General features: G+C 49.0%; 2 protein-coding genes and 1 pseudogene across 2 annotated transcripts; all 3 read right to left on the bottom strand.

Annotated features, from left to right (window-relative positions):
• Positions 1–2,011: 2,011 nt before the first annotated feature.
• On the bottom strand, positions 2,012–3,124 carry LOC132571402 (V-type proton ATPase subunit d 1-like). Its single transcript, XM_060238197.1, has 2 exons — positions 2,204–3,124; positions 2,012–2,136 (listed from the first exon to the last, which is right to left on the bottom strand). Exons 1-2 carry the CDS (start codon positions 3,084–3,086, stop codon positions 2,012–2,014), a joined length of 1,008 nt encoding a protein of 335 aa, XP_060094180.1. The 5' UTR covers positions 3,087–3,124.
• A 35,064-nt stretch (positions 3,125–38,188) lies between these two features.
• Positions 38,189–39,052, bottom strand: LOC132571409 (V-type proton ATPase subunit d 1-like; the record flags this gene model as incomplete). Its single annotated transcript, XM_060238203.1, has 1 exon — positions 38,189–39,052. A coding segment is annotated over exon 1 (864 nt), but the record flags the coding sequence as incomplete, so codon positions are not given.
• A 30,327-nt stretch (positions 39,053–69,379) lies between these two features.
• On the bottom strand, positions 69,380–70,012 carry LOC132571401 (large ribosomal subunit protein uL2-like; annotated as a pseudogene).
• Between the last annotated feature and the right edge of the window lie 666 nt (positions 70,013–70,678).

The following is a 70,678-nucleotide window of genomic DNA, read 5'->3' as shown; positions in this document are numbered from 1 at the left end:
ATGTTCTTATGAACAGCTACTATGTGGCAGCTCAGCTACGTAATGTTTTGCTTTATGCTAGGAAGGAATGTCATCTGCCCTGGATTCAAATTGGATCCGACAGTATCCATCCTCTACGTCTTAGAGAATTCCTCTGGAATTCTAGGGCTGATAGAAGCAAAGAATGGTTAACTAACCCTTTTTTAGGTTGTACTTTGAAAACATGGGACAAGTTTAGAACATCTGTGGTTCAGCCTTCCACTTCAGTTATGTCCTCCTTGGGCCAACCTTGGTTTCCTCTGGGAACTTCTGAAGGGAGTTTTAAAACTTGGAGACAGCTGAATATCTTAAGAATTGCTGATGTCAGTTCCAAAGGAAAATTGCTCACCCGATGTCAGTTAGAATCCAAATATAAGACCAATATCCCTTGGTATGAATACCATCAACTCCACGACACATTAAATAAGGTGATTCCTGTCATGATACCTACAGACCAATTGAATATTTTTGAAAAATTAATTCTTAATGAAAACGCGACTATGAGAGGTGTGATTTCAAAAATTTATAATTTATTAAATCAAAAAATTTGGTCACAGAAGTCAACTCAACAAAATGCGTGGAGCAAAGATTGCTCTCTTAAATTGTCAGAAGAGCAATGGTCTAAGGTATGGTCATCTCCATTGGGTAGGTCACGGTGTACAAATTTCAAACTCCAACAGTATAAACTATCTTCACGATGGTACCTGACCCCCTTGTCTCTGAGCCATGCGACAAAAGGCCTCACTCCTCTCTGCTGGAAAGGGTGTGGAGAAGTTGCATCTTTCTTCCACTGTTGGTGGTCATGCCCAAAAGTACAGTCCTTTTGGAATGCCATGATAAATAAAATTGAAGACATTACTAATGAATCCGTTCCTCGCACTCCTGAGTCTATCTTGCTTAACGTTTGGCCGGATAACAATTACACCAAACAGAAACAGGAACTTATTTCTCTCTTGATTTTGGCAGGGAAAACCTTGTGAGCAAAATGTTGGAAAGCGGCGAGACTTCCCTCACTGACCCTATGGTACCAGAAAGTGTGGGATATAATTATACAGGACAAAATTGCTTCGCAACTCATTTTTAGCAACAATCCTAAAGCAGGAGAAAACTTTAGTGAAAGATGGTTTATTTTTTTTTTGACTACGTAAATGCCAACTCATCGGAAAAAAATCAAATGCCGAAAAAGTATTTAAACTTTATATTGCTTTAAATAGTATGATTTATCTGAGACAGGGCCTCCAGTCTTGGCTGTGGGTATTGGAGTAGCAGGTTAAATGGAATTTTTTCTTTCTTTCTTTTTCCCCTCTTTCTTTCTCTCCTTAATAGTGCGGGAAAATTGTTGTTTTATTTGTCTATATTGTATTGATGTTTGAAACTATGCTATGTTTGTTTTGGAAAACTGTAGAAATATTGGAAAAAATAAAACATTTTGAGTTAAAAAAAAAAAAACGTGTTGTTGTTGTTGTTGTTTTGTCACCAGGGTTGCTGCCTGCTCCTTCAAACAGAAGTTTGTATTCTGGGTAGCAATCGGCTACTGCTTTTTGTCAAGGTGCAGAAGTTTCTCGTGGAGCCATATATTAGAATGTTGCAGGTCCTCTACAGTTTCGTGTGCCTTAGACGCCATTTCAAACGCAGAGTCAGCCGTTTGAGAGACCGCCAAAATGGTTTCGTTGAGTTTTTTTTAACTCCGACTGAATAGGGGCAATGGCTTTAGAAATCTTGTCGCCCAATGTCTCTTCCAAACGGTCCATTACTTCATGGAACGTTTGAGTAGTTAAAAGAGGGCTTTCGGCAGGGTTGGGGGGGGCCTCTGATGCCATTGACTGTGGCGCTGCGGGTTGAGGGGAAGAGTCCGACACGTCCGAGCTTACCAGCGGGAAGGTAAGGGTCCTTTGGTCTTTTAAGGAGACTCTAGCTGCTGCCTTGGGTCCCCTGGTATCTTTCTTGCCCATGCCCAGGCGTTTGTGTTGAGTGTGAAGGGAGCGGGATCGCGTTAGCGGGACTGGTCGTCGGGAGGGAATTCCTTAAGCGTCCGCCATGCTCCGCGTCGCCCCGCCCTCCCGGCTACTGCTTTGACTTGCTCGTAGTCATCTGCTCTGGCCAGCTGAGCCAGGCCCTCTGGAAAAATACAAAAAAAATAAATTGGAAAAAATAAAAAATTTTGAGTTTAAAAAAAAAAAAACACGTGTTGTTGTTGTTGTTTTGTCACCAGGGTTGCTGCCTGCTCCTTCAAACAGAAGTTTGTATTCTGGGTAGTAATCGGCTACTGCTTTGACTTGCTCGTAGTCATCCGCTCTGGCCAGCTGAGCCAGGCCCTCTGGATAGAGCTTCCCACAGTGGGGGAACAGCTTGGCCCGATCCTCCTTGGAGAGTTCTGTGCCAAAGGAGTTGATGGTGAGAATGAAGGCCCTCCGGTCAGCTTCGAACTCCAGGATGGGGCACATGGCATCAGCGGTCGTGCCTCCCAGGATCTTGCAAAACTTGTAGAAGGACTCAAGGTAGGCCTTGTACAGCGCATTACGAATAATTTCGATGTTCATCTCATCAAGGTCTTGCTCTGAGATGCAATCCTGGAAAAAGGCAGCCAGGGGTGTGTCTACCAGGATGGCATTGTACAGCTCTGCCGGAGTCTGGGCAATGTTCACTGCCTCCATCTGCTCGAAGCTTCCCAGGGGGTGGCATTTGGGCACCAACTGGGCAATGGAGCGCTGGTGCAGAGTCCCGGTGATGAGCAGGATCACGTTGTCAATCATGTAGCTGTACGTGATGAAGTCCAAAAAGCTGGCCAGGGGTTCATAGGCATGATTTCTCATATGGCGGAACTCTACCACCATCTTCTCCTTCAGCTTGTCATCAATGACGGACACGGGGAGAGGGGAGGCTTCGTTTGCCAGGAAGTTCCCATAGTCTGTGCTCTGGAGATGGAGCTTCAAATCTTCCAGGCTCTCGCACTGCACCAGGTTGACGTAATCGGACTGGCTCAGCACCCCTGCCTTGAAACCCCGCACCAGGCCCTCCAGGTAGCCACTGTCGACGTTGAAATAGAGCTCAGGGAACGACGACAACATGGTGAGGCCGAGAACTCAGAAGGAGCAGCGGCTACAGAGGCGGACGTCTGGTTCTACTGGTAACTCTACGATGTAATTTTTTTGATCTGGAGCTTTATCTGTTGCCAGAAGTTTGCAATGTATTTGAAGAAGAAGAAGATGATATTGGATTTATATCCCGCCCTCCACTCCGAAGTGTCTTATTTCCACCAGCTGTTGATAAAGTCAGCCTGGTCCCCGCATAATTTTGGGCCTAGCTGGGCGCAAAGTTGTTGTGTTGCATTGTTGTTAAAAATTCCGTGAGCGAGGGGGGGGGAGGGCAGGGGCTGGGGGGTAGAAATGGAGGAAGCAGGGGATGGAGACTGGGAGGGAGGTGAGCAATTGAGGTGAGATTGGGTGGGTAGTTCCCACCCCCGATTCATTTCCTACCGCAGGGAGGGGAAGATGGAGGCAGGACGGAGGAAGATTGGAAGGGAGGGTGGCGAATAAGGCAGGAGGGGTGAGCTTGGGCAGATGGAACAAGGTTAGAGCTGAGGAGGGAGGGTAGGATGAAAGAAGGGGGTACAAGCGGTGGAAGGTTGGGAGAAAACCCAGCACTGGGGCCTCGGCACCCCCCGCTGGCAGCGGCATGCCACACATTCCCTGTCCTGCCAGCCCCATCACCGCTGAAAGGAGGAACCGCGCAGCCGACGGAAGAGAGTGCTGAGCAGGTTCTGGCCGAGCGGCACCAATGCAGTGTAGAGGCGTTCTCCCTGAGCAGTGCTGAGGCCCTGCTCGGCTGCCCTTGCCGTTAAGGTGAGAGCACTCGAACGGGGTGCCTTCTTTTCCTTGTGTGGGAAGCCTGCATCAGAGAAGCCTCCTCCCAACGCCCTGCCTGACTGCTCTCGCTTCGAACGCCCCCTCTCCACTCGCATTGTCCCTCAGGTTAATGTTTTCTTGGCTCAGAGGAACTCCCCCAATCCCTCAGAGCCCAGAAACAGCGGAGCTTCCCTTCCCCAGCATCCTCCGAGGACGCTGGGGAAGCGAAGCTCCAAGTGCCAGCGCAATGACGTCACCTCTGAGTGACAGCGTCACGACGGGTGCACACAAAATCTTTTCTTCTGGGGGGGGGTGCACATTGGGATTCTGCCTCGCGCAGCAGAACCCCACATGCCAGGCCTACTCTTGCTTCAAATATCAGAGTACCCGAGCGAGGTCCTTCAAGACCAGGGGCCTTGTCCGAGCGGGGCTTCCTCATGTGGTGAAGAAGGGACACCACTCTGGTGAGAGAAGCCAGCCAGGGCATCCAGGCCTGTAGCTACGGGGGGGGGGGCCCTGGGGGAGGGCACGGCCAATCTATCAACCCCCCCCTTCCCTCTGTACGGCCCAGCCATTGGAGGGCCACCAGAGCTGCTCCTGCTCAGCGGAGGTGGCTTTGCATGGAGGTTTCCTCAGGAGAAGCCCTCCATGCGTGAGTGGAGTTTGCACGGAGGTTTCCTCAAAAGGAGCCCTCCAAGCTTGAGTGGAGATTGCACGGAGGTTTCCTCAAAAGGAGAACTCCATGAGGGAGTGGAGTTAGCAAGAAGTTTCCCTCAAAAGGAGCCCTCCATCCTTGAGTGGAGTTTGCATGGAGGTTTCCTCAAAAGGAGACTTCCATGAGGGAGTGGAGTTTGCAAAGAGGTTTCCTCAAGAGGAGCCCTGCATGGGGGAGTGGAGTTTGCACAGAGGTTTCCTCAAGAGGAGCGCTCCATGCTTGAGTGGAGATTGCACGGAGGTTTCCTCAAAAGGAGACCTCCATGAGGCAGTGGAGTTTGCAAGAAGGTTTCCTCAACAGGAGCCCTCCATGCTTGAGTGGAGATTGCACGGAGGTTTCCTCAAAAGGAGACCTCCATGAGGGAGTGGAGATTGCACGGAGGTTTCCTCAAAAGGAGAACTCCATGAGGGAGTGGAGTTTGCAAGAAGGTTTCCTCAAATGGAGCCCTCCATCCTTGAGTGGAGTTTGCATGGAGGTTTCCTCAAAAGGAGCCCTCCATGCTTGAGTGGAAATTGCATGGAGGTTTCCTCAAAAGGAGACCTCCATGAGGGAGTGGAGTTAGCAAGAAGGTTTCCTCAAAAGGAGCCCTCCATCCTTGAGTGGAGTTTGCATGGAGGTTTCCTCAAAAGGAGCCCTCCATGCTTGAGTGGAAATTGCACGGAGGTTTCCTCAAAAGGAGACCTCCATGAGAGAGTGGAGTTAGCAAGAAGTTTCCCTCAAAAGGAGCCCTCCATCCTTGAGTGGAGTTTGCATGGAGGTTTCCTCAAAAGGAGACTTCCATGAGGGAGTGGAGTTTGCAAAGAGGTTTCCTCAAGAGGAGCCCTGCATGGGGGAGTGGAGTTTGCACAGAGGTTTCCTCAAGAGGAGACCTCCATGAGGCAGTGGAGTTTGCAAGAAGGTTTCCTCAAAAGGAGACCTCCATGCTTGAGTGGAGATTGCACGGAGGTTTCCTCAAAAGGAGACTTCCATGAGGGAGTGGAGTTTGCACAGAGGGTTCTTCAAGAGGAGCTCTCCGTGCAAATGGGGCCAGCGGGTGGAGAGAGTGCCCTGCCCATCTTCTCTCCTTTTTGAGGCTAGAGGCGCCAGGCGGGGCATCAGTGTCGCTTCTCCTAGCCCACCTTCCCATATGGGAAGCTTGGCTTGGAAAAGCCAGCCTGATGCCCCACCCAGCTGCTCTCGCCTCGGACGAGCGAGCAGATGGGTGGGGTGCCCTCTTCTCCGAGCCCGGTTTCCACACAAGGGAAGCCGAACTAGGAGAAGCTGCCCCGATGCCCCACCCGGCTGCTCTCTCTTCAAAGGGGAGAGGCCCGAGCGGGGCCCCCGCTTCTTGTCGTGAGGAAAGCCGAGCTTGGATGAGGTGCCCTGGCAGCCTGCCCAGCAGCTTTCGCCATGCGAGAGCAACCACACGGGTCTCTGGGGTGCCTAGTCCGAGCTGGGCGTCCCTCGCGACAAGAAGAGGAGGCCCCACTCTGGTGCTCTCCCCTTCGAAGCGAGGACAATTGGGTGTGGCGTTGGGGGGAGGCTTCTCTGATCCCGGCTTCCGACCCAAGGACAAGAAGGGCCCCCCGTCAACTGCTCTCTCCTTCAAGGGGAGAGCAGCCAGCAGGGGCATCAGCATGGCTCAGCGGAGGCCTCCACCTGCAGAGGCCCGCCTGGTCCAGAGGCCCCCCAGCTGTCCCTTCACGCCGCTGCGCCGGTCCTCCTCCAGCGGTGTGGGGCTTGGCGGACAGGGGGTGGCATGCCGTTGCCAGCGGGGGGTTCACCGAGGCTCCAGCGCTGTGTCTCCTCCCAACCTTCCCTCCCAACCAACCTCCCCTTGTACTCCCTTCTTCCTTCCCACCTCCCTCCTCATCTCCAACCCGTCCTATCCACGCAAACTCACTCCTCCTACCTTATTTGCCTCTCTCCCTCCCAATCTCCATCCTATCCTACCTCCATCTTCCTTTTCACCCTCATCGGTAGGAAGTGAGTGGGGAGTGGGAGCCTGGGGAGGAGGGTGGGATGGAAGAAGGGGTGGGATGGAAGAAGTGGTGGGAGAGTGGGAGGGAGGGAGGATATAGGGATTTCATGGGTAGGGAAAATCCCCCTCGCTTCACGGCAGCGGCGCCACTTTAGATCTTCTCCTGCCGCAGATCTTTTTGACTGTGTTCCACAGCCGGACATGCCATGGCTTCTTCTGCACCTGCAAATAATAATATACTATGAATATAAACTGTGTGACACTATCTGAAATGTCAGGGAGATGGGGGTGGGAGAGGTTTTGTTTCCATCTACTTATTGGCTAGGAGTCCTGAAAAAAGTACAGCAGCAGCAGCAATATAGCCTTCTGGTTGTTCTAAAACAGGGGTGTCAAACATGCAGTTTGAGGGCCAAATCCTATCAGGCCCCCGAGCAACTGGCTGTCATCTACTTCCTTCTCCCTCTCTCTTGCTTCCTTCTGCATTACAGCTTGCTTTGCCAGGCTCCCTCAATTGCACAGGAGCTACAGCGCGAAGCCTCTATTTTCTCCATTGGCTGAGGCTCCTCCCTTGTGGAGGAATGGCTTGCTTTGCCAGGCTCTCTCAACTGCACAGCAGAGCTACTGAGCCAAACGTCTCTTCCTATTGACTTCCCCACCCAGTCCCCTGGGGAAGGAAGGAAATATCCAGAGCTTCCTTTGCCCAGTTCCCTGGATCCCATGGGAGAAATACAAAGAAAGCACCTTTAAGACCAATGAGTGCTAATGTTTTAAGCGTGTTTTAAGTTTTTTTAAAAATCTATTTGTGTTTGTCTGTGTTCTTTATAAAATCTATATCTCTGCTACCTAATCTTAAATAGGTCCACATGTGGCCCGGCCTGACATAGCTTGGCCCAACCAGACATGGCCTGGCCCAACAAGCTCTCTTTCGTGTCAGATCCGGCCCCCATAACAAATGAGTGCGACACCCCGTTCGATAACAATCCCCATGAGGTCTCTACCACTGAGCAAAGTTTATGCTTTCCCTGGAAACTAGATCACAAGGAAAGGGAGGAATGTGAGGAACAAACCCACCTAAGACCACAATATTTTAGGATCTCAGAGACAGCTGAGAAAAGTAACAGATTTCAATGAAAGATTACATATTTTTGTCAGGATCAGCCTTCCAGCCTTCCGATGTCGGTAAAATGAGTACCCAGCTTGCTGGGGGGGGGGCGGGGGGAGTCTAGATGACTAGGGAAAGCAATGGCAAACCACCCCGTAAAAAGTCTGCCGTGAAAACGTTGTGATGCGACGTCACCCCAGAGTCGGAAACGACCTGTGCTTGCACAGGGAACCTTTCCTTTCCCCACAAGTTCACCTTTGTGTTCTTTCAGAACTCTTGGATGTCTGCCATCTGGGCCTGGTGACTTATCAGTTTTTAAATTGTCTATCAGTCACAGGACCTTCTCTCTCGTCACCTCAATCTCACTCAGGTCTTTCAACATCCTTCCCAAAACCAGTGGTTCTGGAGTGGGCAAACACTTCTCATCTTCCACAGTGAAGACGGAGGCAAAGAATGCATTCAGATTCTCAGCCATTTCCCTATTGTCCTTCAGTAACCTTTTTACCCCTTGGTCATCAAAAGGCCCCAGTGCCTCCCTAGCTCCTTTCCTGCTTCTAATGTCCTTGCACTCACCAGGGGAGGGAGGGTCTCAAGGTCGCCCAGGTTGGATGGAGCAGCGTGTATGGCCTGCCTGCCTGTCAAGGCCTGCTGAGATGAGGTCTGCAACAGAAGGAGGCAGTGGTTGAGGCAGGAGCTCTCTCTGGGGAGTGAGGGGGATGTCCGCCTTGCTACTAGGGCCCTACAGCAGCTAAACCCACTGGACTGCCAATGGTGCTGCCCAGCAGCAGAACCCCGTGCATTCGTGGAACATCCCCAGCCCAGCAAGGCCGCTGTCAGGTGCTGCAGACTCCCCATCCAGGCAGGGGGAGGGGGGGGGGTTCAAGCAGAGCCCTGTCAACAGAGGGCTGCCCCAAGAGTGCAAATACAAAGGCTTCTGTGCAAGAATTGATGTCAGGGAAGATACAGCATACACTTTCCGTGTGGACTTATGTATAATAAAATATGAAATAAATTCATTTTGATTCCATATATATTGTATGGGCTCTGGCTGTGTGTTAGTCATTAGTCCCTACCCCTCCACTATATATAAGGCCAGAGCCCATGCAATTCAAGCAAATGGACGGCACCCCAATATATATATATTCTATGTTTTTCTCTTTTGTTATTTTTCTCCAATATTATTGATTTAATTTACTTTAATGTTTCAATTCATACCCCACCCTATCCCACAAGCAGGCTCTGGGCAGCTTACAACATTAAGAAACCTTGCAAAACATCAAGCAAACTACATCCAAACTACATATTGCTCTATACAAAAATGTAGTTGTTCACAACGCAGGTCCCAACAAAAATCATACAAGTAATATAACACAACACCAGGGCTTTTTTTGGAGCAGGAACGCAGTTCTGGCTGGCTTGGTATCAGGGGGTGTGGCCTAATATGCTAATGAGTCGTCCAAAGGAAGGAAGGAAGGCATTTGGTGTGTGTTCCCTTTGGCCAGAACTCCCTTTGGAGTTCAATTATGCTTGTCACAACCTTTCTCCTGGCTCCACCCCATGTCTCCTGGCTCCAGCCCCAAAGTCTCCTGGCTCCACCCCCAAAGTCCCCGGATATTTTTTGAATTGGACTTGGCAACCCTATGCGGGGGGCGGGCAGAGGATGTAGAACAAAACCCAGGGCTGGAAGCCATTTTCATTCCAATCTCAACAGATGTGGGGAAATGGCAGAGCTCCTCCACTTTCCCTGCTCTTTCCTCCAAAAGTGGCAAGCCTGGAAGCACCCGGGTGAGTCTGCCCATCAGCCACAACAGCCAACTGCAGCAGGCATTGCTTTTCTTTGGCCTTCACTTCTGGCAGGAAACGACACATTACCAAAGAACTGCCAAGTAATTGAAGGGCAACTCCCAAGCAAATGTGCCATTGAGCAAGCCTGGCAAAGCAAGCTGTGATGCAGGACGCAAGAGAGGGGAGGAGGAAGCAGCCCATTAAATAGTAGGCCCCTCCTAATCCCTGGATGAGGAGAGCGGGCAGCCAGCCAGCCAGCCGGCTTTGCCACACCCCCAGCAGCCCTCATTAACCCCTGGGGAAACCCGCACCACCCTTTCTCCAATTCTTATGATATTTTGCGTGGTGGGTGATTTGCAGGCCTTTTGACAGGGGGGGAGGGGTGGACAGCCCAGGGGAGCCCCAGATGAGTGAGGCCTGCTTGGACTGGCTGGATCTCTAGCCAGCCCAAGCAGGTCTCACTTGCCCAGGGCTCTCCTTTCTTGCATCAGGTTCCTTTTGGCTGCGGGGGGGGGGCAGCATATGCTAATGAGCTCCGCCACCTATTTTTCTACAAAACGACCCAAGCATGGCATGGCCGGTGGGTAGGAGTAGGCCAGGTAGGTGGCCGCCTAGGGCGTCCGCTTCCCATCTCTTCCTGACGGGAGGCTTCCGGGCAGATGCCAAGACTGCCGCCTCGTCCTGGAGGTCTACATACAAATATCTAGCCCAACCCCCTGCACAATGCAGGAAACTCACAAAGGTAGGTGGGGAGGAAGAGGGGGAACCCTCAGAAAGGTTCAGGAGCTGCTCTCCTGTGAGCTCCTGCTGACTTTGTTCAGTTTCCAAGATCTAAAGACCAGGCTAGCCTGGACTATCCAGCCCGGGGCACTTGGAGCTTTGCGTTCTGTATCATTTATTCACTTCATGTGTGTCCCACTTTTCTCCCCAGCGGGGATCCCAAGTGGCTCACAATGTTATCGCCTCCATTTTATCCTCCCACAAACCCTGTGAGGCAGGTGAGTTGTAAGACTGGCCACAGGTAACCAACCAGGTTTCATGGCAGCAGTTTCCACCACCACCACTCATTTTGTGTGTGTGTGTGTCTGTGTATGTATAAATAAATGAAAAGAAGGATATGGTTGCTTGGCAGAGGCAAGCAGTAGCAAGCTGGGGAATGCCTGGCGATTTTGGGGGTAGAGATTGCCTTCTGATGCACTTCTGGTGATATCAGGGGGTGTATGACATATGCAAATGAGTTATCCTAATGAGCTCCAGCCCCTGTTTCCCTACATCATTAACTCTGCTTCTCTTTCTCCCTTGGCTTTCAAGAGCTTAGGGGTACAAAATGCCCTAGGGGTGCTGGTGGGAAGGTATGTGAGAAGTCCCCAGTCTTCAACAGCAGTTCTACTCCAGTCAGATATGGGATATAGATCTCTTATTGAACACTGGTGGCTGGACCGCAAGGCCTGTCAGCCCATTCTCTTGGCTTGCTTTCAGCTGACCTCTGAGACCTCTAACAGCAGGAGGAATCCAGGAAATACTGACGTCACCGTAAGGGTTTTAGGCGCCAATGCGTTAGTCTTTTATTGCTATTAGGAATAATGTTGTAAGCCGCCATGAGCCTGCCTCGGCGCGGAGGGCGGGGTATAAATTTAATAATCTTAAACTTAATAGATTCTGTATTGTGAGATGTATTATTAAATGCTTGTATGTTTGTAGGAGCCAGAAAACAGCTAACTGTAACTGCTCTAAGTTATTTTATATTTCCAGCAACTTTAACTATGCCAATTTTCTGAGCTATATTTTAAGACAGAGAATGCTTACAAGGGTGTGTGGGAAAGGGGGAGGGACAATGGCTCAGTGGTAGAGCATCTGCTTGGGAAGCAGAAGGTCCCAGGTTCAATCCCCGGCATCTCCAAAAAAGGGTCCAGGCAAATAGGTGTGAAAAACCTCAGCTTGAGAACCTGGAGAGCCGCTGCCCGTCTGAGAAGACAATACTGACTTTGATGGACCAAAGGTCTGATTCGGTATAAGGCAGCTTCATATGAATATGAATAGTCATATGAATGAATATAAAAAATGTGTGTGTGTGTACCATAAATATCATATAGTAGGTGATATTTCCACCTCTCCGCAGCCCATGGCCCAAAGCTTTGCTGTAGGATCTCATAGAATCCATTCTTAGTGGCTTTCACTTATAAATTTCCACAAAGTCTCTATAAGATGCGCTTGCAGTTTTGTCGAGAGGATGCTGCCACTCTTGCTCAAGCAATCTCAGCTCCAGTTTCATCCACTGTAGCTCCGGGGTGTACCATGGAGCCAGTTTGACGTGGGGGCAGAGAGGGTGCTGGGGGGGGGGCAGATATTGTCAATGGCTTTGGAAAGTTGGCTATGCCAGTCTCCCACCTGAGAAGAGGTAGTCTCATCAGCCTGGATATCGAAGCCCCCCAAGATTAGCAATTTACAGTATTCCAGTGGCCAGCTGGTGGCAGCCTCCAACGGGCCCGAAAGGGTATCTGCCAGTGTGTTAGCTGGTCAGTACAGCAGCCAAATAGCCATGTTCTCCTTTGCATCCCATGCCAGGCCCACACAGTCAGTGTCCCAAAAGTTCCTACCCTACCACAATTTCTGTTAGTCTTCATGGTGCTATTAGACTCTTGTTCTTTTCTAGCGGTACAGAAGAAGAAGAGTTGGTTTTTATACCCCGCTTTTCTCTCCCTTAAAAAGCTTCAAGGTAGCTTACAATCACCTCCCTTTTCTTCCTCACATCAGGCACCTTGTGAGCTAGATGGGGCTGAGGGAGCTCTGAGAGAACAAGAACCTGTCCAAGCTCACTTGGCAGCAGGAGAAGTGGATTAGAGTCCACTACTATTAAGCACTTGCTCCCAGCACTGCTAAGTCCTAAAAGTGAACTTTCTCTTTCACCTTCTCTTCCTCGATCTCATTTTCATCTTCCTCTCCACCACATTGTTGGTTTTCCATGCTGTAAGAACAAATGAACGTAAGAGAAGTCATGTTGGATCAGGCCAAAGGCTCATCCAGTCCAACACTCTGTGGTCAAAAAACCAGGTGCCATCAGGTGGTCCATCAGTGGGGCCAGGACACTAGAAGCCCTCCCACTGTGCCCCCCTCAAGCAACAAGAATACAGAGCATCCTTTGCCCCAGACAGACACCCTTTGGGTGAAGAAGGACTTCCTTTTATCAGTTCTAAACTGACTCCTCGACAATTTCATTGAATGTCCACAAGTTCTCGTATTGTGAGAAAGGGAGAAAAGTACTTCTTTCTCTAACTTCTCTATCCCATGCATAATCTTTACCATACCAAACCTTTAATGGCATGATAGATTCAGATAAAAATACACAGAATATAAAAATTTAAACATTGGAGATAAAATCAAGATAAAACCGAGCTTACAGATGCATTCAAACATGGTCAGAATTAAATTTAAGGATGTCAGCCAGAAATTTTGCCACAGCCTCACTAACTACCCCCTCAGTATCACTCAATAAATAATAACGGTGGCAGAATAGACAAATCTGGAGAAAAAGAAAGCTTGCCAAATAAATCTTTACGGAGGTTATGGTATAAAGAACAATCAAGCAATATATGCTGGATTGAGTCAGGGGTATTTGCTCCACAGGAGCAAAGTCTGTCGGCTAAAGGGACTCGCTGATATCTCCCTTGTAAAACTTTGGAGGGAAACGCGTTTAGTCTAGCCAACATAAATGCCCTGCGATGACTTGGAGTGGTTAGGTCTGATAGATAATTGGGCATTTTGCCACAAAAAGCATAAAGACCTAAGGAAGCTGGAGAGCAAATATAAGGGTCAGTTGGCCGTAATTTCGTATCCTCCGATTCCCATAGTCTCAGTTTAATACATCTGAAGATATATGACTCATCAGCGGTAGAAAAATCATCTACCTCTAACCCCAATTGATTGAGTTTAGACAGAAGCACTGCTGTCCAGGACGAAATATATGGGTCTCTTTTCATACAATCAAGAAGGCTGTTGGGATCTGTTCTAAAATGAATTTTGAGCCAGAATTTAAACACTGCAATCCAGGCTTCTGTCTCCACCAAAGACTGACCCACTTCAGAGCAGAGAGCAAAGTAGGGCACACATTTTGGCAAACCAAGAATTTGTCTAAAGAATGAGGCTTGAATGCCCTCCACTTTCCTGGTAAAAGCTGAGATCCAAATAGGGATACCATAGAGGATTTGGGCAAGCGTTTTGGCTTTGAACACTTTAATAGCTGCTGGAACTAATTGGTTGCCCCTTGCAAAGAAAAACTGTTTAATTTGAGCAGCTGAACATTTAGCCAAGTTGACGGTGTTGTTACGATGTGAAACCCAGCTTAACTTGTGGTTAAAAGTGATCCCCAAGTATTTAAAATTTTTTGTTTGCTCGATTGTTGAATTGCCAATAAACCATCTCTGTGGGCGCCAGCAGTTTGAAAAGACAACTACTTTAGATTTGGTGTAATTGATAGTAAGTGAATTACAATTACAGTAGTCATAAAAGGCATTCAAATACCTTTGCAGGCCCACTCTTGTACAAGAGAGGATGGTAGTGTCATCGGCATAAAGTAATAAGGGGACCGCTCGGCCTGCAAGTTTAGGCGGATGACCGTTGACAGGGAGAGCCAGTTTGGTGTAGTGGTTAAGTGTGCGGACTCTTATCTGGGAGAACCGGGTTTGATTCCCCACTCCTCCACTTGCACCTGCTAGCATGGCCTTGGGTCAGCCATAGCTCTGGCAGAGGTTGTCCTTGAAAGGGCAGCTGCTGGGAAAGCCCTCTCCAGCCCCACCCACCTCACAGGGTGTCTGTTGTGGGGGAAGAAGGTAAAGGAGACTGTAAGCCGCTCTGAGACTCTTCGGAGTGAAGGATGGGATATACATCCAATATCATCATCAAATATATTTACGTTCTTAACATTTTTGATATTCCTGATGTTTCTAATGTTAGGTCATTGCAAGCATAAAGATTTTGAACATACCATACTCAATTCTGTCTCTTACTCTTTTTGGACTTTAACATTTTATTCCTTTTTAAAGTTTTTAAAGCTTTACAGCCTAATTTTGAGGGATATAGGCAAAAAATACATTCCATTTCTCTTGGAATTCAGATTCTGGTCTATTACGCAAGTAAGATGTTAGCTTTGCCATAGTTATATAATCAGTCAGTTTATTTTTCCAGTCAATCAATTCTGGGCATGTTTCAGCGTTCCATTTTGATGCAAATAGCACTCTTGCTGTAACCATGTATTTAAATAGTCCGTGATGAAATTTTGGTACATTAGATGGTACTATGCATTCCGTTTTCAGACTATGCCCACTGAAGTGCTGTCTGGAAGGTTTACCAATAAAGCACAGGAACGATGTGTATGCGTATGCAGAACTGCTGTGGAAGATCTCTTTCACTATAGAATGGTGTGCCCTTTCTATTCAGACCTAAGAAGCAAATTCCTTTCTGGAATTTTAAGCCAAGTACACAATTTACATGACAGTGAAAAGTTGATTGATTGATTTTACTATCGGATAGGAACCCCTCGGTTTCATGCAAGGTAGCACTTTTTGCATTTGCAGCTAGAAAAGTTAGATCCAAAGTGGCTCCTACTAATGCACCACATTGAGTTCTATAGTCCAGCACAGCTATTATGGTTTTAAATATATCAATGATGTATTTATGAAATTTTAGAAGTGTACAGTTCTAACTTGAAGACTTGCTTTTCAAGTATGATTTTAAATGTAAATTTTTATACTATAATATTATATTGTAATGGCCAATGACCACATACAATAAAACATATCTACTATGTTTAATAACATATTTTTTGGATTCTTCAGGAAGTTGACTTTCAATACCTTCTGTATTTCTTCATGGATCTTTACCCAATTTTTTTAGCTTTGTTATAAGTAGAAGGTTGGATCTGTACTCTTGCATAAGAGTTCATGCACTTAACCAATACGCCAAACTGGAGCCGCAAGACTCATGTGACATCTAATGGCCTTGAATCCCACAACTTTAGAGAACTAGGTTCAGCTGAAGGAATCTCTTAATTGGGAGAACTGGCTGGTACCATCTCCCCCAGGTGCATCCACCATCAGAAGGCCACATTCCATCTCACTTTGCCTTGTGGACACAGACAGTTGTTTTTATAACCAAGAGGCCTACCTGAAATCTTCAAGGGGAAAAGTCAGTTACAGTCAGACTTCAGAACCAAAGTTTGTTTGAACCCAAAAATCCACTACACATCCTCACCTGGGATCATCCTCGCTTAGATCTTCCTCCTCGAAATCAGGAGATATTCCGCAGCATGGATGACATCTGAGGAAGAAAACTGAATGAGCCCCACTGAGTGGTCATTTTGAAGCAACATTTATGCAACCCTTCAACTGCAGAAGAGCTCATGGTTGCACTAAACGTTTCTATTACCCGCCTATTGCTTGAGCGCTGTAAACAAACTGTCCCTGTTTAACTGCCTAGGCCCTCACATCTCCTTGGTCATGGGTCAAAGGTGTTGCTAAAAAGGGAGCTAGGCCTTCCCATCCTGACCCTCACCAGAGTGGTGGCAGCCAGCAGAAGGCCAGCCCTGGACCCCTGCTGTGTGACAGTATCTATGCTGGAGCACCTTAGAGACAGAATCACTTTTATACAGAATCAACAGAATTCTAACGGTCAAGAAGTTCTTCCTCATGTTGAGCCGGAAACTCTTTTGGTTTCATTTCAACGAAATGTTGGTTCTGGTCCTCCCTTCCGGGGCCACAGAAAACAATTCTGCACCTAGATGACAGCCCTTCAAGTGAAGAGGGTGATCCTATCACCTCTCGGCCGCCTCCTCTCCTCTCCAGGCTAAGCAGGCCCACCTCCTTCAACCTTTCTTCGTAGGACTTGATCTCCTGACCCCTCGCCATCTCCCTTGCCCTCCTTGGTATGCAGGGCTTCAACTGCATAAGAATAACTTACAGGGTCTTCTCTCACCATTTCCCACTAAGTGTTACTAAATTAAACACAGAAACAATCCAACACACATTGGCTTAGCTCTCACCCGGCCAACCCACTGCTCACACGCTGGGAGCCGACGGTTCGGCAGGTTGCTTTGCTTGACGGGGGTGAGAGGGATTATAGCAGGGATTTGGGGGAATCATATCACCCTTCTAAAGTGATGGACTTAGAAACGGAAGCCGCGTGTAAATGAATCTCAAATATCGCAGAGAAAATTGCTGGCCAATACATCCTGTCCTGGAACCCGCCTGGTCCAAACCCATATTCCCTCTAAGCTGCAGAGTCTTGTGAGCAAAAATTCTACTTTGTGAGCGACTGCCATTGAAGTGGTGAGCTACTGCATAAATTAGTTTGCTCTGGGGTCATCCTTCCTGAGCTAAGACAAAAATGCGTGAGCTGGAGGCTAAAAATCTGTGAGCTAGCTCACGCTAAGTCAGCTTAGAGGAAACACCGGTCCAAACTCCCCTTCAAACCGCCGGTTCCAGTTTAGGGGCTTAAACAAAAGCTCTCAAAGTCCTGGAGGGAAGCTATGCCCTCCCCGTAGGTCAAAAGGCACACTGCCACCAGACTCTGAGTCTACATCCCAACAGCAATGAAGGCAGAGTCAACCTTCAAGCCTTCCCGGGAGATTAACAGTGAAACCATCCCTGCAAGGTAGGCTTGCCCCACTCAACTTCAGAGTAACAATCTGGCATGGAGTCGAGCAGTAAAGTCACTGGACTTCGCTTTGAGACTTACAAGAGCAAAGATGTCACAACAGAAATTAATAAAGATTTGTGTGCCATATATTTCAAAGACAAGGCTTGTGGGGGAGACAGAAAAGAAAACGGCTATTCTTCACCAGACTAAATCACACCATAGTTACCAAGAGTTCAAGCAGGCTGGCAGGAGGACGGTCAGGGCTTGTTTTATAGAAAAATAGGTGGTGGAGCGCATTAGCATCACTCATTAGCATATGCTGCCCCCCCCCAGCCAAAAGCAACCCGATGCAAGAAAGGAGAGCCCCAGCCAAAAGGCCAGCAAGCCATCCGCTGTCCAAAATCACACAAGAAGTGGAGAAAGGGTGGCGTGGGCTTCTCCAGGGGTTAATGAGGGCTGCTGGGGGTGTGGCAAAGCCCCTGGAGGCTGCCCGGCTGCCCGCTCTCCTAATCCAGGGACTGTGATGGAGCTGCACCTACTACTCAATGGACAAGGGAGGTGGGAGGAGGAGGAGGGGGAACCCTCAGGAAGGTTCAGGTCTTGATGGCTAGCTACCACCGGCACGAGGGAGAGTCAGAGGCTCCGGCCATCGGCTCATGGAGTGAAGACTCGAGGCGTCTCCGACATGACGCAGGGTCAGAGAGCAACAGCCTCTCAGCCAAGAGACTCTTCACACAAGAGAGAATCCTCGCGCGAGAGAGCCCAAGTGGTCCAGCCAACGCTCTCTCTCGGCTGTGGAGTCTTTTGAGCAAAACTTCTACTCCATGAGATACTGGCATTAAAGCTGCAAGCTGCTGTGTAGAATTAGTTTGCTCTGAGCCTTTCCCCCCTGAGCTAAGACAAGAAATGTGTGAGCTGGAGGCTAAAAAACGGTGAGCTCTCTCACACTAACTCCGCTTAGAGGGAACACTGCTCTTCGTATTCCCGAGGAAGTTAACATTCCATCTGTCCCTGGAAAACGGGAACTGCTTTCCAATGCGTCTCTCCAAGATGAAGCCACATATAAATTAGTATCAAATAGAACAGATATTGCTGCCCAACACATCCCTCACCTTAAGAGATCCACGCACTCGTAGTGCCATTTTTTAATCATGGCCATTTCTGCTTCCCAGCAGTTCTGGGCCAATTCTTCCGCTCTGCAATGAAGGATGAGGAACAAGAGTTCATTAGTCCCACAGAGTGGTCGTTTGTGTCTTGATTTGCGGCCTAGAGGAGAGGGAGAAGCCTGCCTAGGAGCAGATGCAGGGAACACTGACATAAATATGTATTTTTAAAAACATGCTTAAAAACATTAGCACTCAGTGGACTTAAAGATGCTTTCTTTATATTTCTCCCATGGGGTCCGGGGAACTGAGCAAAAGAAGTCCAGGCTCTTTCCTTCCTTCCCCCGGGGACTGGGAGGGGGAGGAGCTACAGCCAACAGAAGGAAAAGACTGGGGCGGCAAAGTTCTGCACAACTTCTCACAAAGAGATCAAAAGACCATATTTCCTACGTTTTCATTGGTTTCACCCTTTGTCAGTCTTCTCTCAGTGCTGTTTTAGCTGTACTGCAGCTCCAGGGCTTTTAAAGACTTTCCCCGGGAAATTGTATCACTTCTCTCTATTTCATCTAATGTGATGAATTCCAGTACTGCAGATCGCAGCTCCAGATGGCAAGTTATCAATTCCTCACAATACCATATAAGGGAATTCCTGTCCTCCAAAGACTCTCAACTTTACCCTAGTTTCTGTCTACTCTCCTGACCTACATTCGCAACTTATGCTTTTGACTGAGAGCAATATGAATGAAGAGCTTAGAACTCTTGTTGCCAATTTTATACGAGACCCAAGCCAACCCAAAAGAAATCCTGCCACCACAACTTCTTCTGGAGTCACAGGAGGCCATTCAGGCATATTGTCAGGAACAAGGATGGTCACATGGAGAGCACGTGGAGCCTCCTCTTGGAATAGATCAAGAAAATACGGTTACCAATTAGAGGGGTGGAATAACAGAAGGGGTGGAAATTCCTGGTCTAAGTGCTCTGTTAACTAGTGTCCAAAATGGTTTTGAGTCATTGCAGGATAGAGCAGTTAACAGTCATTCCCATTGTTTTTGGACAAAGGCATTCCTCTTTATCTTAATAAGGGGATTTAAGTAATTTTTTGCATATTTGATATTCTTCTGGGATACGAGGGGAGGTAGCATTGCAAAATTTGCAATAGATGGATGTGCCTTTAATTCACTACGTTCTTTATCAAACCAAGAGTTAAAAACAGGGGAGGGACGGTGGCTCAGTGGTAGAGCATCTGCTTGGTAAGCAGAACGTCCCAGGTTCAATCCCTGGCATCTCCCACTAAAAAGAGTCCAGGCAAATAGGTGTGAAAAACCTCAGCTTGAGACCCTGGAGAGCCGCTGCCAGTCTGAGAAGACAATACTCACTTAGATGGACCAAGGGTCTGATTCAGAAGAAGGCAGCTTCATCTGTTCAGCAGGTTGGTCAAATTGTTTTGTTTTATTGGGCTGATATTTATATTTCAATGCCTCATTTCTAAGTGCCGGAAGGTTCTCGTCATTGAATTCTGCTTCAGAGTGGTCTCGTAACTGAATTCTGCTTCAGAGTCCCGTGGCGCAGAGTGGTAAAGCTGCAGTACTGCAGTCTGAGCCCTCTGCTCACAACCTGAGTTTGATCCCAGCAGAAGCTGGTTCAGGTAGGTGGCTCCAGGTTGACTCAGCCTTACATCCTTCTGAGGTCGGTAAAATGAGGACCCAGTTTGCTGGGGGGGGGGGGGAGTGTAGATGACTGGGGAAGGCAATGGCAAACCACCCTGTCAAAAGTCTGCTGTGAAAACAACGTCACCCCAGAGGGGGAAACGACTGGTGCTTGCCCAGAGGAAGACCTTTACCTACCTCTTTTCATACTCATCTAGAGATTCCACTCCTGCAATAGATCTGTTCCTGCAATTCAGAATAGAAGACTGTTTCAGTATTGTTGGAATGGACAACCTTGTTTCTACAGAACAAAAGATCACAGCAGCTGGATCTGGTTCCTGGGTCATAGATTGTGAACTGTTGTCGTTATCTAACTCTAGGGCAATATACGGAAGCTTCACAATTGAAGACAGGTGAAGTTGTGCTCTGCTGGCCTCTGACATGACCACTTGGGGACAGTGTAACTTCTTCAAGTTCCAAACGTGCACAAAATCCGGAATTTCCTTGGATACTGCTTGGGGGAAACACCTGTGGTTCCGCCATGAAGTCTGAGGGAGCAGCAGGCGAAGGTTCTAAAATGCCCATAACACTACTGTCACTATTCTCACTGAGAGGAGAACGTTGTGCAGGGAAATCTTTTTTGACAAACGCACTCCTGGAACAGTTTGTAAATTAATGCGTTGAGGACTAGAAGACAGCGGCACTGCATGATCCCAGCAGGGCAGAAGGGAAGACTGAGGCAACAAGGGGGCTACACTTGCATCTTGAAATCCACGGGCTGGGGAGATACCTCTGACCTTCAGCCAGTCCTTGTTGTGCAATAAACACTCTGGAAACTCTTTGGCTCTGGCCAGGCCCGGCGCTGGGGGTTCTGCCACCCCAGGCAGACCCCTGCTCCCCGCCCCAAACCTGAGCAAGGTCAGGATGGCTCGCTGCCAGGCCTCAGACTTCGCCGAGGCTTCCCGAGTCTTGGGAAGTCCGGAAGACAGCGGGTGCGCTCAGAGCCCACCCACTTTGCCGAGGCTTCCTGAGGCTTGGGAAGCCTCGGCAAGGTTCGGAAGGCGGCGGGCATACTCAGAGCCAGGCTCTGAGCCCGCTTGCTGCCACGCCCCCTACCCCCGACTTCACTGAAGCTTACGAAGCCTCGGCGAGGTTGGGAAGGCAGCGGGCATGGCGCGTGAGGAGAGGGGGCACCTCGTGACGCCCCTAGGCCCCGTGGCACCCGGAGAAGAAAAAGACTGCAGATTTATAGCCCGCCCTTCTCTCTGAATCAAAGACTCAGAGCGGCTTACAATCTTCTTTATCTTCCTCGCCCTGTGAGGTGGGTGGGGCTGAGAGAGCTTTCACAGAAGCTGCCCTTTCGAGGACAACTCCTGCGAGAGTTCTGGCTGACCCAAGGCCATTCCAGCAGGTGCAAGTGGAGGAGTGGGGAATCAAACCCACTTCTCCCAGATAAGAGTCCATGCACTTAACCACTGCACCAAAGTGGCCCTGGCTGTGGCTGGAGCTAGTCAGTAGATTACTGAACGTATATCCAGTCGTCTGAGGCACCTCCCAAACAGCTCTGTCAGGTGGCCTTTGACGAGAGGCTTGGTGTGCCAGAAGGGCAAATAGCCGAGATTATCAAGCAACACATCAACCGATTGGATGGGATGGCCAAAGTAGCTATGCGCTCAGTTCCTCTTGTTGCTGGCAAAAGCGGAACTTGACTCTTCACACTCCTGCAGTCAGTACGAGGGAGGCTTCTTTGAGGAATGGTACAAGCATCATAAGAACATCAGAGAAGCCATGTTGGGTCAGGCCCATGGCCCCTCCAGTCCAACACTCTGTGCCCCACAGTGGCCAAAAAACCCAAGTGCCATCAGCAGGTCCAACAGTGGGGCTAGGAGCCCTCCCACTGTGCCCCCCCCAAGCACCCACAATACAGAGCATCACTGCCCCAGACTTTACTCATCTTTACTCCCAGCAAAGAGCCTATCCACCTTGGCGTCTAAAAGTCGAAGCTGCTGAAAGATGGAGTCTACTGTTTTTGCTGTAAGCAATACTGAGTCTGCAATAGGATTATTTTAAACACTGGAGCAGAGGTGGCCAAACTGTGGCTCAGGAGCCACCTGTGGCTCTTTCAGCCATTTTGTGTGGCTCTTGAAGCCCCCACTGCCTGGCTTGGAGAAGGCATCTGTCTCTTGAAATCTCTTCTCCAAGCCAAGCCAGCTGATGGCTTGGAGAATGCATTGATAGTTAAAGTTGCTTTCTTTCCACCTCTTCCTCCCTCCCCCATCTATTTGCTTTCTTTCCACCTTTCCTTCCATCCTTTCAGCTCTCAAACAGGGCCGGAAGTCCAGCAGCTCTCCCACTGTGCCCCCCCCCAAACACCAAGAAGACAGAGCATCATTGGCCCCAAACATAAGAATATAACAGAAGCCCTGTTGCATCAGGCCAGTGGCCCATCCAGTCCAACACTTCCTGTCACACAGTGGCCCAGAAGCCATCAGGAGGTCCACCAGTGGGGCCAGAACTCCAGAAGCCCTCCCACTCTGCCACCCCACCCACAAGCACCAAGAAGAAGACTGCAGATTTATACCTCACCCTAAATCAGAGACTCAGAGCGGCTTACAACCTCCTGTATCTCCTTCCCCCACAAAAGACATCCTGTGAGCAGTGTTCCCTCTAAGCCGAGTTAGCGTGAGCTAGCTCACAGATGTTTAGCCTCCAGCTCACACAGTTTGGTCTTAGCTCAGGAAGGAGGACCCCAGAGCACACTAATTGATGCAGGAGCTCACAACTTTCATGCCAGTAGCTCACAAAGTTGAGGTTTTGCTCACAAGACTCTGCAGCTTAGAGGGAACACTGCCTGTGAGGTGGGTGGGGCTGAGAGGGCCTTTCAAGGACAACCTCTCAAGAGCTATGGCTGACCCAAGGCCATTCCAGCAGGCGCAAGTGGAGGAGCGAGGAATCAAACCCGGTTCTCCCAGGTAAGAGTCCCCACACTTAACCATTACACCAAACTGGCTCTCCCAGACAGAACATCATGGGCCCCAAACCTAAGAACAGACGAGAACCCTTGTTGCATCAGGCCAGTGGTCCATTCGGGCCAACACAGGGGGCGAAAACCAATGTTCCCTCTAAGTTTTGGAGTCTCATGAGCAACAATTCTACTTTGTGAGCTACTGACATTAAAGTTGGGACTCGCTACTGCATAAATTAGTTTGCTCTGGGCAGGCCCGGCGCTGGCCTTCCCAGCGGCCCAGCCCGAAAGTGGGCCCCCACCCCCTTTTTCCTTTTACATTTTTTTTCGCTGGCTCCCTTTGAAGCAGGGGGCGGGAGGGCCGCGCGGAGTGCTGGCGGGGAGCGTCTTGGGCTGTGCAGAGGCAGGGCCCCGAAGAGCACCCCCCAAGAGCCGGCGCCCTAGGCAGCCCTCGAATGTTGCCTAGTGGACGCTCCAGCTCTGGCGCTATTTTTCCTGAGCTAAGACAAAAAAATTGTGAGCTGGAGACTTAAAAACTGTGAGTTTGCTCACACTAACTCAGCTTAGAGGGAACACTGGCCCAAACCCCAGGTGCCTCTAGCAGAACCAATGTCCTTCGAGGAGGAGAGATGCACCGCTGGGCTCTCCCCCCACGCCCACAGCCTTCCTCTCCTCTCCTCTCCTCTCCTCTCCTCTCCTCTCCCTTGGTACCTCGACCAGGTTTCTGGCCCCAGCTTAGGGTTGCCAATCTCCAGGTGGGGGCAGGGGATCCCCCGGTTTGGAGGGCCCCCCCCCCCGCTTCAGGGTCGTCAGAAAGCGGGGGGAGGGGAGGGAAGTGTCTGCTGGGAACTCTGTTCTTCCCTATGGAGATTTATTCCCATAGAACATAATGGAGAATTGATCCGCAGATATCTGGGGCTCTGGGGGGGCTGTTTTTTTGAGGTAGAGGCACCACATTTTCAGTACAGCATCTAGTGCCTCTCCCCAAAATACCCCCCAAATTTCAAAACCTCAAAAGAAGGTGCCCTTGTCCTTCATTATCTCCAATGGAAGGAAGGCATTGAAAAGGTGTGCTGTCCCTTGAAATGTGATGGCCAGAACTCCCTTGGGAGTTCAATGATGCTTGTCACAGCCTTGATCTTCTTCCATTGGACTTGGCAACCCTCCCCCAGCTGGCTGGACTGGGCCCTGGAGTGGCCGGAGGAGGGGAGCAGCCCCGGCCCCACCTACCTAGAGGGAGAAGGGCTGGGGGCCCTTTCCCTCGGCTCTTCCAGCCTCGATGGGGAACGGCTCGGCGGCCGGCCACAAAGCTCTGCTCCGAGCATCTCCATTCTCCAAGTCCTCTCCCGGCAAAGTACTGGGAGAGAGTGAAAGCAAAAGCTGGGAAATCTGCTCTGGGGGGTCGCTTGTGACGTCGCCCTTGCTGCTTTGTGACGTCTGGCTCAGTCTCCCCCCTCCCTCTCCCTGGCTGGAGGGCTGAGGCGGGGGTCGGGGTGGGGAAGGGGCTGCTCTGCTGGAGGCAGGGGGGGGAGCAAGAGGCCACCCCTCCCCCAAAGCCAAGCCTTTCCCACTTTGCCTTCCATCCTGCTTTGGGTTGCCAAGTCCTAGTCAAGAAAGAGCTGGGGACTTTGGGGGTGGAGCCGGGAGACTTTGGGGGTGGAGCCAGGAGACTTTGGGGGCGGAGCCGGGAGCAAGATCGAGACAGGCATCACTGAACTCCAAAGGGAGTTCTCTGGCCATCGCGCTTAAAGGGACCACACCCCTTTTAAATGCCTCCCCTGCTTTGGAAATAATGAAGCATGGGGGCACCATCTTTTGGGGCTCATAGAATCGGACCCCACGGTCCAATCTTTTTGAAACTTGGAGGGTCTTTTGAGGAGAGGCACCGGATGCCACGCGGCAAATTTGGTGCCTCTACCTCAAGAAACAGTTCCCCCAGAGCCTTAGATACCCGCGGATCAATTCTCCATTCTTTCCTGTGGGAATAAGTCTCCCTAGGGAATAAGAGAGTTCCCAGCAGACATTTCCCTCCTCTTCTCCTGCTTTCTGATGACCTTGAAGTGTTGGGGGGGAATGGCAACCCTATCTCTGAGGGAAGAGAGCTGTGGCCACATTTCCAGGCATTTCCCATGCCGTAGGTGGCAAGCAGCCCCGTCGCACTGGGCAGACTCACAGCAGGACACTCCCCTGCCAGCAGGCTGGTTTGGAGGAACAGGCCTGCAGTCCTAAAACCTGGAAGGAAGCCCCCCTGACTCGGATGACTGTGGGTCGACCTGCTCCGGATCGCGGAAAGGGAGGGTTGCCAGCCTCCAGGTGGGGTCTGGAGATCTCCCGCTTTGACAACTGATCTCCAGCTGGCAGAGATCAGCTCCCCTGGAGAAAATGACTGCTTGGAAGGGTGGACTCTAGGGCACTGTCGCATGCTGAGGCCCCTCTCCTCCCCAAACCCCACCTTCTCCCAGATTCACCCCCAAAGCCACCAGGTATTTCCCAACACAATCCTGCTGGCTGCTTAGGGGAGGGGGGGGGGCAGTTGCACAAAGTTTGGTTGCCTGCAGCAGCTCCCCCCATTGGCTCAAGGAGGGTCAGCCAGGCCCTCGAGGGGGGTGGGACCGGACTTGGCAAGCGGCACGGAGAAGAATCCATCCGAAGGGTCTGAGAGGAACTCCCCTGAGCAGCCTTCTAGAAACAACACAACAGAGAACAAGTCCCCCTTGGAGGTTTTTTTGGACCATTCGATTTATTGGCCCCCCGGGGCTTTATTTGTAGAAGAAGCCAGGGGTCGTTTTGTAGAAAAATAGGTGGTGGAGCTCATCCAGAGATTGTTATCCAGCTGCATCTACTATTCCATGGGGAGGAGGTGGAACCCTCCGAAAGCTTCAGGAGCTGTGAGCTCCTGCTGAATCTGAGGCCTGGGAAACACCCAGCAGGAACTCATTTACATATTAGGCCTCACCCCCTGACATCACCATCATTTCACACAGGAGCTTTTTTGCATATTAGGCCACACCCTCTGATGTCAAGCCAGCTGGAACTGTGTTCCTTTGCGTTCCTGCTAAAAAACAGCCCTGTTGGCAACAGTGTGTGTGCTATGTTTTGTCCTTTTTTGCCGTATATATAATACATATGATAAAAAAAGTCAAAAAGTTGTAACACCTAGTGTTATGTGCATTTCCCACATCTCTGTGTGTAATGGTTTCCATTGGGAAAGGGAGAGAGCTGGTGTTTGGGGGGCTTTTGAACCCAGCCGCTCTCCAAGGGGCAGCCTCCAGCTGCTCTCCTGCACTCTGTTCTTCTGGGGCCAGGACTAGGCAAGCGCCTGTTTCCCGGGATGCTGGAGGCTGCTCGCACCAGTAATTAAAGCCATCGAGAGGAAACTGGCAAGTCTCCAGTGCTCAAAATGCTCAGGGCCAAAGAAAGGAGGCGCAAACGCGTGCCAAAGCGATCCTAGATGGAGACACGAAGCTGCTTCTACTGAACCAGACCCCACTTGGTCCCTTCAGCTCAGCCTGCCTCTCTTCAGACTGGCAGCCTTTCCCACCACCCCTGACCACCACCACCCGACTTTTTTTTTGGGGGGGGCTGTTTTTTGAGGTAGAGGCATCAAATGTCCAGCCTCTCTTCAAAACCCCCTCCAAGTTTCAAAAAGATTGGACCAGGAGGTCCAGTTCTGTGAGCCCCCAAACAAGATGCCCCTATCCTCCATTATTTCCAGTGGAGGGAAGGCATTTAAAAGGTGTGCGGTCTCTTTAAATGTGATGGCCACAACTCCCGTTGGAGCTCAATTCTGGTTGTCACTACCTTGCTCCTGACTCCATCCCCAAAGACTCCTGGCTCCACCCCCAAAGTCCTCAGATATTTCTTGAATTGGACTTGGCAACCCTGGATATGGCCCTGACCTGGATCTCTCAGGCTAATATGATCTTGTCAGATTTCAGAAGGTAAGCAAGTTTGGATCTGGCAAGTATTTGGATAGGAGACCTATTTGGATTGCCTTGAAAACTCCCATGACGTGTTGCCATTTGTAAGTCTTCACATTATAATGAAGAAGACGTCGGGAAGAAATTAGCAAAGATGAACAATAAGATGCCAGATAGGTGCTGGAAATGTAAAAAGCATGAAGGTTCTTTCTACCATATGTGGTGGACTTGTGAAAGAGCTAAAATGTTTTGGCAGATGATTCAACAAGAGATATCTAAGATCCTGGGATATGAATTTAACAAAGAAGCAGAGACTTTTCTGCTGGGATTACAAATGGAAAAATTTCCAAAAGAAGATAGAACTTTAATATGGTACTTGCTCTCAGCTGCTAGGACATTGTATGCGCAGTTGTGGAAGCAAGAAAAAATACCAGAAAAATGGTATTGGACTATAAAAGTTATGTCATGGAGTGAAATGGACAAATTAACAAGAAAACTTAGAGACTGCGATTTAGAACTTTTTAATCGGGAGTGGAAGAAATTCAGAAGATATGTAGAAAAAGAGTGGAAAATAAAAGGACATTGGACAATTTTTGATGATTAAGACATTTAAGACAAGAATATAATTTTTGAAGGGGGGATCTTTTTCTTTATCAATTTTTGTTTTTTCTTGATAGTTAAAGGTACCTTTAATATCTGTTTTTTTCAAAAAAAATAACACTGGCGGGGGTCAAGTATTGGGGGGAGGGGTGGGAGAAAAGTAAGATGTGGGGTAGAATGATTTTTTTTTATCTTAAGGCTTTTATAAGTTGTAGATATAGTTCTACTACCATATGTTGCTAATAAAATTGTTTTTGCTAATAAAATTGTTTATACATTATAATGAAGAAGACGTCGGGAAGAAATATTTTTTTCCGTTTACACACTCTGAAATATATAATTATCCCTGATATATACAATTATGTTATATGTTATATAATCCCTCTTTCCCTTTTTGTATCCCCTCTATACTATTCATTTCCTGGAGCCTCTTCAATTAGAATAAAGCCACAAGACCACCAGCCTTCAAAGCCATGGCGGTGGAAAGAACCATCAAGTGTCAGCTTCACTTCCGTTCCGTTATACATTTATAGTCCAGATGCGACATTTAAAACTTAAACCTCATCCTTCTTCTGTGTTGCGATACATTTATATACACTTTTTGAATTGTTTCTGATCCTAAATTTGACTCCTGCTCACATAATACACAACCCATCTCTCCTCAGATTTCGGAACTGATCTGTTTCTCAAATAGAGAGTGACTACCACATAGTCCCCAGGTTTGTTTCAATATGTAGTCTGCAATTTTATTTTCCCATTCTTCTAGTTAAAGGGCCTGCCCTGGCCTTGGGTTAGCCATGGCTTCCGCTAGAGTTGTCCTAGAAAGGGCAGCTTCTGTGAGAGCTCTCTCAGCTCCACCCACCTCACAGGGCCCCAGATGGAAGTTTCTACCAGAGAAACTGCTGAATTGCAGCTAATGAAGATCAAGACAATATTTCTGCATTTGGATTTTCAAATCATTGCTCTGGAGTTCCTTTACCACATCACAATGCTTGAATAACACTGACAGGGTTAAAAGCAGAGAGCCGTTTGCTGGAGAAGCCAAGCGGGGGGGGGGGGGGGGGGGGGAGAAGAGAAGGAAGGGGGAGGATCTCTTCTGAAAGGGTGAAGAGAACTGAGAGGGCTGCAGAGAAGAAACAGCAGGGGGAAGCCGTGCAGCCCCAGGATCCCGGGAAGGTCTCCTTAGAAGTAAGGCATGGGGGGGGGGTCAGCTTTGTTTAGGTCCGGGAGGGGGTGGGGAGTCCGGGATCCTCATTCTCAGCCAGGGTTTGCACAGGGTTGGCAACTCCAGGGTGGAAAATCCCTGCACATTTTGGGGGTGGTGGAGTCTGGAAAAGGTCCAGATGGGAAACAAGACAACAGAGTCCTCCCCCCCCCCCCCCATCAGGACAGCCATTTTCTCGACTGATCTCTCTCTGCTAGAGGTCGGCTGTAATTGTGGGAGAACTTTAGGCCCCACCTGGAGGTTGGCAACCCTGTTAGGCACCAGTTCTGCACCCTGCAGTTTGGGCTTTTTGGGGGGGGGTGGAGGGAGCAGTTATCTATGTCTTTCAGCACAAGAAAGGTTAAGTTAAATTTTTTTTTAAGTTCTGTTGCTGGTCTTTTAAATCTTGAAACAAACAAAAAGGCTGGTCATTTTCAGTTAGATGAGCATAAGAAGGGGTGTGGGGGGGGGACAATGGGAAACTAAACTCCTGTCTGCATTGTAATAAATGTCCGTTCTGAGACCCAGATGCCTCCCCCCAGCAACCCTTTCCAGCAGGGCACTCGTGAGAGATGCCTAGTAGCCCTCCAAAGCTGCTCTAGAACTGGGCTGGACTCTAGAAAATGGTCCTCCTGTCAGGGTGAGTTCAAACATGGGGCCAGGAGAAAACTGGGATTCTTCTCTGGATGCAAGAGTTGTTCTATCTGCCCTGCCTCTTGAACTGGTAAGAAGCTCTAAGGTATACTGTTTGCCTGGGTTGGTTCCCCTTAGGAGAAAGCCCTGGAGACTCCTGGTGTCTTGTTTTTTATTTGCTTTAATGATGAATATCTTGGCAGAGCTGAGCATGTGTGGAAGACAGGGGAACTCCCCCAGAGCAGTAAGTCCACTACCCCACAACAGATGCCCAAAGGGAGCGTTTCTGGCCCTCCACATCCTTGAGCCAAATCTAAGCAGAAGCCTGTTGGCCTTTCTCTCCTGATCCCACAGACACGTTCCTGCCCCTTCCCCTCAACTGGGGGTTCTTGTGGTTTACCTTAAGCATTAGACCCCAGGACAGAATTAGCCAAAGTAATAAAAGGCTAAGCTTGTAACATCATTAAAAACCTAAACAGAGACACACAGCTTTCTCAAAGAACTTAGGGGACACATCTAAAACAGCTTGGTTTGTAAATATAGCAAATGAGTTTAAACCTGGCCTACAAACTTCAAGCGCTTCTGTTCTGATCCATCAGGGCAATTCTCACTTTTAAGGGTTGTGATGTTCAGTGGTGTATTTCCCTTTTGACACCCTGCTGTCCCTCTCTCTCTCTCTCTCTCTCTCTCTCTCTCTCTCTCGATTCCCTCAGGGAGAAGCCTGCTTTCATAGGCAAGCGAATAAAGGCATCTTTTCACAGATGGAGGTGACCCAAGAGAAGGGGAAGGAGAAGGAAGAGCAGGACCCAGAAGGACCTGGAACTGGCAAGGCAGCAAGGAAAAGCCCCGGTCCCATCCACCCTGGAAGTGGTGTTGATTTTTTGGAAAGAGCTGTGCCAGAGGTCCTGCATATGGACACCGTGACCTCAGATGTACATTACCGACACTTCCAGCAGTTCCACTGCCATGAGTCCAGTGGACCCGGAGAGGTTTGCAGCCAGCTGCATGGACTTTACAGTCATTGGTTGAAGTCAGAGAGGCACAGCTAAAAGCAGATTGTGGACCTGGTGATCCTGGAGCAGTTCCTGGCCCTTCTGCCTGAGGAAATGCAGTGCTGGGTCAGAGGGTGTAGGCCAGAGACCAGTTCCCAGGCGGTGGCCCTGGCTGAAGGTTTTCTCCTGAGTCAGGCAGAGGCAGGCAAAAGAACAGGTAGGGGATTCCCTCCAGGTATCTCCAATTCATGCAATTATATCTGGCCTTATCCTAAAGGTTTCCTGTCAGACATCTGTCTGAGTGTTAATCATGCACATGGGAGATTTCATGGCCGCCTTCAGCAGCCTCTTCTATTAGAACATTTTTACTCCCTACAGATAATTCACCAGGTCTTCTGATGGAGTGATACTGAGTCTGGGAGTGAGGAGCTGTTATCCAGATCTGTTGTTGTTGTTCAGTCGCACAGTCGAGTCCATCTCTCCATGACCCCATGGACCACATCACACCAGGCGCTTCTTTCTTCCACTGTCCTCCCAAGTTAACTCAAATTCATGTTTGTTGAGTCGATAACACTGTCTAACCATCTCCTCCTTTGCCGTTCCCTTCTTCTTTTACTTTCAGTCTCTCCCAGCAGCAGGGTCTTCTCCAGTGAGTGCTCCCTTCTCATTTGGTAGCCAAAGTTCTTGATAGCTGTCTGAGAGCGGGGCAATTGAAATCGCTACCTATGTATATGGGGATTTTCCCCTCAAAAAAACCTCTCAAATAAACCAGGCAGATGTTCAACCAATAAGGTTTTATTGAAAAACAAAATGAGTAAACACACACAGAAAAGCACTTTTTAAGCACACATGCAAAGCTGACTAAGAAGAATAGGAATGAGCAGGGAATAGATTTTAGGAGAGCCTATATTTGCCATTCGTGAAGAAAAAACGTGGTCCATGAAGAAGGCTTCTGAAATGGCCCATGTTCCATGGAAGAGAGGTGAATCTCATGTGCAAGGTGAATCCCACATGCAAGTGAGGGTGTGATTTAGGAACGAAGAACACACACATACACACACACACAGTGGAGGTGGGCACTCATATGTCATAATGCCTTAGGGAAAATGTTTCTGAGACATCATGAAAGGTTTGCCCCAGAAATAAATGGCTTCATGTTTTTACTGGAATGTTGAAGAGATGCTTGACGAGTTTTCCCGGAGGGAAATCAAAGACTTGGGCAGAGCTGACAGGAAATGGGTGCTCATATTCATTGCTGACTCCCAAAGTATAGGATGGGAGATCCTTCCAGGTGTTATCTATATGCTAACAAGGGCAAATGGGGAGGGAAAACAGCTCCTCTCCTTGAATTAGCCTCTTGTTCGTGTTCCTGTGAGCATGAACAAAAGAGGTTAATTCGAGGAGAGGAGCTGTTTTCCTGAGAAACCCATTGTTATAAATTATGTGTTACTTTAGAGTGGAGAGAAGTTCATGAGGCTGTCTGACGCCTTTATATTACTCTTCCAGAATTGCGGGCCGTTTTTGCCTTTCTGGCTGGCATCCATGTCCTGTCATTTTTGGTAAAAAAGAGCCAGACTCCAGTAGCACCGCAAAGACTAACAAAATTTGTGACGGGGGATCAGGTATAGTGAGTCACTGCTCACTTCTCCAGATATTGAGCAGTAACTCACAAAAGCTCATACTCCTACCACAAAGTTTGTTGGTGTTGAAGGTCCTACTGACTAGGGTTGCCAAATCTGACTTAATATCTGGGGACTTTGGGGGTGGAGCCAGGAGACTTTGGGGATGGAGCCAGGAGCAAGGCTGTGACAAGCATCATTGAACTCCAGAGGGAATTCTGGCCACCACATTTAAAGGGACCACACCTTTTAAATGCCTTCCCTCTATTCGAAATAATGAAGGATAGGGGCACCTTTTGGGGGGCTCATAGAATTGCCTCCGTCTTCACTGTGGAAGACGAGAACTTTTTGCCGGCCCCAGAACCACTAATTTTGGAAGGGGTGTTTAAAGACCTGAGTCAGATTGAGGTGACAAAAGAGGAGGTCCTACAACTGTTAGACAAATTAAAAACTAATAAGTCACCGGGTCCGGATGGCATACATCCGAGAGTTCTGAAAGAACTCAAAGTTGAACTTGTGGATTTTCTAACAAAAATCTGTAATCTTTCATTGAAATCTGCCTCCGTTCCTGAGGACTGGAAGGTAGAAAATGTCACCCCCATCTTTAAAAAGGGTTCCAGAGGAGATCCGGGAAATTACAGTCCTGTCAGTCTGACTTCAATACCAGGAAAGTTGGTAGAAACCATTATTAAGGACAGAATGAGTAGGCACATTGATGAACACGGGTTATTGAGGAAGACTCAGCATGGGTTCTGCAAGGGAAGATCTTGCCTCACTAACCTGTTACAGTTCTTTGAGGGGGTAAACAAACATGTGGACAAAGGAGATCCGATCGATGTTGTTTACCTTGACTTCCAGAAAGCTTTTGATAAAGTTCCTCATCAAAGGCTCCTTAGAAAGCTTGAGAGTCATGGAGTAAAAGGACAGGTCCTCTTGTGGATCAAAAACTGGCTGAGTAATAGGAAGCAGAGAGTGAGTATAAATTGGCAGTCTTCGCAGTGGAGGACGTTAAGCAGTGGGGTGCCGCAGGGCTTGGTACTGGGTCCCATGTAGGGATGTGCATTCGGTTCGGCCGAACCGTATATACAGCCGAATCAACACGGATTCGGCTGTATTCGGAATTGGCTGTAGCCGAATGCCATTGCCGCCTATTATGCGGCAGCCGAATACGGCTCACCGTATACTTACGAATAGCTATCATAATACGGCTGTCAATTCAAAAGGCGGCAAAGTAGCTTCTGCAGCTTCAAAGGAGCTGCTTGCCTACTTTCGCACCTTTAGTGGCCTCTTCCCGCCTCTCCCTGGGATCAGGGAGGGGGGGAGGGGGAAGAGGAGCCCCAGCAGCCAATCCAAAGCATGCATTTGCAAAATGCATTGCAAATGCATGCTTTGAAGGGCTTTTTAAGGAGTCTTCCTTCCTGGTGGACTGACTCCTCCATTGCTGCTGTGTGTGAGAGATTGTGCAAAGGGCTGGCTGGCCCTTGGCTTAAGCTGCTGCCTGCAGCTCTCTCACTCAGCCTTACCAGACTTCCCGAATCCCTGGACTAGAGAAGACAAGGTAAGACACTCTTGGGGTTCTTGTTTTTATTTATTGTTGGTAAAAGGACTTTTTTTAAGACTTAGAGTCACTTTACTTATCCAGATTTGGGCGGTGGTGGTGGTGGGGTAGCTTATTTGGGGGTTTCTGCTTGGGGAGGGGGCCTGGGGTGGGGGGTTTTTTGCCAATTTGCCCATATCTTAATTTAGTGAGAGGACTTTTAAAAGTGCAGTGACCTTTTACTTCTGATTTGGGTGGCTTGGATTTCTTGGGGTTAGGGTGAAGGGGTTTTTTGGGGGGGAGGGGTTGGCAAAGTTCCTGTATTGTTAAAAGTTAATTTTTTACTGTTCTAAAAGTATTCAGCGTTTGATTTGTTGCTGCTGTGTTGTGCTGCTGCTGTTACTCTTTTCTTTGGGTTCTTGTGTGGGGGGTTGCTGTTTGGCCTAATTTCCATTGTTTAAAAGGACACTTTTGTCCCCCTTTTTCTGGTTCTGGTTTTAGGGGGGGGGGGTGTTGTTGACTTATTTGGCCTGAGCTTTCTTGTTGGTGAAAAGGCCACTTTTTTAACACTTGGCCTTTTGTGATTCTGCTGGTTTTGTTTTGGTTTTTTTAAATTGCCTCTGGTTGGTGTGGGGGTTGGTGAGGGTGTGTGTGGGCTGGGTCACTTTCTTGTTTTTATAGAGTAGATTGTGTGTTCTGTGGCAGGGAAGCTGGCACCTGGGTGAGAGACCCAGAACCAGCAGGTTTGTTGTGGTTGGCTAGCTCTCCCCGTGTTGTTTGGGGGCAGGGCTGGAGAGCTGGCATCTGGGTTTGCTGCAGCCAGGTCTGCAGAGCAGACCTTGAGCAGATTGTGTTTGGTGTGGCAGTGACGTTGGCAACTGGGTTTTATATTGCTTCCAGGCCTGCCCTGCAGGGTTCATAGAGTAGATATAGGGATGTAGTGCATTTGGGTCCTATAGAGATTCTCTGATGTGAAGTTAGGTTTGGCTTTGGGTGCCCCAGGAATTGGACCCCCTGGTCCAATTTTTTTTGGCCTTGTGGGTTTTGTGTGGGACAGTGCCCTGAAGCTGCACAGCAGTTTGGGGGGCTCTCCTCAAAACCCCCTGCTCTCCAGAGCCACTTTTCCCACGACAATTACAGTGAGGAAGTGGCTAATTGGGCTTTCTCCATCATTGTTAGCAATGGGCCTTTTGGGGAGCCCAAAGATAGGGACCCCCTGGCCCAATCTTTTTGGGACTTGGGGGGGTTGGAGGGGAGAGTCCCCTGCAGGTCCCCTGCAAATTTGGTGGCTCTCCCTTAACCCACCTGCCCCCCAGTAGCCTCTAATTATGCCCTATGTTGCCATTGATTTCAATGGCCCATAGGGTATAATGATGGAATAGGGGCACCCTCTTTGGGTGCCACTGGAATGGGATCCCCTGGCCCAATCTTTTTGGGACTTGGGGGGGTTGGAGGGGAGAGTCCCCTACAGGTCCCCTGCAAATTTGGGGGCTCTATCTCAAACCCCCTCCCCTCCATGCGGCTTCAAATATACCCTATTTGCCATTGATTTCAATGGCCCATAGGGTATAATAGGGCCATATATTCGGTAATAGCCGTGCATCTACCGTATATGCGGCTATTCTGAATGCAGTATTCAGGAGTATACGGGGATTCCGAATCCCCCCCCCCCCCCCCGTATACTTCCGAATCCATGTCAATCCAAATTTTTTTTTTTTGCACATCCCTAGTCCCATGCTCTTTAACTTGTTCATAAATGATTTAGAGGTGGAAGTGAGCAGTGAAGTGGCCAAGTTTGCGTATGACACTAAATTGTTCAGGGTGGTGAGAACCAGAGAGGATTGTGAGGAACTCCAAAGGGATCTGTTGAGGCTGGGTGAGTGGGCGTCAACGTGGCAGATGAGGTTCAATGTGGCCAAGTGCAAAGTAATGCACATTGGGGCCAAGAATCCCAGCTACCAATACAAGTTGATGGGGTGTGAACTGGCAGAGACTGACCAAGAGAGAGATCTCGGGGTCATGGTAGATAACTCACTGAAAATGTCAAGACAGTGTGCGTTTGCAATAAAAAAGGCAAACGCCATGCTGGGAATTATTAGGAAGGGAATTGAAAACAAATCAGCCAGTATCATAATGCCCCTGTATAAATCGATGGTGCGGTCTCATTTGGAGTACTGTGTGCAGTTCTGGTCGCCGCACCTCAAAAAGGATATTATAGCATTGGAGAAAGTCCAGAAAAGGGCGAATAGAATGATTAACGGGCTAGAACACTTTCCCTATGACGAAAGGTTGAAACGCTTGGGACTCTTTAGCTTGGAGAAACTGCGGGGTGACATGATAGAGGTTTACAAGATAATGCATGGGATGGAGAAAGAAGTACTTTTCTCCCTTTCTCACAATACAAGAACTCGTGGGCATTCGATGAAATTGCTGAGCAGCCAGGTTAAAACGGATAAAAGGAAGTCCTTCTTCACCCAAAGGGTGATTAACATGTGGAATTCACTGCCACAGGAGGTGGTGGCGGCCACAAGCATAGCCACCTTCAAGAGGGGTTTAGATAAAAATATGGAGCAGAGGTCCATCAGTGGCTATTAGCCACAGTGTGTGTGTATATATAAAAATTTTTGCCACTGTGTGACACAGAGTGTTGGACTGGATGGGCCATTGGCCTGATCCAACATGGCTTCTCTTATGTTCTTATGAACAGCTACTATGCGGCAGCTCAGCTACATAATGTTTTGCTTTATGCTAGGAAGGAATGTCATCTGCCCTGGATTCAAATTGGATCCGCCCGTATCCATCCTCTACGTCTTAGAGAATTCCTCTGGAATTCTAGGGCTGATAGAAGCAAAGAATTGTTAACTAACCCTTTTTTAGGTTGTACTTTGAAAACATGGGACAAGTTTAGAACATCTGTGGTTCAGCCTTCCACTTCGGTTATGTCCTTCTTGGGCCAACCTTGGTTTCCTCTGGGAACTTCTGAAGGGAGTTTTAAAACTTGGAGACAGCTGAATATCTTAAGAATTGCTGATGTCAGTTCCAAAGGAAAATTGCTCACCCGATGTCAGTTAGAATCCAAATATAAGACCAATATCCCTTGGTATGAATACCATCAACTCCACGACACATTAAATAAGGTGATTCCTGTCATGATACCTACAGACCAATTGAATATTTTTGAAAAATTAATTCTTAATAAAAACGCGACTATGAGAGGTGTGATTTCAAAAATTTATAATTTATTAAATAAAAAAATTTGGTCACAGAAGTCAACTCAACAAAATGCGTGGAGCAAAGATTGCTCTCTTAAATTGTCAGAAGAGCAATGGTCTAAGGTATGGTCATCTCCATTGGGTAGGTCACGGTGTACAAATTTCAAACTCCAACAGTATAAACTATCTTCACGATGGTACCTGACCCCCCTGTCTCTGAGCCATGCGACAAAAGGCCTCACTCCTCTCTGCTGGAAAGGGTGTGGAGAAGTTGCATCTTTCTTCCACTGTTGGTGGTCATGCCCAAAAGTACAGTCCTTTTGGAATGCCATGATAAATAAAATTGAAGACATTACTAATGAATCCGTTCCTCGCACTCCTGAGTCTATCTTGCTTAACGTTTGGCCGGATAACAATTACACCAAACAGAAACAGGAACTTATTTCTCTCTTGATTTTGGCAGGGAAAACCTTGTGAGCAAAATGTTGGAAAGCGGCGAGACTTCCCTCACTGACCCTATGGTACCAGAAAGTGTGGGATATAATTATACAGGACAAAATTGCTTCGCAACTCATTTTTAGCAACAATCCTAAAGCAGGAGAAAACTTTAGTGAAAGATGGTTTTTTTTTTTTTTGACTACGTAAATGCCAACTCATCGGAAAAAAATCAAATGCCGAAAAAGTATTTAAACTTTATATTGCTTTAAATAGTATGATTTATCTGAGACAGGGCCTCCAGTCTTGGCTGTGGGTATTGGAGTAGCAGGTTAAATGGAATTTTTTCTTTCTTTCTTTTTCCCCTCTTTCTTTCTCTCCTTAATAGTGCGGGAAAATTGTTGTTTTATTTGTCTATATCGTATTGATGTTTGAAACTATGCTATGTTTGTTTTGGAAAACTGTAGAAATATTGGAAAAAATAAAAAATTTTGAGTTTAAAAAAAAAAACACGTGTTGTTGTTGTTGTTGTTTTGTCACCAGGGTTGCTGCCTGCTCCTTCAAACAGAAGTTTGTATTCTGGGTAGCAATCGGCTACTGCTTTTTGTCAAGGTGCAGAAGTTTCTCGTGGAGCCATATATTAGAATGTTGCAGGTCCTCTACAGTTTCGTGTGCCTTAGACGCCATTTCAAACGCAGAGTCAGCCGTTTGAGAGACCGCCAAAATGGTTTCGTTGAGTTTTTTTTAACTCCGACTGAATAGGGGCAATGGCTTTAGAAATCTTGTCGCCCAATGTCTCTTCCAAACGGTCCATTACTTCATGGAACGTTTGAGTAGTTAAAAGAGGGCTTTCGGCAGGGTTGGGGGGGGCCTCTGATGCCATTGACTGTGGCGCTGCGGGTTGAGGGGAAGAGTCCGACACGTCCGAGCTTACCAGCGGGAAGGTAAGGGTCCTTTGGTCTTTTAAGGAGACTCTAGCTGCTGCCTTGGGTCCCCTGGTATCTTTCTTGCCCATGCCCAGGCGTTTGTGTTGAGTGTGAAGGGAGCGGGATCGCGTTAGCGGGACTGGTGGTCGGGAGGGAATTCCTTAAGCGTCCGCCATGCTCCGCGTCGCCCCGCCCTCCCGGCTACTGCTTTGACTTGCTCGTAGTCATCTGCTCTGGCCAGCTGAGCCAGGCCCTCTGGAAAAATACAAAAAAAATAAATTGGAAAAAATAAAAAATTTTGAGTTTTAAAAAAACAACACGTGTTGTTGTTGTTGTTGTTTTGTCACCAGGGTTGCTGCCTGCTCCTTCAAACAGAAGTTTGTATTCTGCGTAGTAATCGGCTACTGCTTTGACTTGCTCGTAGTCATCCGCTCTGGCCAGCTGAGCCAGGCCCTCTGGATAGAGCTTCCCACAGTGGGGGAACAGCTTGGCCCGATGCTCCTTGGAGAGTTCTGTGCCAAAGGAGTTGATGGTGAGAATGAAGGCCCTCCGGTCAGCTTCGAACTCCAGGATGGGGCACATGGCATCAGCGGTCGTGCCTCCCAGGATCTTGCAAAACTTGTAGAAGGACTCAAGGTAGGCCTTGTACAGCGCATTACGAATAATTTCGATGTTCATCTCATCAAGGTCTTGCTCTGAGATGCAATCCTGGAAAAAGGCAGCCAGGGGTGTGTCTACCAGGATGGCATTGTACAGCTCTGCTGGAGTCTGGGCAATGTTCACTGCCTCCATCTGCTCGAAGCTTCCCAGGGGGTGGCATTTGGGCACCAACTGGGCAATGGAGCGCTGGTGCAGAGTCCCGGTGATGAGCAGGATCACGTTGTCAATCATGTAGCTGTACGTGATGAAGTCCAAAAAGCTGGCCAGGGGTTCATAGGCATGATTTCTCATATGGCGGAACTCTACCACCATCTTCTCCTTCAGCTTGTCATCAATGAGGGACACGGGGAGAGGGGAGGCTTCGTTTCCCAGGACGTTCCCATAGTCTGTGCTCTGGAGATGGAGCTTCAAATCTTCCAGGCTCTCGCACTGCATCAGGTTGACGTAATCGGACTGGCTCAGCACCCCTGCCTTGAAACCCCGCACCAGGCCCTCCAGGTAGCCACTGTCGACGTTGAAATAGAGCTCAGGGAACGACGACAACATGGTGAGGCTGAGAACTCAGAAGGAGCAGCGGCTACAGAGGCGGACGTCTGGTTCTACTGGTAACTCTACGATGTAATTTTTTTGATCTGGAGCTTTATCTGTTGCCAGAAGTTTGCAATGTATTTGAAGAAGAAGAAGATGATATTGGATTTATATCCCGCCCTCCACTCCGAAGTGTCTTATTTCCACCAGCTGTTGATAAAGTCAGCCTGGTCCCCGCATAATTTTGGGCCTAGCTGGGCGCAAAGTTGTTGTGTTGCATTGTTGTTAAAAATTCCGTGAGCGAGGGGGGGGGAGGGCAGGGGCTGGGGGGTAGAAATGGAGGAAGCAGGGGATGGAGACTGGGAGGGAGGTGAGCAATTGAGGTGAGATTGGGTGGGTAGTTCCCACCCCCGATTCATTTCCTACCGCAGGGAGGGGAAGATGGAGGCAGGACGGAGGAAGATTGGAAGGGAGGGTGGCGAATAAGGCAGGAGGGGTGAGCTTGGGCAGATGGAACAAGGTTAGAGCTGAGGAGGGAGGGTAGGATGAAAGAAGGGGGTACAAGCGGTGGAAGGTTGGGAGAAAACCCAGCACTGGGGCCTCGGCACCCCCCGCTGGCAGCGGCATGCCACACATTCCCTGTCCTGCCAGCCCCATCACCGCTGAAAGGAGGAACCGCGCAGCCGACGGAAGAGAGTGCTGAGCAGGTTCTGGCCGAGCGGCACCAATGCAGTGTAGAGGCGTTCTCCCTGAGCAGTGCTGAGGCCCTGCTCGGCTGCCCTTGCCGTTAAGGTGAGAGCACTCGAACGGGGTGCCTTCTTTTCCTTGTGTGGGAAGCCTGCATCAGAGAAGCCTCCTCCCAACGCCCTGCCTGACTGCTCTCGCATCGAACGCCCCCTCTCCACTCGCATTGTCCCTCAGGTTAATGTTTTCTTGGCTCAGAGGAACTCCCCCAATCCCTCAGAGCCCAGAAACAGCGGAGCTTCCCTTCCCCAGCATCCTCCGAGGACGCTGGGGAAGCGAAGCTCCAAGTGCCAGCGCAATGACGTCACCTCTGAGTGACAGCGTCACGACGGGTGCACACAAAATCTTTTCTTCTGGGGGGGGGGTGCACATTGGGATTCTGCCTCGCGCAGCAGAACCCCACATGCCAGGCCTACTCTTGCTTCAAATATCAGAGTACCCGAGCGAGGTCCTTCAAGACCAGGGGCCTTGTCCGAGCGGGGCTTCCTCATGTGGTGAAGAAGGGACACCACTCTGGTGAGAGAAGCCAGCCAGGGCATCCAGGCCTGTAGCTACGGGGGGGGGGCCCTGGGGGAGGGCACGGCCAATCTATCAACCCCCCCCTTCCCTCTGTACGGCCCAGCCATTGGAGGGCCACCAGAGCTGCTCCTGCTCAGCGGAGGTGGCTTTGCATGGAGGTTTCCTCAGGAGAAGCCCTCCATGCGTGAGTGGAGTTTGCACGGAGGTTTCCTCAAAAGGAGCCCTCCAAGCTTGAGTGGAGATTGCACGGAGGTTTCCTCAAAAGGAGAACTCCATGAGGGAGTGGAGTTAGCAAGAGGTTTCCCTCAAAAGGAGCCCTCCATCCTTGAGTGGAGTTTGCATGGAGGTTTCCTCAAAAGGAGACTTCCATGAGGGAGTGGAGTTTGCAAAGAGGTTTCCTCAAGAGGAGCCCTGCATGGGGGAGTGGAGTTTGCACAGAGGTTTCCTCAAGAGGAGCGCTCCATGCTTGAGTGGAGATTGCACGGAGGTTTCCTCAAAAGGAGACCTCCATGAGGCAGTGGAGTTTGCAAGAAGGTTTCCTCAACAGGAGCCCTCCATGCTTGAGTGGAGATTGCACGGAGGTTTCCTCAAAAGGAGACCTCCATGAGGGAGTGGAGATTGCACGGAGGTTTCCTCAAAAGGAGAACTCCATGAGGGAGTGGAGTTTGCAAGAAGGTTTCCTCAAATGGAGCCCTCCATCCTTGAGTGGAGTTTGCATGGAGGTTTCCTCAAAAGGAGCCCTCCATGCTTGAGTGGAAATTGCATGGAGGTTTCCTCAAAAGGAGACCTCCATGAGGGAGTGGAGTTAGCAAGAAGGTTTCCTCAAAAGGAGCCCTCCATCCTTGAGTGGAGTTTGCATGGAGGTTTCCTCAAAAGGAGCCCTCCATGCTTGAGTGGAAATTGCACGGAGGTTTCCTCAAAAGGAGACCTCCATGAGAGAGTGGAGTTAGCAAGAAGTTTCCCTCAAAAGGAGCCCTCCATCCTTGAGTGGAGTTTGCATGGAGGTTTCCTCAAAAGGAGACTTCCATGAGGGAGTGGAGTTTGCAAAGAGGTTTCCTCAAGAGGAGCCCTGCATGGGGGAGTGGAGTTTGCACAGAGGTTTCCTCAAGAGGAGACCTCCATGAGGCAGTGGAGTTTGCAAGAAGGTTTCCTCAAAAGGAGACCTCCATGCTTGAGTGGAGATTGCACGGAGGTTTCCTCAAAAGGAGACTTCCATGAGGGAGTGGAGTTTGCACAGAGGGTTCTTCAAGAGGAGCTCTCCGTGCAAATGGGGCCAGCGGGAGGAGAGAGTGCCCTGCCCATCTTCTCTCCTTTTTGAGGCTAGAGGCGCCAGGCGGGGCATCAGTGTCGCTTCTCCTAGCCCACCTTCCCATATGGGAAGCTTGGCTTGGAAAAGCCAGCCTGATGCCCCACCCAGCTGCTCTCGCCTCGGACGAGCGAGCAGATGGGTGGGGTGCCCTCTTCTCCGAGCCCGGTTTCCACACAAGGGAAGCCGAACTAGGAGAAGCTGCCCCGATGCCCCACCCGGCTGCTCTCTCTTCAAAGGGGAGAGGCCCGAGCGGGGCCCCCGCTTCTTGTCGTGAGGAAAGCCGAGCTTGGATGAGGTGCCCTGGCAGCCTGCCCAGCAGCTTTCGCCATGCGAGAGCAACCACACGGGTCTCTGGGGTGCCTAGTCCGAGCTGGGCGTCCCTCGCGACAAGAAGAGGAGGCCCCACTCTGGTGCTCTCCCCTTCGAAGCGAGGACAATTGGGTGTGGCGTTGGGGGGAGGCTTCTCTGATCCCGGCTTCCGACCCAAGGACAAGAAGGGCCCCCCGTCAACTGCTCTCTCCTTCAAGGGGAGAGCAGCCAGCAGGGGCATCAGCATGGCTCAGCGGAGGCCTCCACCTGCAGAGGCCCGCCTGGTCCAGAGGCCCCCCAGCTGTCCCTTCACGCCGCTGCGCCGGTCCTCCTCCAGCGGTGTGGGGCTTGGCGGACAGGGGGTGGCATGCCGTTGCCAGCGGGGGGTTCACCGAGGCTCCAGCGCTGTGTCTCCTCCCAACCTTCCCTCCCAACCAACCTCCCCTTGTACTCCCTTCTTCCTTCCCACCTCCCTCCTCATCTCCAACCCGTCCTATCCACGCAAACTCACTCCTCCTACCTTATTTGCCTCTCTCCCTCCCAATCTCCATCCTATCCTACCTCCATCTTCCTTTTCACCCTCATCGGTAGGAAGTGAGTGGGGAGTGGGAGCCTGGGGAGGAGGGTGGGATGGAAGAAGGGGTGGGATGGAAGAAGTGGTGGGAGAGTGGGAGGGAGGGAGGATATAGGGATTTCATGGGTAGGGAAAATCCCCCTCGCTTCACGGCAGCGGCGCCACTTTAGATCTTCTTCTGCCGCAGATCTTTTTGACTGTGTTCCACAGCCGGACATGCCATGGCTTCTTCTGCACCTGCAAATAATAATATACTATGAATATAAACTGTGTGACACTATCTGAAATGTCAGGGAGATGGGGGTGGGAGAGGTTTTGTTTCCATCTACTTATTGGCTAGGAGTCCTGAAAAAAGTACAGCAGCAGCAGCAATATAGCCTTCTGGTTGTTCTAAAACAGGGGTGTCAAACATGCAGTTTGAGGGCCAAATCCTATCAGGCCCCCGAGCAACTGGCTGTCATCTACTTCCTTCTCCCTCTCTCTTGCTTCCTTCTGCATTACAGCTTGCTTTGCCAGGCTCCCTCAATTGCACAGGAGCTACAGCGCGAAGCCTCTATTTTCTCCATTGGCTGAGGCTCCTCCCTTGTGGAGGAATGGCTTGTTTTGCCAGGCTCTCTCAACTGCACAGCAGAGCTACTGAGCCAAACGTCTCTTCCTATTGACTTCCCCACCCAGTCCCCTGGGGAAGGAAGGAAATACCCAGAGCTTCCTTTGCCCAGTTCCCTGGATCCCATGGGAGAAATACAAAGAAAGCACCTTTAAGACCAATGAGTGCTAATGTTTTACGCGTGTTTTAAGTTTTTTTAAAAATCTATTTGTGTTTGTCTGTGTTCTTTATAAAATCTATATCTCTGCTACCTAATCTTAAATAGGTCCACACGTGGCCCGGCCTGACATAGCTTGGCCCAACCAGACATGGCCTGGCCCAACAAGCTCTCTTTCGTGTCAGATCCGGCCCCCATAACAAATGAGTGCGACACCCCGTTCGATAACAATCCCCATGAGGTCTCTACCACTGAGCAAAGTTTATGCTTTCCCTGGAAACTAGATCACAAGGAAAGGGAGGAATGTGAGGAACAAACCCACCTAAGACCACAATATTTTAGGATCTCAGAGACAGCTGAGAAAAGTAACAGATTTCAATGAAAGATTACATATTTTTGTCAGGATCAGCCTTCCAGCCTTCCGATGTCGGTAAAATGAGTACCCAGCTTGCTGGGGGGGGGGGGGGGAGTCTAGATGACTAGGGAAAGCAATGGAAAACCACCCCGTAAAAAGTCTTCCATGAAAACGTTGTGATGCGACGTCACCCCAGAGTCGGAAACGACCTGTGCTTGCACAGGGAACCTTTCCTTTCCCCACAAGTTCACCTTTGTGTTCTTTCAGAACTCTTGGATGTCTGCCATCTGGGCCTGGTGACTTATCAGTTTTTAAATTGTCTATCAGTCACAGGACCTTCTCTCTCGTCACCTCAATCTCACTCAGGTCTTTCAACATCCTTCCCAAAACCAGTGGTTCTGGAGTGGGCAAACACTTCTCATCTTCCACAGTGAAGACGGAGGCAAAGAATGCATTCAGATTCTCAGCCATTTCCCTATTGTCCTTCAGTAACCTTTTTACCCCTTGGTCATCAAAAGGCCCCAGTGCCTCCCTAGCTCCTTTCCTGCTTCTAATGTCCTTGCACTCACCAGGGGAGGGAGGGTCTCAAGGTCGCCCAGGTTGGATGGAGCAGCGTGTATGGCCTGCCTGCCTGTCAAGGCCTGCTGAGATGAGGTCTGCAACAGAAGGAGGCAGTGGTTGAGGCAGGAGCTCTCTCTGGGGAGTGAGGGGGATGTCCGCCTTGCTACTAGGGCCCTACAGCAGCTAAACCCACTGGACTGCCAATGGTGCTGCCCAGCAGCAGAACCCAGTGCATTCGTGGAACATCCCCAGCCCAGCAAGGCCGCTGTCAGGTGCTGCAGACTCCCCATCCAGGCAGGGGGAGGGGGGGGGGGTTCAAGCAGAGCCCTGTCAACAGAGGGCTGCCCCAAGAGTGCAAATACAAAGGCTTCTGTGCAAGAATTGATGTCAGGGAAGATACAGCATACACTTTCCGTGTGGACTTATGTATAATAAAATATGAAATAAATTCATTTTGATTCCATATATATTGTATGGGCTCTGGCTGTGTGTTAGTCATTAGTCCCTACCCCTCCACTATATATAAGGCCAGAGCCCATGCAATTCAAGCAAATGGACGGCACCCCAATATATATATATTCTATGTTTTTCTCTTTTGTTATTTTTCTCCAATATTATTGATTTAATTTACTTTAATGTTTCAATTCATACCCCACCCTATCCCACAAGCAGGCTCTGGGCAGCTTACAACATTAAGAAACCTTGCAAAACATCAAGCAAACTACATCCAAACTACATATTGCTCTATAGAAAAATGTAGTTGTTCACAACGCAGGTCCCAACAAAAATCATACAAGTAATATAACACAACACCAGGGCTTTTTTTGGAGCAGGAACGCAGTTCTGGCTGGCTTGGTATCAGGGGGTGTGGCCTAATATGCTAATGAGTCGTCCAAAGGAAGGAAGGAAGGCATTTGGTGTGTGTTCCCTTTGGCCAGAACTCCCTTTGGAGTTCAATTATGCTTGTCACAACCTTTCTCCTGGCTCCACCCCATGTCTCCTGGCTCCAGCCCCAAAGTCTCCTGGCTCCACCCCCAAAGTCCCCGGATATTTTTTGAATTGGACTTGGCAACCCTATGCGGGGGGCGGGCAGAGGATGTAGAACAAAACCCAGGGCTGGAAGCCATTTTCATTCAAATCTCAACAGATGTGGGGAAATGGCAGAGCTCCTCCACTTTCCCTGCTCTTTCCTCCAAAAGTGGCAAGCCTGGAAGCACCCGGGTGAGTCTGCCCATCAGCCACAACAGCCAACTGCAGCAGGCATTGCTTTTCTTTGACCTTCACTTCTGGCAGGAAACGACACATTACCAAAGAACTGCCAAGTAATTGAAGGGCAACTACCAAGCAAATGTGCCATTGAGCAAGCCTGGCAAAGCAAGCTGTGATGCAGGACGCAAGAGAGGGGAGGAGGAAGCAGCCCATTAAATAGTAGGCCCCTCCTAATCCCTGGATGAGGAGAGCGGGCAGCCAGCCAGCCAGCCGGCTTTGCCACACCCCCAGCAGCCCTCATTAACCCCTGGGGAAACCCGCACCACCCTTTCTCCAATTCTTATGATATTTTGCGTGGTGGGTGATTTGCAGGCCTTTTGACAGGGGGGGAGGGGTGGACAGCCCAGGGGAGCCCCAGATGAGTGAGGCCTGCTTGGACTGGCTGGATCTCTAGCCAGCCCAAGCAGGTCTCACTTGCCCAGGGCTCTCCTTTCTTGCATCAGGTTCCTTTTGGCTGCGGGGGGGGGGGGGGGCAGCATATGCTAATGAGCTCCGCCACCTATTTTTCTACAAAACGACCCAACCATGGCATGGCCGGTGGGTAGGAGTAGGCCAGGTAGGTGGCCGCCTAGGGCGTCCGCTTCCCATCTCTTCCTGACGGGAGGCTTCCGGGCAGATGCCAAGACTGCCGCCTCGTCCTGGAGGTCTACATACAAATATCTAGCCCAACCCCCTGCACAATGCAGGAAACTCACAAAGGAGGAAGAGGGGGAACCCTCAGAAAGGTTCAGGAGCTGCTCTCCTGTGAGCTCCTGCTGACTTTGTTCAGTTTCCAAGATCTAAAGACCAGGCTAGCCTGGACTATCCAGCCCGGGGCACTTGGAGCTTTGCGTTCTGTATCATTTATTCACTTCATGTGTGTCCCACTTTTCTCCCCAGCGGGGATCCCAAGTGGCTCACAATGTTATCGCCTCCATTTTATCCTCCCACAAACCCTGTGAGGCAGGTGAGTTGTAAGACTGGCCACAGGTAACCAACCAGGTTTCATGGCAGCAGTTTCCACCACCACCACTCATTTTGTGTGTGTGTGTGTCTGTGTATGTATAAATAAATGAAAAGAAGGATATGGTTGCTTGGCAGAGGCAAGCAGTAGCAAGCTGGGGAATGCCTGGCGATTTTGGGGGTAGAGATTGCCTTCTGATGCACTTCTGGTGATATCAGGGGGTGTATGACATATGCAACTGAGTTATCCTAATGAGCTCCAGCCCCTGTTTCCCTACATAATTAACTCTGCTTCTCTTTCTCCCTTGGCTTTCAAGAGCTTAGGGGTACAAAATGCCCTAGGGGTGCTGGTGGGAAGGTATGTGAGAAGTCCCCAGTCTTCAACAGCAGTTCTACTCCAGTCAGATATGGGATATAGATCTCTTATTGAACACTGGTGGCTGGACCGCAAGGCCTGTCAGCCCATTCTCTTGGCTTGCTTTCAGCTGACCTCTGAGACCTCTAACAGCAGGAGGAATCCAGGAAATACTGACGTCACCGTAACGGTTTTAGGCGCCAATGCGTTAGTCTTTTATTGCTATTAGGAATAATGTTGTAAGCTGCCATGAGCCTGCCTCGGCAGGGAGGGCGGGGTATAAATTTAATAATCTTAAACTTAATAGATTCTGTATTGTGAGATGTATTATTAAATGCTTGTATGTTTGTAGGAGCCAGAAAACAGCTAACTGTAACTGCTCTAAGTTATTTTATATTTCCAGCAACTTTAACTATGCCAATTTCCTAAGCTATATTTTAAGACAGAGAATGCTTACAAGGGTGTGTGGGAAAGGGGGAGGGACAATGGCTCAGTGGTAGAGCATCTGCTTGGGAAGCAGAAGGTCCCAGGTTCAATCCCCGGCATCTCCAAAAAAGGGTCCAGGCAAATAGGTGTGAAAAACCTCAGTTTGAGACCCTGGAGAGCCGCTGCCCGTCTGAGAAGACAATACTGACTTTGATGGACCAAAGGTCTAATTCGGTATAAGGCAGCTTCATATGAATATGAATAGTCATATGAATGAATATAAAAAATGTGTGTGTGTGTACCATAAATATCATATAGTAGGTGATATTTCCACCTCTCCCCAGCCCATGGCCCAAAGCTTTGCTGTAGGATCTCATAGAATCCCTTCTTAGTGGCTTTCACTTATAAATTTCCACAAAGTCTCTATAAGATGCGCTTGCAGTTTTGTCGAGAGGATGCTGCCACTCTTGCTCAAGCAATCTCAGCTCCAGTTTCATCCACTGTAGCTCCGGGGTGTACCATGGAGCCAGTTTGACGTGGGGGCAGAGAGGGTGCTGGGGGGGGGGGGCAGATATTGTCAATGGCTTTGGAAAGTTGGCTATGCCAGTCTCCCACCTGAGAAGAGGTAGTCTCATCAGCCTGGATATCGAAGCCCCCCAAGATTAGGAATTTACAGTATTCCAGTGGCCAGCTGGTGGCAGCCTTCAACGGGCCCGATATCTGCCGGTGTGTTAGCTGGTCAGTACAGCAGCCAAATAGCCATGTCCTCCTTTGCATCCCATGCCAGGCCCACACAGTCAGTGTCCCAAAAGTTCCTACCCTACCACAATTTCTGTTAGTCTTCATGGTGCTATTAGACTCTTGTTCTTTTCTAGCGGTACAGAAGAAGAGGAGTTGGTTTTTATACCCTGCTTTTCTCTCCCTTAAAAAGCTTCAAGGTAGCTTACAATCACCTCCCTTTTCTTCCTCACATCAGGCACCTTGTGAGATAGATGGGGCTGAGGGAGCTCTGAGAGAACAAGAACTGGTCCAAGCTCACTTGGCAGCAGGAGAAGTGGATTAGAGTCCACTACTATTAAGCACTTGCTCCCAGCACTGCTAAGTCCTAAAAATGAACTTTCTCTTTCACCTTCTCTTCCTCGATCTCGTTTGCATCTTCCTCTCCACCACATTGTTGGTTTTCCATGCTGTAAGAACAAATGAACGTAAGAGAAGTCATGTTGGATCAGGCCAAAGGCTCATCCAGTCCAACACTCTGTGGTCAAAAAACCAGGTGCCATCAGGTGGTCCATCAGTGGGGCCAGGACACTAGAAGCCCTCCCACTGTGCCCCCCTCAAGCAACAAGAATACAGAGCATCATTTGCCCCAGACAGACACCCTTTGGGTGAAGAAGGACTTCCTTTTATCAGTTCTAAACTGACTCCTCCACAATTTCATTGAATGTCCACAAGTTCTCGTATTGTGAGAAAGGGAGAAAAGTACTTCTTTCTCTAACTTCTCTATCCCATGCATAATCTTTACCATACCAAACCTTTAATGGCATGATAGATTCAGATAAAAATACACAGAATATAAAAATTTAAACATTGGAGATAAAATCAAGATAAAACCGAGCTTACAGATGCATTCAAACATGGTCAGAATTAAATTTAAGGATGTCAGCCAGAAATTTTGCCACAGCCTCACTAACTACCCCCTCAGTATCACTCAATAAATAATAATGGTGGCAGAATAGACAAATCTGGAGAAAAAGAAAGCTTGCCAAATAAATCTTTACGGAGGTTATGGTATAAAGAACAATCAAGCAATATATGCTGGATTGAGTCAGGGGTATTTGCTCCACAGGAGCAAAGTCTGTCGGCTAAAGGGACTCGCTGATATCTCCCTTGTAAAACTTTGGAGGGAAACGCGTTTAGTCTAGCCAACATAAATGCCCTGCGATGACTTGGAGTGGTTAGGTCTGATAGATAATTGGGCATTTTGCCACAAAAAGCATAAAGACCTAAGGAAGCTGGAGAGCAAATATAAGGGTCAGTTGGCCGTAATTTGGTATCCTCCGATTCCCATAGTCTCAGTTTAATACATCTGAAGATATATGACTCATCAGCGGTAGAAAAATCATCTACCTCTAACCCCAATTGATTGAGTTTAGACAGAAGCACTGCTGTCCAGGATGAAATATATGGGTCTCTTTTCATACAATCAAGAAGGCTGTTGGGATCTGTTCTAAAATGAATTTTGAGCCAGAATTTAAACACTGCAATCCAGGCTTTTGTCTCCACCAAAGACTGACCCACTTCAGAGCAGAGAGCAAAGTAGGGCACACATTTTGGCAAACCAAGAATTTGTCTAAAGAATGAGGCTTGAATGCCCTCCACTTTCCTGGTAAAAGCTGAGATCCAAATAGGGATACCATAGAGGATTGGGGCAAGCGTTTTGGCTTTGAACACTTTAATAGCTGCTGGAACTAATTGGTTGCCCCTTGCAAAGAAAAACTGTTTAATTTGAGCAGCTGAACATTTAGCCAAGTTGACGGTGTTGTTACGATGTGAAACCCAGCTTAACTTGTGGTTAAAAGTGATCCCCAAGTATTTAAAATTTTTTGTTTGCTCGATTGTTGAATTGCCAATAAACCATCTCTGTGGGCGCCAGCAGTTTGAAAAGACAACTACTTTAGATTTGGTGTAATTGATAGTAAGTGAATTGCAATTACAGTAGTCATAAAAGGCATTCAAATACCTTTGCAGGCCCACTCTTGTACAAGAGAGGATGGTAGTGTCATCGGCATAAAGTAATAAGGGGACCGCTCGGCCTGCAAGTTTAGGCGGATGACCGTTGACAGGGAGAGCCAGTTTGGTGTAGTGGTTAAGTGTGCGGACTCTTATCTGGGAGAACCGGGTTTGATTCCCCACTCCTCCACTTGCACCTGCTAGCATGGCCTTGGGTCAGCCATAGCTCTGGCAGAGGTTGTCCTTGAAAGGGCAGCTGCTGGGAGAGCCCTCTCCAGCCCCACCCACCTCACAGGGTGTCTGTTGTGGGGGAAGAAGGTAAAGGAGACTGTAAGCCGCTCTGAGACTCTTCGGAGTGAAGGATGGGATATACATCCAATATCTTCATCAAATATATTTACGTTCTTAACATTTTTGATATTCCTGATGTTTCTAATGTTAGGTCATTGCAAGCATAAAGATTTTGAACATACCATACTCAATTCTGTCTTTTACTCTTTTTGGACTTTAACATTTTATTCCTTTTTAAAGTCTTTAAAGCTTTACAGCCTAATTTTGATGGATATAGGCAAAAAATACATTCCATTTCTCTTGGAATTCAGATTCTGGTCTAGTACGCAAGTAAGATGTTAGCTTTGCCATAGTTATATAATCAGTCAGTTTATTTTTCCAGTCAATCAATTCTGGGCATGTTTCAGCGTTCCATTTTGATGCAAATAGCACTCTTGCTGTAACCATGTATTTAAATAGTCCGTGATGAAATTTTGGTACATTAGATGGTACTATGCATTCCGTTTTCAGACTATGCCCACTGAAGTGCTGTCTGGAAGGTTTACCAATAAACCACAGGAACGATGTGTATGCGTATGCAGAACTGCTGTGGAAGATCTCTTTCACTATAGAATGGTGTGCCCTTTCTATTCAGACCTAAGAAGCAAATTCCTTTCGGGAATTTTAAGCCAAGTACACAATTTACATGACAGTGAAAAGTTGATTGACTGATTTTACTATCGGATAGGAACCCCTCGGTTTCATGCAAGGTAGCACTTTTTGCATTTGCAGCTAGAAAAGTTAGATCCAAAGTGGCTCCTACTAATGCACCACATTGAGTTCTATAGTCCAGCACAGCTATTATGGTTTTAAATATATCAATGATGTATTTATGAAATTTTAGAAGTGTACAGTTCTAACTTGAAGACTTGCTTTTCAAGTATGATTTTAAATGTAAATTTTTATACTGTAATATTATATTGTAATGGCCAATGACCACATACAATAAAACATATCTACTATGTTTAATAACATATTTTTTGGATTCTTCAGGAAGTTGACTTTCAATACCTTCTGTATTTCTTCATGGATCTTTACCCAATTTTTTTAGCTTTGTTATAAGTAGAAGGTTGGATCTGTACTCTTGCATAAGAGTTCATGCACTTAACCAATACGCCAAACTGGAGCCGCAAGACTCATGTGACATCTAATGGCCTTGAATCCCACAACTTCAGAGAACTAGGTTCTCAGCTGAAGGAATCTCTTAATTGGGAGAACTGGCTGGTACCATCTCCCACAGGTGCATCCACCGTCAGAAGGCCACATTCCATCTCAGTTTGCCTTGTGAACACAGACAGTTGTTTTTATAATCAAGAGGCCTACCTGAAATCTTCAAGGGGAAAAGTCAGTTACAGTCAGACTTCAGAACCAAAGTTTGTTTGAACCCAAAAATCCACTACACATCCTCACCTGGGATCATCCTCGCTTAGATCTTCCTCCTCGAAATCAGGAGATATTCCACAACATGGATGACATCTGAGGAAGAAAACTGAATGAGCCCCACTGAGTGGTCATTTCTAAGCAACATTTATGCAACCCTTCAACTGCATTAGAGCTCATGGTTTCTATTACCCGCCTATTGCTTGAGCGCTGTAAATAAACTGTTCCTGTTTAACTGCCTAGGCCCTCACATCTCCTTGGTCATGGGTCAAAGGTGTTGCTAAAAAGGGAGCTACAGGGCGGCAGGGTGCTCTAGGGCTTCCCATCCTGACCCTCACCAGAGTGGTGGCAGCCAGCAGAAGGCCATCCCTGGACCCCTGCTGTGTGACAGTGTCTATCCTGGAGCACCTTAGAGACAGAATCACTTTTATACAGAATCAACAGAATTCTAACGGTCAAGAAGTTCTTCCTAATGTTGAGCCGGAAACTCTTTCGGTTTACTTTCAACCCGTTCGTTCTGGTCCTCCCTTCCGGGGCCACAGAAAACAATTCTGCACCTAGATGACAGCCCTTCAAGTGAAGAGGGTGATCCTATCACCTCTCGGCCGCCTCCTCTCCTCTCCAGGCTAAGCAGGCCCAGCTCCTTCAACCTTTCTTCGTAGGACTTGATCTCCTGACCCCTCACCATCTCCCTTGCCCTCCTTGGTATGCAGGGCTTCAACTGCATAAGAATAACTTACAGGGTCTTCTCTCACCATTTCCCACTAAGTGTTACTAAATTAAACACAGAAACAATCCAACACACATTGGCTTAGCTCACACCCGGCCAACCCACTGCTCACACGCTGGGAGCCGACGGTTCGGCAGGTTGCTTTGCTTTACGGGGGTGAGAGGGATTATAGCAGGGATTTGGGGGAATCATATCACCCTTCTAAAGTGATGGACTTAGAAACGGAAGCCGCGTGTAAATGAATCACAAATAACACAGAGAAAATTGCTGGCTGGCCAATACATCCTGTCCTGGAACCCGCCTGGTCCAAACCCATATTCCCTCTAAGCTGCAGAGTCTTGTGAGCAGAAATTCTACTTTGTGAGTGACTGGCATTGAAGTGGTGAGCTACTGCACCAATTAGTGCGCTCTGGGGTCATCCTTCCTGAGCTAAGACAAAAATGCGTGAGCTGGAGGCTAAAAATCTGTGAGCTAGCTCACGCTAAGTCAGCTTACAGGGAACACCGGTCCAAACTCCCCTTCAAACTGCCGGTTCCAGTTTAGGGGCTTAAACAAAAGCTATCAAAGTCCTGGAGGGAAGCTATGCCCTCCCTGTAGGTCAAAAGGCACACTGCCACCAGACTCTGAGTCTACATCCCAACAGCAATGAAGGCAGAGTCAACCTTCAAGCCTTCCCGGGAGATTAACAGTGAAACCATCCCTGCAAGGTAGGCTTGCCCCACTGAACTTCAGAGTAACAATCTGGCATGCAGTCGAGCAGTAAAGTCACTGGACTTAGCTTTGAGACTTACAAGAGCAAAGATGTCACAACAGAAATTAATAAAGATTTGTGTGCAATATATTTCAAAGACAAGGCTTGTGGGGGAGACAGAAAAGAAAAAGGCTATTCTTCACCAGACTAAATCACACCATAGTTACCAAAAGTTCAAGCAGGCAGGCAGGACGACGATCAGGGCTTGTTTTGCAGAAAAATAGGTGGTGGAGCTCATTAGCATCACTCATTAGCATATGCTGCCCCCCCCAGCCAAAAGCAACCCGATGCAAGAAAGGAGAGCCCCAGCCAAAAGGCCAGCAAGCCATCCGCTGTCCAAAATCACACAAGAAGTGGAGAAAGGGTGGCGTGGGCTTCTCCAGGGGTTAATGAGGGCTGCTGGGGGTGTGGCATAGCCCCTGGTGGCTGCCCGGCTACCCGCTCTCCTAATCCAGGGACTGTGATGGAGCTGCACCTACTACTCAATGGACAAGGGAGGTGGGAGGAGGAGGAGGGGGAACCCTCAGCAAGGTTCAGGAGCTGCGCTTCTGTGAGCTCCTGCTGCATCTGAGGCCTGAGGACGACTCCCAAGGGCATCCACAGCATTCAGCCAGCTGCCAGGTCTTGATGGCTAGCTACCACCGGCACGAGGGAGAGTCAGAGGCTCCGGCCATCGGCTCATGGAGTGAAGACTCGAGGCGTCTCCGTCATGACGCAGGGTCAGAGAGCAACAGCCTCTCAGCCAAGAGACTCTTCACACAAGAGAGAATCCTCGCGCGAGAGAGCCCAAGTGGTCCAGCCAATGCTCTCTCTCGGCTGTGGAGTCTTTTGAGCAAAACTTCTACTCCATGAGATACTGGCATTAAAGCTGCAAGCTGCTGTGTAGAATTAGTTTGCTCTGAGCCTTTCCCCCCTGAGCTAAGACAAGAAATGTGTCAGCTGGAGGCTAAAAAACGGTGAGCTCTCTCACACTAACTCCGCTTAGAGGGAACACTGCTCTTCGTATTCCCGAGGAAGTTAACATTCCATCTGTCCCTGGAAAACGGGAACTGCTTTCCAATGCGTCTCTCCAAGATGAAGCCACATATAAATTAGTATCAAATAGAACATATATTGCTGCCCAACACATCCCTCACCTTAAGAGATCCACGCACTCGTAGTGCCATTTTTTAATCATGGCCATTTCTGCTTCCCAGCAGTTCTGGGCCAATTCTTCCGCTCTGCAATGAAGGATGAGGAACAAGAGTTCATTAGTCCCACAGAGTGGTCGTTTGTGTCTTGATTTGCAGCCTAGAGGAGAGGGAGAAGCCTGCCTAGGAGCAGATGCAGGGAACACTGACATAAATACGTATTTTTAAAAACATGCTTAAAAACATTAGCACTCAGTGGACTTAAAGATGCTTTCTTTATATTTCTCCCATGGGGTCCGGGGAACTGAGCAAAAGAAGTCCAGGCTCTTTCCTTCCTTCCCCAGGGGACTGGGAGGGGGAGGAGCTACAGCCAACAGAAGGAAAAGACTGGGGCGTCAAAGTTCTGCACAACTTCTCACAAAGAGATCAAAAGACCATATTTCCTACGTTTTCATTGGTTTCACCCTTTGTCAGTCTTCTCTCAGTGCTGTTTTAGCTGTACTGCAGCTCCAGGGCTTTTAAAGACTTTCCCCGGGAAATTGTATCACTTCTCTCTATTTCATCTAATGTGATGAATTCCAGTACTGCAGATCGCAGCTCCAGATGGCAAGTTATCAATTCCTCACAATACCATATAAGGAAATTCCTGTCCTCCAAAGACTCTCAACTTTACCCTAGTTTCTGTCTACTCTCCTGACCTACATTCGCAACTTATGCTTTTGACTGAGAGCAATATGAATGAAGAGCTTAGAACTCTTGTTGCCAATTTCATACGAGACCCAAGCCAACCCAAAAGAAATCCTGCCACCACAACTTCTTCTGGAGTCACAGGAGGCCATTCAGGCATATTGTCAGGAACAAGGATGGTCACATGGAGAGCACGTGGAGCCTCCTCTTGGAATAGATCAAGAAAATACGGATACCAATTAGAGGGGTGGAATAACAGAAGGGGTGGAAATTCCTGGTCTAAGTGCTCTGTTAACTAGTGTCCAAAATGGTTTTGAGTCATTGCAGGATAGAGCAGTTAACAGTCATTCCCATTGTTTTTGGACAAAGGCATTCCTCTTTATCTTAATAAGGGGATTTAAGTAATTTTTTGCATATTTGATATTCTTCTGGGATACGAGGGGAGGTAGCATTGCAAAATTTGCAATAGATGGATGTGCCTTTAATTCACTACGTTCTTTATCAAACCAAGAGTTAAAAACAGGGGAGGGACGGTGGCTCAGTGGTAGAGCATCTGCTTGGTAAGCAGAAGGTCCCAGGTTCAATCCCTGGCATCTCCCACTAAAAAGGGTCCAGGCAAATAGGTGTGAAAAACCTCAGCTTGAGACCCTGGAGAGCCGCTGCCAGTCTGAGAAGGCAATACTCACTTGGATGGACCAAGGGTCTGATTCAGTAGAAGGCAGCTTCATATGTTCATATGTTCAGCAGGTTGGTCAAATTGTTTTGTTTTATTGGGCTGATATTTATATTTCAGTGCCTCATTTCTAAGTGCCAGAACGTTCTCGTCATTGAATTCTGCTTCAGAGTGGTCTCGTAACTGAATTCTGCTTCAGAGTCCCGTGGCGCAGAGTGGTAAAGCTGCAGTACTGCAGTCGGAGCCCTCTGCTCACAACCTGAGTTTGATCCCAGCAGAAGCTGGTTCAGGTAGGTGGCTCCAGGTAGACTCAGCCTTACACCCTTCCGAGGTCGGTAAAATGAGGACCCAGTTTGCTGGGGGGGCGGGGGGAGTGTAGATGACTGGGGAAGGCAATGGCAAACCACCCGGTCAAAAGTCTGCTGTGAAAACAACGTCACCCCAGAGGGGGAAACGACTGGTGCTTGCCCAGAGGAAGACCTTTACCTACCTCTTTTCATACTCATCTAGAGATTCCACTCCTGCAATAGATCTGTTCCTGCAATTCAGAATAGAAGACTGTTTCAGTATTGTTGGAATGGACAACCTTGTTTCTACAGAACAAAAGATCACAGCAGCTGGATCTGGTTCCTGGGTCATAGATTGTGAACTGTTGTCGTTATCTAACTCTAGGGCAATATACGGAAGCTTCACAATTGAAGACAGGTGAAGTTGTGCTCTGCTGGCCTCTGACATGACCACTTGGGGACAGTGTAACTTCTTCAAGTTCCAAACGTGCACAAAATCCGGAATTTCCTTGGATACTGCTTGGGGGAAACACCTGTGGTTCCGCCATGAAGTCTGAGGGAGCAGCTTGAGCAGCAGGCGAAGGTACTAAAATGCCCATAACACTACTGTCACTATTCTCACTGAGAGGAGAACGTTGTGCAGGGAAATCTTTTTTGACAAACTCGCTCCTGGAACAGTTTGTAAATTAATGCGTTGAGGACTAGAAGACAGCGGCACTGCATGATCCCAGCAGGGCAGAAGGGAAGACTGAGGCAACAAGGGGGCTACACTTGCATCTTGAAATCCACGGCCTGGGGAGACACCTCTGACCTTCAGGCAGTGCTTGTTGTGCAATAAACACTCTGGAAACTCTTGGGCTCTGGCCAGGCCCGGCGCTGGGGGTTCTGCCACCCCAGGCAGACCCCTGCTCCCCGCCCCAAACCTGAGCAAGGTCAGGATGGCTCGCTGCCAGGCCTCAGACTTCGCCGAGGCTTCCCGAGTCTTGGGAAGTCCGGAAGACAGCGGGTGCGCTCAGAGCCCACCCACTTTGCCGAGGCTTCCTGAGCCTTGGGAAGCCTCGACAGGGTTCGGAAGGTGGCGGGCATACTCAGAGCCAGGCTCTGCTTGCTGCCACGCCCCCTACCCCCGACTTCACTGAGGCTTACGAAGCCTCGGCGAGGTTGGGAAGGCAGCGGGCATGGCGCGTGAGGAGAGGGGGCACCTCGTGACGCCCCTAGGCCACGTGGCACCCGGAGAAGAAAAAGATTTATAGCCCGCCCTTCTCTCTGAATCAAAGACTCCGAGCGGCTTACAATCTTCTTTATCTTCCTCGCCCTGTGAGGTGGGTGGGGCTGAGAGAGCTTTCACAGAAGCTGCCCTTTCAAGGACAACTCCTGCGAGAGTTCTGGCTGACCCAAGGCCATTCCAGCAGGTGCAAGTGGAGGAGTGGGGAATCAAACCCACTTCTCCCAGATAAGAGTCCACGCACTTAACCACTACATAAAACTGGGCCTGGCTCCGGCTGGAGCTATTCAGTAGATTACTGAACGTATATCCAGTCGCCTGAGGCACCTCCCAAACAGCTCTGTCAGGTGGCCTTTGATGAGAGGCTTGGTGTGCCAGAAGGGCAAATAGCCGAGATTATCAAGCAACACATCAACCGATTTGATGGGATGGCCAAAGTAGCTATGCGCTCAGTTCCTCTTGTTGCTGGCAAAAGCGGAACTTGACTCTTCACACTCCTGCAGTCAGTACGAGGGAGGCTTGGTTGAGGAATGGTACAAGCATCATAAGAACATCAGAGAAGCCATGTTGGGTCAGGCCATTGGCCCATCCAGTCCAACACTCTGTGCCCCACAGTGGCCAAAAAACCCAAGTGCCATCAGCAGGTCCAACAGTGGGGCTAGGAGCCCTCCCACTGTGCCCCCCCCCAAGCACCCACAATACAGAGCATCACTGCCCCAGACTTTACTCATCTTTACTCCCAGCAAAGAGCCTATCCACCTTGGCGTCTAAAAGTCGAAGCTGCTGAAAGATAGTCCACTGTTTTTGCTGTAAGCAATACTGAGTCTGCAATAGGATTATTTTAAACACTGGAGCAGAGGTGGCCAAAGTGTGGCTCTTTCAGCCATTTTGTGTGGCTCTTGAAGCCCCCACTGCCTGGCTTGGAGAAGGCATCTGTCTCTTTAAATCACTTCTCCAAGCCAAGCCAGCTGATGGCTTGGAGAATGCATTGATAGTTAAAGCTGCTTTCTTTCCACCTCTTCCTCCCTCCCCCATCTATTTGCTTTCTTTCCACCTTTCCTTCCATCCTTGCAGCTCTCAAACAGGGCCGGAAGTCCAGCAGCTCTCCCGCTGTGCCCCCCCCACAAACACCAAGAAGACAGAGCATCATTGGCCCCAAACATAAGAATATAACAGAAGCCCTGTTGCATCAGGCCAGTGGCCCATCCAGTCCAACACTTCCTGTCACACAGTGGCCCAGAAGCCATCAGGAGGTCCACCAGTGGGGCCAGAACTCCAGAAGCCCTCCCACTCTGCCACCCCACCCACAAGCACCAAGAAGAAGACTGCAGATTTATACCCCGCCCTAAATCAGAGACTCAGAGCGGCTTACAACCTCCTGTATCTCCTTCCCCCACAACAGACACCCTGTGAGCAGTGTTCCCTCTAAGCCGAGTTAGCGTGAGCTAGCTCACGGATGTTTAGCCTCCAGCTCACACAGTTTGGTCTTAGCTCAGGAAGGAGGACCCCAGAGCACACTAATTGATGCAGGAGCTCACAACTTTCATGCCAGTAGCTCACAAAGTTGAGGTTTTGCTCACAAGACTCTGCAGCTTAGAGGGAACACTGCCTGTGAGGTGGGTGGGGCTGAGAGGGCCTTTCAAGGACAACCTCTCGAGAGCTATGGCTGACCCAAGGCCATTCCAGCAGGCGCAAGTGGAGGAGCGAGGAATCAAACCCGGTTCTCCCAGGTAAGAGTCCCCACACTTAACCATTACACCAACCTGGCTCTCCCAGACAGAACATCATGGGCCCCAAACCTAAGAACAGACGAGAACCCTTGTTGCATCAGGCCAGTGGTCCATTCGGGCCAACACAGGGGGCGAAAACCAATGTTCCCTCTAAGTTTTGGAATCTCATGAGCAACAATCCTACTTTGTGAGCTACTGACATTAAAGTTGGGACTCGCTACTGCATAAATTAGTTTGCTCTGGGCAGGCCCGGCGCTGGCCTTCCCAGCGGCCCAGCCCGAAAGCGGGCCCCCACCCCCTTTTTTCTTTTACATTTTTTTTCGCTGGCTCCCTTTGAAGCAGGGGGCGGGAGGGCCGCGCGGAGTGCTGGCGGGGAGCGTCTTGGGCTGTGCAGAGGCAGGGCCCCGAAGAGCACCCCCCAAGAGCCGGCGCCCTAGGCAGCCCTCGAATGTTGCCTAGTGGACGCTCCAGCTCTGGCGCTATTTTTCCTGAGCTAAGACAAAAAAATTGTGAGCGGGAGGCTTAAAAACTGTGAGCTTGCTCACACTAACTCAGCTTAGAGGGAACACTGGCCCAAACCCAGGTGCCTCTAGCAGAACCAATGTCCTTCGCTGTGCTCCCCCCCCCACGCCCACTGCCTTCCTCTCCTCTCCTCTCCTCTCCTCTCCTCTCCTCTCCCTTGGTGCCTCGACCAGGTTTCTGGCCCCAGCTTAGGGTTGCCAATCCCCAGGTGGGGGCAGGGGATCCCCCGGGTTGGAGGCCCTCCCCCCGCTTCAGGGTCGTCAGAAAGCGGGGGGAGGGGAGGGAAGTGTCTGCTGGGAACTCTGTTCTTCCCTATGGAGATTTATTCCCATAGAAACTCATGGAGAATTGATCCACAGGTATCTGGGGCTCTGGGGGGGGCTGTTTTTTGAGGTAGAGGCACCACATTTTCAGTACAGCATCTAGTGCCTCTCCCCAAAATACCCCCCCAAGTTTCAAACCCCCCAAAGAAGGTGCCCTTCTCCTTCATTATCTCCTATGGAAGGAAGGCATTGAAAAGGTGTGCTGTCCCTTTAAATGTGATGGCCAGAACTCCCTTTGGAGTTCAGTGATGCTTGTCACAGCCTTGATCTTCTTCCATTGGACTTGGCAACCCTCCCCCAGCTGGCTGGACTGGGCCCTGGAGTGGCCGGAGGAGGGGAGCAGCCCCGGCCCCACCTACCTAGAGGGGGAAGGGCTGGGGGCCCTTTCCCTCGGCTCTTCCAGCCTCGATGGGGAACGGCTCGGCGGCCGGCCACAAAGCTCTGCTCCGAGCATCTCCATTCTCCAAGTCCTCTCCCGGCAAAGTACTGGGAGAGAGTGAAAGCAAAAGCTGGGAAATCTGCTCTGGGGGGTCGCTTGTGACGTCGCCCTTGCTGCTTTGTGACGTCTGGCTCAGTCTCCCCCCTCCCTCTCCCTGGCTGGAGGGCTGAGGCGGGGGTCCGGGGTGGGGAAGGGGCTGCTCTGCTGGAGGCAGGGGGGGAGCAAGAGGCCACCCCTCTCCAAAAGCCAAGCCTTTCCCGCTTTGCCTTCCATCCTGCTTTGGGTTGCCAAGTCCTAGTCAAGAAAGAGCTGGGGACTTTGGGGGTGGAGCCGGGAGACTTTGGGGGTGGAGCCAGGAGACTTTGGGGGTGGGGCCGGGAGCAAGATCGAGACAAGCATAACTGAACTCCAAAGGGAGTTCTCTGGCCATCGCGTTTAAAGGGACCACACCCCTTTTAAATGCCTCCCCTGCTTTGGAAATAATGAAGCATGGGGGCACCTTCTTTTGGGGCTCATAGAATCGGACCCCCCGGTCCAATCTTTTTGAAACTTGGAGGGTCTTTTGAGGAGAGGCACCGGATGCCATGCGGCAAATTTGGTGCCTCTGCCTCAAGAAACAGTTCCCCCAGAGCCTTAGATACCTGCGGATCAATTCTCCATTCTTTCCTGTGGGAATAAGTCTCCCTAGGGAATAAGAGAGTTCCCAGCAGACATTTCCCTCCTCTTCTCCCGCTTTCTGATGAGCCTGAAGTGTTGGGGGGGAATGGCAACCCTATCTCTGAGGGAAGAGAGCTGTGGCCACATTTCCAGGCATTTCCCATGCCGGAGGTGGCAAGCAGCCCCGTCGAACTGGGCAGACTCACAGCAGGACACCCCCCTGCCAGCAGGCTGGTTTGGAGGAGCAGAGCGCCAAGTACCCCGCCAGTTACCATCAGTGGCGGGAAGTTTAACTGGCCAGGGTTGGGCTGGCCAGTCTGGGAGGCTGTTCCGGGGAATGTATATAAGCGGGATCCGGCCCGCGTGTTCTCTCTCTCGTGATGTGCCTACATTAAAGCATGTTGCCCTACAATCGTCTCTAGTCTCGGTACATTACAAAGTAAACTAAAGATTGGGGCCCCTCTGCAAAAACAGTATCATCTACAATCAACTCAGCGAGGCGGGCCAGTCCCACACTAACCAGAAGGAGAAGTATTAGATGTTTTCACTGCCAGGGAGAGGGACCCTGTCTACAGCTAAAACAATAAAGCTTATACAAAAAACAGGCCCAGAATTCACAGACTTCTTAACATCCATGCTGATGGTTGAGACCCAAGAAGATGAACCAGCTAGGGTACTACATATTTGGAGGGTCCTAGAAGATTTGAATGGGGATTACTTGGAATCTGTCGCTGTTAATGAAGAGGAAATAGTGGGTTTAAGAGACACGGGCACAGGTCACCTTGATACAGCCGAAACTGGTACAAAAAAACCAGTACTTACCAGGACAGTCCTTTAAGGTCAAAGGTATAACTGGCCCAGCTTTTGAGGTAGACATGGCGGCCATGCTCGTTAAATATAAAAATTTCCAAGAAAAATGGATCGTGGGTGTGTGGAAGGAGTTAGATGTACCCATATTATTGGGGAACGATTTACAGGCTCAGTTAAAAACAACAGAAGCTGTAAAAATCCAGACAGTTACCAGAAGCGCTAGGCCTCTGGCTACAACACAGGAGGCAGTGCTAAATGAACAATATTCAGCAGACAGCACTAGAGGAAGCTACTATCAGTGTTTCAGTAGCAATGTTAGCAAATGCGCCGGCCTCAGAGTTTCTAACAGAGCAGAAAGAAGACCCAAGCTTAAAAGATCTTTGGCAACAGGCAGAGACTACTGAGCAAGTGACAATAGAAAATCCTTGCCAATTCCTAATCCAAGACCAAAGACTATCTAGGGTGGCCATGAGAAGAAGATGCAGCATTGTCTGGGAACAAAGGAAACAGCTTGTTGTGCCTCACAAAGACAGACGACAGGTATTGCAGCTGCCTGGCACCTGAGACACCGATGTCGGGGCATCTTGGTATCCATAAGACCAGGGACAGGGTGCAGGAGAGATCCTACTGGCCAAATACAGGAGAGGACATAAGGGCCTTTTGTAGATCCTGCCAGGCATGCCAACTGGTGGGCAAAGCCAAAGATAAGACAACCTATACCCGTGCTCACTGAGGCCTTTGCTAAAGAAAGGGTGGATATAGTTGGCCCCATTTCAACAGCAACCCAGCGAGGGAACAAATATATACTCACTATTGTGGACTTTGCCACCAAGTTCCCTGAGCCGATTCCACTGAGAGACATTGAGGCCAAGACTGTAGCTGAAGCCTTACTGATGGTATTTACAAGGCTGGGCTTCCCAAAGGAGATGGTCACGGACTTGGGCACTACCTTTACGTCCCATGTCATGAAAGACTTGCTACAGGTATGTGGAATCTGCCATCTTACAACCACAGCATAGCACCCTCAAGCCAACGGCCTCAACGAGAGATTTAATGGCACCCTAAACCACATGTTAAGGACATATGTGGTCAAGCACCCCAATGACTGGAACCAACGTTTACAACAGCTTTTATTTGGTTACAGAGAAGCGCCAAAAGAAAGTACTGGATTTTGTCCCTTTGAACTGCTCTATGGACGACAGGCTAGAGGACCTATGGACATCTTGAAAGATGCGTGGTCCGGAAGAGAGAACATCCAGAGTAAAGATGTCATCACCTACCTGCGGGAACTTCAAGAGAATCTTCAGGATCTGAGAGCAGCTGCTGCAGACAAGATGCACAGAGCCCAACAGAGGTGGAAATCGTGGTACGACTCCAAGGCTGGGGACAGGGTCTTCAAGCCATGAGACCAAGTTCTTGTGCTAAAGCCCTGATGGAGATGAAAGCTTGAGGTTGCTTGGGAAGGACCTTTTCGGGTGGTCCACAAGGTTTCAGAGCTTAACAATTTGGTAGATGTGAGTGGGGAAGGGGGGCAACCCAACATGTTCCATGCCCCGTGGTGCAGAGTGGTAAAGCTGCAGTACTGCAGTCGGAGCCCTCTGCTCATGACCTGAGTTCGATCGCAGCAGAAGCTGGTGCAGGTAGCCAGCCCAAGGTTGACTCAGCCTTCCATCCTTCCGAGGTCGGTCAAATGAGTCCCCAGCTTGCTGGGGGGAAAGTGTAGATGACTGGGGAAGGCAATGGCAAACCACCCCGTCAAAAGTCTGCCATGAAAACGTTGTGAAAGCAGCGTCACCCTAGAGTTGAAAACGACTGGGGCTTGCACAGGGGACTACTACCTTTACTTTTTAAAATATGCTAAAGCCTTACTTTGATAGAAGTAACCTGGTCCTAATGGCCAGAAGCGGGGAGGATGGATATCCACATCCCATCCTCTATCTAAGCAGAAAATTGTTGGAACGGGAACGACATCTCTTGGTGATAGAGTGTCTAGCCTTTGTGGGGGCCCTAGGTAAACTGAAACCATACCTGTGGGGAAGAAAGTTCACACTATATACCAATCATTCTTCTTTACGCTGGCTGAACCAGGTAAAGAGCACAAACAGTAAATTGGTCAGATGGAGTCTGCAACTCCAAGATTACCATTTTGACATACAACATGTAAAAGATAAAGAGAATGTGATTGCAGAAGCACTCTCCAGGTACCCTTAAAAGAAGTAAAAGGTTTAATATAGATAAATATTTTTTTAAAAAAATCTTACATTGCAGAAATTGGATTTAAAATGGTGGTTGATTATTGTAATATGTGTAAAAGTAAATGAATTCTTGAAAGTGTTTTATGTATGAAACTGTAAGCAAACATGGTGTTGATATAAATATGATGTGAAGGTAAAATGCAAACACATCATCCCATTGCTCAGGTTTGGTTTGGAGCACCATCCCCTTGCGCAATGTTTTCAAAAGGGTGGGGCACGTGAGGGACTAAAACAAAAGGGTGATTTTGCAAAACGGCAGAATCGTTTGAAGAGGGGCAGAGAGAAAAGAGTGGCAGAGAGAAAAGATTGACAGCTCTTTTCCTAGCTCTCCCATTGGTTGGAACACGGCCACAAAGTTCTGAAGGGGGACTTGGGTTTTGACAGTTGTGGTGGTTAAAAGGAAAAAAAGATTCCTGGGAGAGAGACACTCGGGAGGTGTCTCAGGGAAGATCTCGAGGGCAGTGCCAAAGAGAGTGCGGTGCCAAAACACAATATTCACCGGAATGTCCAAAAAGAATTTGCTTATTCCCACCCAGCTATTTCCAATCAATTTTGTTATTTTCTTTAATTGCCTTTTCTGCTATTCCTGGAGAAAGTGATGGGAAAACCCTTCCTGAACAGAGGTCATTAATAGGGGTCCGTCACAAAGCGCAATTCTCAAACCAAACTCTCCTGCTTGTGGCTTCTTGTGTAACAAACAGCTGCATCTTAAATAGCTCGCCAGGATTGCATAAAACTGAGCCACACCTCTGACAGAGGAGAGAGTTTGGGCTGGGCTTTTTGGACATCGGGGCGAAGTGACTTGGCATCCTCCTTTCCAACAGATCTTGGGATCCATGCAGATGTTTCCACGTACTTGTTAATGCTTCTGAAGACACCGAGGTAAAGGTAGTCCCCTGTCCAGGAACCAGTCGTTACCGACCCATGAGGCGATATCACATTCGGAAGTTTTCATGGCAGACTTTTTAATGGGGTAGCTTGCCATTGCCTTCCCCAGTCATCTACCCTTTCATAGAATCCTAGAGTTGGAAGGGACCTCTAAGGTCATCTAGTCCAACCCCCTGCACAATGCAGGAAACTCACAAAAACCTCCCCCTAAATTCACAGGATCTTCATTGCTGTCAGATGGCCATCCAGCCTCTGCTTAAAAACCTCCAAGGAAGGAGAGCCCACCACCTCCTGAGGAAGCCAGTTCCACTGAGGACCTGCTCTAACGGTCAGGAAGTTCTTCCTAATGTTGAGCCAGAAACTCTTTTGATTTAATTGCAACCCATTGGTTCGGGTCCTACCTTCTGGGGCCACAGAAAACAATTCCACACCATCCTCTAGATGACAGCCCTTCAAGTACTTGAAGATGGCGATCCTATCACCTCTCAGCCGCCTCCTCTCCAGGCTAAACATGCCCAGCTCCTTCAGCCTTTCCTCATAGGACTTGGTCTCCAGACCTCTCCCCATCTTCGTCACCCTCCTCTGGGCCCGTTCCAGCTTGTCTAGATCCTTCTTAAAATGTGGTGCCCAAAACTGAACACAAGACTCCAGGTGAGGTCTTACCAGAGCAGAGTAAAGTGATACCATCACATCACATGATCTGGACACTCTACTTCTGTTGATACAGCCCAAAATTTCATTTGCCTTTTTAGCCATTGCATCACACTGTTGACTCATGTTCAGCGTATGATCCACTAAGAGCCCTAGATCCAGGCCTCAAATTCAGTGGGAGCTCACAGGAGCACGGCTCCTGAACCTTTCTGAGAGTTCCTCCTCCTCCTTCTGAGAGTTCCACCTCCTCGTCTATTGAATAGTATTGCAGCTGCATAACAATCCCTGGATGAGCTCCACCACCTGTTTTTGTACAAAACGACGTCTGCCTAGATCCTTTTCAACATACTACTGGTAAGACAAGTCTCCCCCATTCTACCTAAATGCAGAACTTACATTTATCCCTGTTAAAATCCGTTTTATTGATATTAGCCCAGTTTTCCAGCCTGTCAAGATCATCCTGTATCCTGTTTCTGTCTTCTTCTTCAGCAAGCTGGGTAATCATTTTACCAACCTCAGAAGGATGGGAGGCTGAATCAACCTTGAGCTGGCTACCTAAACCCAGCTTCCACCGGGACCGAACTCAGGTCGTGAGCAGAGCTTGGACTGCAAAACTTCAGCTTGCCACTCTGCGCCACGGGGCTCCTTGTTTCTGAAGATAGCTGATCTCTATTCCTTTGAGGTATGGTTTTTTTTTTTTTTTTATAACCTGGGATCTTGAAATATCCTGGCTTGCTCCAACCCAGCTTCTGTATCACAGCCTCAGTAGATGCCTAGAAGGGGGACCGGCTCACAGCCCCCCAGTGAGCTTCAGGGTGGATTTGGGGCACGAGAAGCTGAGTTCTTGCAGCTGCCATCACATCACGATGCATTCCTGCCTCCGTGACACTTCAAAATGGAAGCTGCGGTCAATCGGGTGCTAAAGCTTCCAAGATTCTGTTGGAAAACGTAAGTGGCTCAAGAGGAGACCTCACATTCCACAGGCTGCCACAGGGTGGGGATGAACCCCTCGTAGCGCTCTGCCTGCGGTTAACCTCCAGCTCTCCCCTGGCTTCCTGGCGGGAGGCTGGCCTGGAGTCCTGAGAGGAGAGGCACACCTTGATCGATTGGCTGCCACCAAGCTGGCTCTCTTTATGGAAGCAGCCCACCAGCCCACTCTGCTTCTCCTAAGATGTTACACCAGTATGCAGGCTGCTTTGCCCAGGTTTAAGGACCCCCAATTAAACTCTGCACAGGTAGGATCCAAGGCAACTGAAAGCGTCTGCAGAGCCCTGACAGACAGACCAATTCCAAGAGGTCTTTTTTCAGAATTTATTAAGGTACAAGTCTTTTCCCTAAATTAACTTGGTGGTCCCACCAGTCATCAGTATAGTTTCTTAAAATACAATCCAGAAGGTAGGTCAGCTTATATTAACCTCAAGTCATACCAGCATTCTGATCCAGGCAACATAAATCCAAGGTTCCCAAGCAAAATAACAGCAAGTTCTAGAAATCCAAAGATAAGTCTAAGCATTTGTCCTAGCCTGGCGTTTCTCATTCGCAGGGTTGCGACCTGGCACCAGGCCATGGAAGCCTCAATATCGGGTCACAAGAAAAGCCAAAGCTAGTCCCGCCCCCAGCAAAGCATGAGCTGTGCTCTGATTCCTTCCTTCCCCCATCTTTCTATTGTGTAGAGAAAAGCTAGCCTTGAAGACTGACACAGGCTGCAATGCCTGAGCTATGTTTTCCGTCCTTCCTTCTCTGTGTTGTGCAGAGAAAAGTTAGCCTTGAAGACTGACACAGGCTGCAAAACCTGAGCTCGGTTTTCCTTCCTTCCTTCCTTCCTTCCTTCCTTCCTTCCTTCCTTCCTTCCTTCCTTCCTTCCTTCCTTCCTTCCTTCCTTCCTTCCTTCCTTCCCCCATCTCTGTGTTGTGCAGAGAGGAACTGAGCTGCCTCTCCTTCCTTCTCTGCCCTTCCAGTTTTTGAGAGAAAAGCTGAAGTCCTCTGGCACTTTAGACCATGAAGTGTTCTTCAAGGTATGAGCTTTCATGTGCCTTGCAGTATGGTCTTTTGGGGAGATTTCCCTGGGAGACCTGGGCGGCAAAGGAGGGGATTTTTTTTCAGCCAGGAGGGGTGGGGAGTGGGCATTCCAGTAGGGTTTTTTTTTTAACCAAACAACGCCTGGGCAGAATTGTTGCTGTCTGGGGCCATCTGATGGCGAGTAAATACTTTTCTGCTCTCCAGAAAATGAAGAACGGTCCCCTGCTGAAAATGGCTGCTTTGCAGGGTGGATTCTATGGCATTATTCTCTGCTGAGGCCCCTCCCTCCCCAAGCCCTGCGTTCCCCAGGCTCCACCCCCGAAATCTCTGGCAATTTCCCAACTCAGAGCAGGCGACCTTGCCTGGACAACATGCTGGCTTAATCCAAATCCCCTCGAGACAAGTCTGTTGTGGGGGAAAGAGATTGTAAAGCACTCTGACTCTGGTTCAGAGAGGGTGGCAGAGTATAAATCTGTCATTGCCGTTGCCATCTTGCTAACTGTCACGATAAGGTTAGCAGCCCTATAATACAAATTGCAAATAATAAAACTCAGGGTCGGCAACCTTAATTATAGAGCTGAAGGGTTGTACTTTTTGACTTTTGGTATTTGCAATGTCTCTCTCTCTCTCTCTCGGCTTGGCTTCGCGAACGAAGATTTAAGAAGGGTGCAATAGTCCACGTCTGCTGCAGGCTCGCTGGTGGCTGACAAGACCAATGCGGGACAGGCAGGTCCGGCCACAGTGGCTGCAAAAGTTTTTAGTGGGGAGGGGGGAGGTTTCTGTACATCTCAGGCTCAGCGGCTGAGTTGTCGAAAGGGGGGGGGGGCTGTGCCAGGAGAATCAGAGGGCAAAGGGAGGGACAACCTGCCTCCCTCCTTCCCTTCTTTCAGTAAAGCAACCCTCCAAAACCCTTTTGGTGGCAGCCCCCAACCCCACCTGACAGGGTTGCCAACCTCCAGGTGGGTGCCTGGAAAAACACAAAGCTCCAGTGTAAAGGTTGAGCAACCACAAAGCAACACACTGTAAGTACTTGTTTAAATAAGCGTTTGTTACTGTATTTACACCCTCGTACGCTCAACAATCACCACATACATGTACCAAAGCCATGATATACACATTCCATTACATTCAACAATACAGAAGTCCATGCACAAGTCTCTAGTTGGTTTCCAAGACTTAAATAATTTATTTTGGTAATGGCTCAAGAGCTGATGATATGCCCCAAGGCTACTGATGTGTTTCAAGAGGCTCTCCCTTCTTCAAATCATCTCCACCCCCAAATCCTCAGGAATTCCATGTTGCAGAGAGAGCAGCCTCATCACCTGGTTTTTCCTGGGAACTGGGATTGCTTTGCTTTTTACAAATTAACTTGTTTACTCTGGCATCTTAACTAAATTGTATGTTTTTATATATATACAATTGTATGTTTTTATATATGTATAACAGCTGAGTCCTGAAGAAGTAAAGTAGGAGAGGAGAGGAGAGGACAGGAGAGGAGAGGAGAGGAGAGGAGAGGACAGGAGAGGAGAGGAGAGGAGAGGAGAGGACAGGAGAGGAGAGGAGAGGACAGGAGAGGAGAGGAGAGGAGAGGAGAGGAGAGGAGAGGACAAGGAAGGTGAGGGAGGGAAGGGAAGGGACAGGAAGAGGATTCTTGGGCTTGAGTAGAGGTGCCTACGTGGCCTCTCTTACAGGGGACAGAAGCAAGCCAATGATTATCCAAACAGCACAGCCGTGCCCTGACAAAAGTGCCAACATTTTTTTTGCACGGTCCGAGCCAGGTGCTATCGAAAACATTGCCACTTCCTCCTCCTCCTCCTTTTTTTTTTTACCAGTCTCACATTTATTTTTCTATGAATGCTGAACATAAGGCCTTGGTTCTCCTTCTCCTGCATAGCCTTTCCCCGCAGTCTACAGGTAGGACGGGTTGCAATGAGACCAACTTTACGACCAGCTGGAGCTTCTCTCCTGAGGGCTGAGGGCTTACCAATGCGTTGGTGGTGTTCAACAAGATTCATACCCACACCACAGACAGGGGGGGCAGCAGTTTCTCTTGGCCTTGTGTTTGTGATAAGCTCGCCCAGCTTTCAAGAAAGGTTTGTCAATACGGCCACCGCCAGCAACAATACCGACAACTGCTCTGTTTGCAGAGGAAATCACTTGCTTGGAGCCAGAAGGCAATTTCACTCTGTTTTGTTTTAGTTTCAGGATTGTGGGAGATAACTGTGGCATAGTTTCCAGAAGCACGAGCCAGTTTGCCACAATCGCCAGGCTTCTCTTCAAGACAACAGACAATGGGGCCTCCTGGCAGAGTGCCAGCAGGTAGCGCATTGCCAACGTGAGCTGAGCCTTTTTGCCACGGTACACAAACTGTCCTGTATGAATGCCCTCAGCTGCAATGAACAATTCTGTTTGTTTCTTAAACCTATATGGATCACGGAAAATTATCTTGGCAAGAGGGGCTCCTCAGCCAGGATCATGAACGATATCTTCACAATGCCCTTAATATCGCCCTGCCTCTCAGCAAAGTCGGCAGCTCTCAGCGTTGCTGGACCCTTCCCGTGCTTCCCGTGGGCCCTGAACACAGACCCAGAACCTTTTCTCTGGCCGCGGATGACACGGCCCATTGTGTACTCAGCCGGATCATCGCCACTTCCTAGCAGAGACTGGTGACATCGTTCCAAAATACGAAAGAAAAATAGAACAGGCCCGGCAGGCTTGGCTCAGGCAAGCGTGGCGCAGGAAAGGGGTGGGGTAAGATCCGGATTGTGTGAGCTGGAGGCTAAAAAACAGTGAGCTATCTCACACTAAGTCAGCTAAGAGGGAACACTGGTCTTAGTATTCCTGTCAAGCACCGATATTTCTCAATAAGCAGTCTTTTGTTTTAAATCAAAGCTGTTTTATTGTTAGAAATTCAGAAGCTGTACCAAGGACACAAGCCATGGAAGTAATGATGTATACAGAATTACACAGTTGATGTATAGTATATCTTCAAAGGTTACCATACAGATGCATACTTGAGTCACGGGTTCAAAGGTTACTAAACAGTATCTCTTTTATTGCTAAGGAATTTAGGCTATTAAAAATATCTCCCATTCTCACACTTCTCTAGATGAAGATAAGAGTTAGGGTTTGTAGAATCTTTCAGGCTCAAGTGCCGTGTTCTACTGGAGAAAGTTTTTCTTCCAGACGTTTCGTTCTCAGCTGCGGAGAACATCCTCAGTGGCAGTGCAGCCGGAGCAGGCGCTCTGAGCTTCTTGGCTGCTGTGCATTGAGTGAGGCCAGGGATGCTGGAGAGCTGCT

This window comes from Heteronotia binoei, chromosome 5 (assembly GCF_032191835.1).
Source record: "Heteronotia binoei isolate CCM8104 ecotype False Entrance Well chromosome 5, APGP_CSIRO_Hbin_v1, whole genome shotgun sequence".
Lineage (NCBI taxonomy): Eukaryota > Metazoa > Chordata > Lepidosauria > Squamata > Gekkonidae > Heteronotia > Heteronotia binoei.
The sequence above is the reverse complement of the archived record's forward strand: the minus strand, read 5'-3'. Positions and strand labels throughout refer to the sequence as shown.

Coding starts and splice junctions, on each gene's coding strand:
- LOC132571402 (XM_060238197.1), bottom strand. CDS start 3,086: ATGTTGTCGTCGTTCCCTGAGCTCTATTTCAACGTCGACAGTGGCTAC. Junction 2,137..2,203: donor CAAAACAACAACAACAACAC/GTGTTTTTTTTT, acceptor GTATTTTTCCAG/AGGGCCTGGCTCAGCTGGCC.